Genomic DNA, 72,089 nt, shown 5'->3' on the forward strand with positions numbered 1-72,089 from the left:
TTCTGTGGTATGACAGGAGTTGCGGGTAAGAAATGGGTACCCCAAAGCGTAATAGACGGACGGACGGATGTACTGACGTACCAATTACTATATACGCTCCCGCTTTTCAAGCTGGAAGGGGGGAGGGGGGTCATAAAATTCGGAGTTTAAAAGGATTAAGCATGAATATCATGTGTAATACATGCCTGAGTAAAGCTTTGCAATAAGGTAAGCTTATATATTAATTTTCTACAATATCTTCGTACAATAAAAGCAGAGAGTGTATTTACTTCCCGATCAACCTTTCCGTTGTCGTTTGAAACAAACAGTTTGTAAAATATTCAACACTACGTTGCATACTTTAAAACTTAATTTTTGTTTCTATCGAAATGACCTATTCTGTTGATTTTGGAAAATGTTGCTAGAATCGTATCGTTAACGGGATTTGGTGCATTTTTTTCGATCTTATGTACAAGATCTTAAAATATTGGTAAGATTTCTTCGGAAGGTGTTGAATAATTTTTCCGATTTGTCAGTGTTACATATTAAGAAAACGTGAATTCGCCGAATTCTGATCTGTGTTGCCTTAAAATAATCGCGCATTGTTATAACAAAAAGGCGCTTGGAAAAACTGGCTACATTATTTACTTATGGGTACAACACAATTACTAACAAAGGTTTGCTATTCCAAATGTTTTCATTTCCTATATGTCATTTAATAGTTTATCATTTATTATCAGATCTGAATTTGGGATTACATTTCACATCCTTTTTTTGTGATAATCACACTTTGAAAACAAGATATATGATACAGATATAGGGATAAAAAAAAACGAGAAAATGAAAATTTTCTGTTGTGGGGAAGCATCTTTGTGTTATAAATGGAACAAATGTATATAATGAACAGTATTCAAGATCAAAAGTCCAAATAACAATACAAAATAAGAGCAGAGCAAACACCGACCTCTTAAACATCAGTGGTGTGATAAGATGCCATGGAGGAATGAGCATCCCCTGAAGACGGGTCACACCCGCCGTGTGCTCCTTGTCATCATCGGGAAATAGGCCTAACGGAAAAATCTGTCAATTCAGTGTATAAATAATGGACTAACAATAAGTATGAAAGACGTCAGACAGCTTTTGTCTCAATGATAAATTGTATTTGCTGACATGGAACTTACGAAATGATTACTTTAAACGAGACTGCTGATATTCTTGTTTCATCAACTTATTGTCAGTAATTTACCTCATTGTAAAAATTGTTCATACGTAGAGCATGTTGTTGCGTATCGAATCAAATGAGATATATAAACTCCGTATGCAGATGATGAAGGTACATTGTTGCATAAGTGATTATGTGAAAATAGTGGATTTTTTTTAGGTTTTTGTTTTAAAAAAATATATATTTAAAACCAGATTGTTACACAATTCACACATGACAAATCATCTTTCTTCATTTAAAATATGTTAAGGGATATTTTGCATATACATGCACATGTATGTAATACCCAATCAAAACTACAGTACAAATTCATTAAAACCTCTTATATTTTTGCAGAAACCAATGGCTCACTGACTTACCTTCGGGAAGGAATTCAGTGAGTCACATATGTAACTATGAATTGCGGAAGCTTTCTAAACAGCCTTTGCAATGCTACATGAAAAATATCGTATAATTGTACACATGCAATGTATAATTATGTAGATTATTAAAGACCAACATGTATATATAAAAAACATACCTATTTAATTTTGTTATGTTTTATACGAGTTGCCAGTCATTTAATTATGTTTTGTTCGAGTTGGCAGGTATTGTCTACAGTGGTCTACACATACAACAGTGAAATAGCCGGCAAACTGGCATACCCTAGCGTCAACAATAATTCGTGCCCTCCCTGACGGGAAAGTTGCACGTTGGATTGACCTTTTTTCGTGCTTTTAATACATTTCAACAAAAAATAGCTTTTTATTATTCTAGTTTGCTTTTGATTTACAATGTATATAAATTATAATTTTCAAAGTCAACATCACATATATAAACATCAATAATCACATATATCAACATCAACCACAAAAAGTAAACAATATCAACAGTTTAATATAGTTAAGTCGAAAGTGACGATTTACCGGTCAATACATACACTGTGAAGTAAAGTCAACTGTCTTCTTTCGAACTCCCGAATTGATACTTTAGCCAAGTTGACCATTGTGACGTTTGGTATTTAGCCACAGATCATTCAAAAGGTCCTAGTAAACGGAAATAGCAGACAGTCTTGATAATTTTAAAATATCCTTAAACAGCTAATATCTAAAAAGACAAAATCAAAAACTCACAGCAGAAAAAGATTGAATTCTCTGTTACAATTCAATAACTGTCAATTAATTTGGTATAGCTAAATCAAGTAAGACAATGTAAACGTAATGGTAACAAACTAAAGGAGAAAGGGTATACTTAACACAATTAACTGAAGGATGAGGTGGGAGGATATTTCATAATACAAAAAGATGAAATGGATGCTTTCATTATCACCAACTTTTCAATTTCTTTGATGCATAGGAAAAAGGGAGACAACCCCAAAACATAGTGACTAAATACCGGCAATGTATGGATTGATAAATAATAATACAAATTCCGACCTACATGTAACTCATTATCTTATAATGAAAGGGTGGAGCTTTGATAATGACACAAATTGTGAGATGAACTCAATTTATTATTATTATTAACATTATTTAATAAACTACCTTATTCATATGAAGTGGGTGTAATTTGACAATTGGTACCAGGAAACCAAATTGATGCCGGGGATATATAAATAAAGTACGTGTCAAATTCTCTGTATTAGAATACAATTTTTAAACTTTCTCGTTTAAAAAACTAAAACAATTGATGGGTATAATGTTTCCATTCTGCAGTAAGTACATTATTTTGAAAAAAGAAAATGTGTTATTACTTCGTGTTCTTAAAATTAGAAATAAAATTTGGACAATTTTATGCAGATAGTTTATTTATTGTATCATGTCTTTTATGCCCATTATGTTTAAGAAATTCGAACCTCAAGTATATCTTGAAAATGTATTTATGCGAAACTTTTTTTAAAAGTTGAATTATGACATTATTAGAAAAATTATTGTCCACATAGTTCTTAATTCTTCCATGTTTAAACCAAGTGTGAAAAAATAGATATAAATATTTTGATTTATATAATTAAATTTTCATAGGCTTTTTCTGGTTATTTTCAACAAATTTCAATGGCTTGGTTCAAGCTGACTCATACCAGGATGCAAGGTACATGTTTTGAGCATGTTTTGTTATTTTAATTATAGAGATAAATGAGTGTGACAAAGAAGAACCATAATTAACAGAAAAAATAATTAGCTATACACGTACAATGTAGAAGAGAAAAATATTAGTAAAAGTCAATGAATCCCTTAAATTCTGTTAGGATTACATTTGAAAATGGCCCTTGTAACACTTAACGATTTAAATTTCTAAAGTGATTTTGAATTTTAGAAATTATTAATTCAAATTTCAAAATTTGAAAAACTTTAACTGACTTTTTGTTATATTGAAATTTAATAGTTTAGTAATAAAATCTAAATTTTCAAATTGCCAAATAATTTTTAGAATTTTTAATATTTTCAATTTTTATCTGAGATATTCAAAATTCAAATTTCCAAAAACAACTTTTGTATTTTAAACTTCTGAGTATTTAATTTACCGTTTCTTCAGGAAGTTTACGCTTACCAATCTGAAATTCAATAATATTTTTCGTCTTTTGATTATATAAAATTAACTGCCAACTTTCAAACGTTTTAGATTTTTATCAATTTAGAATTTTGATTCAAACACTCAACCTTTAAATTTCCAAAACACATTTTAAAGTTTGAGTTTTTAGAAGTTTACTTCAAATGACCATAATATCAAATTCCAAACCTAATTTGAATTTAAAACTATTTCAAAAACTCTTTTAGATAAGCATAAGAGTGTTTAGAAATTTAGAATATTAAACTAATTTTCAAAATTCAAATCAGGATTCGAAATTATCATAGATCCATTTGTATTTTTTTAAAAATATATTCAAAAACATCCATATCTAGAAAATTTAATTTCCGATGCAAAAAAATATTTACTAAAACCAAGTTTCTAAAGATTTATTTTCAAAAAATAACACTTCACAATTGGGTGCTTGATCTTGATTTTTACCCCTTTGATTGAACGTTTACCTTTTTCTCATTTTCTAACTGGGGGTGTGTCTTTTATTTCTTACTCTTTTACTTAATCTATATAATTAATAAATCGAAAAAAAACTTGAATGCATACATGTACTTTTCCTTAATAGTCCTCTTTGTTTATAATGTTTATTACATGTGACAACCAGAAAAGCATAGTAGATGTTATGTGCACCATTTTAACCCTATGATAAAAGGGTACATGTATACGAAGTTATTTTTAAAACGTTTTCCATACTTAACTGCTTTTTTGTAAAATAAATTTAAAATCATTTTCATTTCAGTTGTTTTTCATTTTTTCATACTGATGAAAGTAATCAAGATACTTTAAGTGATACTTGTTTTGAGATTTCTAATGAAACAGTTAACAAAAAATATGCAGGTAAGAATATACAGCTGCTTTTGAGTACTGTCCTCGCGATCGGAATTGATAAATCTGTGTTAAAAAGTATTTGAATTCACTTTCTGGTTTTTTGTAGGTATAGATATTTACATCAAAGCAGCGGATATTAAAAACATTTCTCCTTGTTCTTCTCAAGACATTCAGTTGGAATCGGTTCAGAGATATATTGTAGAAAATAAAACCACAAAACAATCACTGTGTAGGACAAAATACACTGTATCAATTAAAGATAAGAATTGTCGAGAAAATATCAAAAACATTGACTATTATTGCGACTATACTAAACCAAACGTACTGTTTTTTCAAGGTAATATTTTGAGGGGGAATTCGATATTTGCAAAGAGAATTTGATATAATGTTTTTTGGTCACGTTTCTAAACATTTGGGTATCAAAAATAATGTTTACATTTTGTTATGTTCTTTTTTCAGATTGTATGTCGGTCGACTGTTCAAGTATTGGGGAAAAGGGTAATTATCTTCATATAACTGATAAAGTAAAAACATATTGGTAAAAGATAATAAAAAATATAATTGTAGTTTTCTTCTTGATTATTTTCTAAGAAGCCATTACAAAGAGAGTTAAAAGAATAAATGAAAAATGCGTGATATTTATATATTTCTTACGACCGGTGTAAAGACGAATAATGACCCCCATCGAATAATGACCGGGGGGTCATTTTTCAACGATAAAAAATGACCTCCAACCATAGAAAAAAAAATCATTTTTTGTAGAAAAAAGAGTCCTAGGGGTCATAATTTTATATGTTAGTCCTATAAAAAATTGACCCCCATTGAAAAATGACCCCCTCTAAAAGTGATACAAAATTTATAACTGGTGAAAGGGGAAAATATGCAACAATCAGGTTTAAATACTCTTTAATAAGAAAAATTAATTTTTCCTTCATTTCAACTTTTAGCTTGTATAAGTTTTGCAAATCCAATTTGACAATGACAGAGGAGGAAATTTTTATTCCCCCCCCCCCAAAAGAACATTATGTTAAATCAAAACAAAAAAAAAATAATAAATGAAAAGCAAAAATTTAAATAAAATTCTATACCTTTCAATAATACTGAAAAAGGCTCTAGATAAAATATTGAAATGAAGTTAGGCCTTTGCACAAGTACTATCATATCATAATTTACTTCGCCATGATCAAAGTATGCTTTAAATGTTGATGGGGGCATACTTGAAAGTACTGTGGCTAAGTAACAGTTGAAAATTAGTAGAATAGTACATTATTTTAAGCTTATTTTTAATTCCTCCTTATAGAAAAATAAAGGTAGGGTATTTTTTTGCTTTTGGTTGCTTTTGCTGATAATTGACTTCCTCCTAAATAAGTAAGGGGGTGGGATGGGTATAACACCTAAAAATATGCTTTGTAAAGCTATGGGCTTGTGTAAAATACACATTCTAATGCAAAAACTATACATGTAGACATAACCTGTTGATTTAGTACACAGTACTCATTACATTTCTCAATTCTTGTTTTACTCCACCCTTTTACTCAGTTCTGAGTATATTTTTCACAGAATTTAAGGGGTCCCGACCCTCTGCTATCAAATTTCACTCAGAAAATTTAATATTTCTAATGTTGATTTTCATGAACAACAATAACATTAGAACCACATGGAAAATAGTTTGATGTAAGTAAGCGCAGCTTATTTTTTCAGAAATGATGTTTATGTCAGATCATGATATGAAGAAATTTCAACATAGAGAACAGAAACAGTAACGATTTATTATCATAACATTTAATTTGAAATATGAGGTGTATATGAAAATAATATTTAGTAAAATACCTATTAAAATCATGTCAGAAAACATCATGAAGCGATGCTTCCTAAGTCAAAAAAATTGCAATGTTGTATGTGGTTGTAAGAAAAAAATACATCTGTGAGGAGGAGTTTTCTTTCTTCTTAATATTTCTTCATATGAAGAAAAATGTCATACTTATAAAAATTTTGTATTAAGTTCTTGAAACATTAAACCATTATTAAAATGGTCTTTTAAAAAATACAACTAATTCAATTTAAAATGCTTTTGAAGTATTTTATTTGAAGTGTTTTATTGTTAAATATAAAAAAAACCAATGAGTAAGAGATTGGCAAAAGAAATAGAAAGTAATGTTTCCATCATATGTTACATTTCATCGAATTGACTACTCAGAGGTCTAAATTAGGAAACTCTGATTAAGAAAACTTTGAGGAGTATTCATATTTTGTACTCTGACTGAGAGTTATCTGTCATATCAGAGGGTCGGTGCCCCTTAATATGAAAATCAGAACAATTATTTTCATTTTTGTAACGTCTTCTTTATACTGTATCATAATATGAAAAGTTAATTGAAGACAATTTCTTTTTATGTCCCCATAATCGAGTATTCGGGGGTATATAGTTTTATTGTGTCCGCCTATATGTCTGTCTGTCCATCTGGCAGTCTGTTTGTCCGCAAAAACTTTAACCTTGACCATAACTTTTCATTCATTGGAGCTATGACTTTCATATTTAATATGTGTATTCCTTGTGACAAAACCTTACTTTGGGTAGCACCAAATTTAAACTTTTGACTTTTACCTTGGAGATGTCCCATTTCACACAAAAATGCGAATTTTTTTTACTTTGGCCATAACTTTTAAACGGTAGATACTGGTACTCTCATACTTCACATATGTACTTTTTTTGGCATGACCTTTCATTGGATACTACAAACTTTGACCTTTTGACCTTGATCTTGGAGATTTCAGTATTTATAAAAAAAACCTTAACTTTGGCGATAATTTTTGAACGGTAAGGGCTAGGGTTTTCATACTTCACATATGTAATCCTTCTTACATTAAACCTTTCTTAAGAAACCATCAACATTGACCCTTTGACATTTGCGTTTGATCTACCTTTCAAAAACTTATCCTTAGCCATTACTTTTGAACAAGTGGTGCTATGGCATCCCTATTTTGCAATTGTATTTCTTGTGCATGAGAAGACACTACTTTGGGTACCAATATATTTAAATTGCATTTAAGAAGGAAAGGAGATAACGAACAGTATTCAATCTCAAAGTCCATAAAACAATACAAAATAAGAGCAGAGCAAACACGGACCCCCGAAACATCAGAGATGGGATCAGGTGCCATGGAGGAGTGAGCATCTCCTGCCGACCGGTCACACTCACCGTGTGTTCTTTGTCATGATCAGGAATAACGGAAAAATCCGTCGTCAATTCAGTGTATAAATAATGGACTAACAATTGGTATGAAGAAAAGTTTAATCTTCACTATGTTGCCATACAGGGGTATAGCTGTTTCACAATCACATCTTTTTATATATGAGAGGAGTTGCGGATAAGAGATGGATACCCCAAAGCGTAACAGACGGACAGACGGACATCCCGATCACTACGTACCCTCCTGCTTTTCAAGCGGAGGATATTATAATATATAATACTGCTGATTTTTTTCTGTCAGTACGATGATTTCCACCACTGAAAAACAATGCTTACCTAACACTTTAGGCTCGATAATTCTTTTGCTCCTTTAGATTCTGAATCATCGCATTGACCTTAAAGTATAGCTATAATTGTATAATGTTATGAGATCAACATATCATCAATTTATTCCCAATTAGCTCAGGTGAGCAGTTCGGCCAATATGCTTCTTTACCTATTTTTTTCTATTGCCCCCTAAAAATTTCAGCATAAATCCACAGGGTGTCATTTTTCTACGGGGGTCATTTTACTTCACGTGGGTTCTGCAAATTTTTAGGGTGGTGACACTTTTTCTACGGGCAAAAGGGTCATTTTCCGACGGCAAATAATGACTGGGGGTCATTTTTCGCCGTAGAATATTGACCCGGGGTCATTTTTCGCTGTCGAAAATGACCCCCGGTCATTATTCGATGGGAGTCATTATTCGTCTTTACAACGGCATTAACTTGTTTTTATTTTTAGAAAAAGACTCTATTATTATGTCAGGATTTTCAAAACCTGCCGTTTTCGAGGATAAGTGGGGTGTTTACAATGTACCAACATCCTACTGTTACATGAAGCACTGTAAATTAAAAAACTGGTCTATTGTCGAACAAAAAGAAATATCCAATGTCACTACGGGTAATTAGCTTTGGTATTTTCATAGTTTCTAGTATATAGACACTCAGTCTGGTATCTGTGTCAACCTTCAAATGGAAAGAGGTTATGATGTAATATTTCCATTTCCAATTGTTTTCCCTATGATAAACACTACAAAAGTAAGTCTTGTTTATTTTCCGTGAATCCTGTGGCATGTAAATTTCTCTATTGAAATACTAATGAAAGGTCAAATGTCAACCTGCATGAATACGTATGGTACATAACTGGCGTATATCAAATACACTGAAGAAAAAGTAGCTGTTTTGTTTAATTGTTTACTTAGTAATTATATATGATATATATTTCTACCAACAAAATAAATAATAAATTATCTCCGGATCAAAAGCAAGTCACCAAGTCCACTACGAGGGCTCGCGAGACCATGAACTCCACTTCCGTAAACTTGGGAAACAGCCCATTTGAACCACATGGAGAATTCGCCATCACCACTGGTACATAGATCGATCTGCACTTTATCATCTGATACAGACATCGTCCCTCAGTCATTACCATCCGACTTATTAAGCAAATCAACTTCTTCTGTTATTTTAGCATTCAAACAAATCTGTTTCTTGACCATGTTGACCAACTCCTATTTCACCAACTGTAACATTGCATTCAATATGGCGGCGGAAAAGTGTCCTAGGGCCTATACACGGTTTCGTGCTTCCGACATCCTAAATCTAGGTAACATATCTAATTTAACTTAACGAGATTGCCTTGGTCATAATTTAACATTCTTTTGTTGTTTTTTATGAATTTTGATATTTGGCTACAGTAACTAAATAATCATTTAATTTGGCTTGTGTTTTATGGGACTATTTTTTAATAGTAAAATTTGACGTCAAGGGGCGGGGCAATGGAAAAAGAACATTAAATCCCTTGTGCAATTCAAATATACTAAATTAGACGGTATTCCGATATATTTTAAGATTGTTATTTCAAGTAAAAATGGAAATAGAAGCCTGTTATGCTTAAGTATCCCATGTTTTCCACTATTGTTGATGCCCTGACATACCCTCCTAACTAGACAGTGATTCCTTAAAACTATTTTAGTCATGGTTGTTTTTATGGTTCTTTGAAAGCGAATTATTTCTGTGTCATAACTTAACGCAATATTGAAATATATTCATTCAATTGTTTTCACTATTCTGATAACTTTTAATAACTTTTCTGATTCATTAGAGTCACTGGGTTTTTTTTTTGAACGTTAACCATAATTTTTGAACCATGAAAGATAGAGACTTCATATCTGGTATGCATACTCCACTAATCAAGTTTTTTTCAAATGATACCAAGGTCAATAACCTTGTGACCTAAGTGTGACCTATATACTAAAAATAGCGTTTTTCGAACTTTGTTCCGCCGGGCGCATAGTATTTCACAAACACATCTTGTTTTTTTTTTAATTTGCATTTCAAAAATATTATAATGTTAGCGCTCTTTCATCAAGTTCACACTCTCAAACACAAACTAAAGGTTATATATCAATTTTCAAAATTACATTAATGTTTAGATGTATGTTGGTTATGGATATAGGGATATGGTGTGTTCTAAAAATTATTATTATTCCCATTGATTTTCAGTATTATATTCTTTCTTACAATTATAATCTTACCTTAAAGACTGGAAATATATTTATTTTGGTATGAATTCTTGCTTATACATTTAATTGTTTAACTTATCCTTGTGCAAAAGACACATCAGAACTATCCAGAGAGGAGGAATGTTTACTGTTTGGAGCTGGAGTTGCAGGTGCTGGGCTACTCCTTGGGATCTTATCTACATCTTTTGCTTGCCTTCGCCTTAATAGATGTAAAAAGAATTACAGGTTAGGTTTGCTAGTATTCAGACATCTTTTACCTATATTTATAATTTAAACGCTGCGTATTTGATTCGTTGAAATAATTTAAAGGTAACTACATTGCATTTATATTAATAAATAAGGACATTCTAGTCTCAGCAAAGAATTTGCTTAATAAACAGTTCTCTTTTTTTGCAAATCAGTTGAATATCAAAAGTGCATTAGACATGAAACAAATCAAGTCCAGTACACTTAAGATCAGCTGAATGTGAAATTGGTTCATAATTTTACATAAGCACTCAAATTTGAACATGGACAATCATTATGTTTAACTCTACTTATATTTCCTGTAAAAGTGTAAAGGGAATATTTAAATACCTGTTCCGTGTTTCATTCACTTGTAAAAAAATTCTGAAACAAACTGATATGATTTTTTATTCAAGCTCAAAAGATGTCCAAAAACTTCATCAGAGAGATATGATATCATATGTTATTCAAATATTCAAACACTGTAACTCTGCTAAATGTACAAAGTGAATTTTATCTTCAAATCTATAAAGAATTTAACAGACAACCATATCATTCATTTATTAATAGTTTTCATACTAGCATATAACTTGCTAAGCATCTATACTTAACTTTCTATATTTTCGTTTAACAGAAGTGGGGACATAATGTTATATTCAAAACAAAATGACAATATGTCGTCTGAGACAGAGTTGGATTTTGCAGTTTATTCGAAAGAGGGGGGAACCATGTATCATCATATTTCAGACAGTCTGGTTTGTTTTTTTTAGAAAAAAAAATTCTCTCACTTTTCTTTTAATTTTTAGTCTGTTTTAGTTTTGATAGAATTCTAAAAAAAAAAAACCTATGATTTTTTTTATGTTAAGTGATATGGATATGTCATTGCATGAGATATCCTTTCATAATGTCAACTCGTAACAATCTTAAACTCCAAATCTCTTGTTCAGAGTCCACTTATGGTAGAAACAATCCAGGATGGTGATGTTAATGATACGTGTGATGACACATCACAACAGCGTTGTGGTGAAAATCCCAAAAGCAGTTCAAGTGCGCACTCAAACGTACGGGTATCATCCCCATTATCAGTAAAGCATGCAGAGAAAAGGACAAGTGAGTCAATTAAGAGTGATGGACCTCAGCTCTATCACATCTTATCAAGGGATTACAAGGAAAATTCGTAGTCAGAATTCCCGACCCCATGGACAAAATAGTTCCACAGAAAGCAAAAACGATAGCAACCTTTAATGTGAATTTGTCACAGAAGGTAGCTAATTATCACTGTAAACGTATGAAGCCGATAAAAGTCTTATATAGAACTACCTTAACGGACTTTTCTGAGGAACGCTTACTTTTACAGTTTATGGCAAACTTTTTCACTGGGGCTCTTTTACGAAATAAATATTTAATTCAACAAAAATAACGCGTTATGCAGCAATATACCTTTATCATCTGGATGCAGGGTTTACATGTATATTTCTCACTTGATTCGATACGCGAGAGCATGCTCTACGTATGAACAATTTCTAAATTGAGGTAAATTATTGACAAACAAATAGCTGACAATCTCGTATAAAGGCATACATTAATCGATATCATTCTCATTTCGAAGTTCTACGGTCGATACAACGACCATTTCAGTGAATACAGATAAGTAGTTATCATTAAGTCAATGCACACTGACATGTTTCATACTCATTGATAGGCAATTATATTCACACAGAATTGTAGACGGATTTGACCTTTATTTCCCGATCATGCATATGACAATAAGAACCTATCGGGTCGGCAGGGTCCGTTAACTCTACCAAGACACCTGGTCCCATCTCTAATGTTTTGGAGGTCTGTGTAAGCTTTGCTCCAATCATGTATTGTTTAATGGACCTTTAAGCTTGAATACTATATTCGTTACTTACATATTTTTCATTCACACCACCTATAAATTATCTTTGAGGAAAACGACAACCAGCCTTCCTTCAACTCGCGGCATTCACACATTAGTACCCCTTATAACATGCCTATGACCACTAACTTTTCTTATCTAGTATCAATTCTGAACCTCCGCAAATGATACAAGTAAACTGTCGACTGTAAAAGTCATTACTTCTCGAAAAAGTCCAAAAGTTGAACCTTTATGAAATTTGATGCATATCACATTTCCCAAACTAGAGACCAGAGACTTGTCCTGTTAAAATCATTGGTTTTATGGTGCAAATCTAAAAAGGAATACTATACTTTTAACTTTTATCAACTTCCCTTATTTATCTAGCAATGCAACCTTATATGATACGCAAGCGCATGCTCATGGTATGAACATTATCTTTACTAGGCAAGGTACTGACAATAAGATAATGAAACAAGAATATCAACAATCTTCTTCAAAGTCCACACTTCGCAAAGACTGTAATCTGGCATGGCTTATCGGCAAAACAATCCATCATTAAGTCAACAGTTGATTGACTTTTTCAAACTTTAGTCCATTATCAAAACATGTAATTATCTACTGAAATTTCTGTTTAACAATGGGCCAGCAACTACTGTAAACCAGCAGCTGTTTCTACAATTCTTAATCTATTTAACTTAAAGTCAATGTAAATGCAATACACGCATGTACATAGCTCTTTTTTTATCACACAATAAACGTATTAATATTTTGGATTTGGTCAACATTGACACAACCATATAAGATGCACAATTGTTAATCTGACCAATAAACAAGGCTTTTCAGATTTAAATCAATACAATAATCTCAAAAACATGTCAATTTTATGTTTTAGATACATAATAATGCATGAGAGAGCTTGACATTGCATAATTTATCTGTCTTCAGTTTATACTACACTTACATACATGTACACGAAGTATTCGGTGAAGTGGCACTGAATATATACGTTGTTGAATATCATATGGATGATTTGTTTTATTATTTCATTTCACTTTCAATTATTTGAATGCTTTTGTCAAGATCTGCAATAATTCTATTCCTGGTACGTACGTTAATGACTTTCAAGTTGTGTGTGGACTGAAGAACCATAACGTACTAAGAATAGGAGGTTAATTTTTGAGAATTATTGAGATGTGCATGTACTTTTGGAATATTTCCATTATCCCACCCATGTGTAACAGGCCGTGCAGATTCATTTTACATGGATAATGGACAAGAAAAAGAAATTGTTTACTTTTCTGAATGTTTCATTTTTTGTACATAGCAGGCCAAAAAATGGAGTGATTGTAGAAGAGGAAAAGAATTTCATCAAGAGTGTAAAAATTGTTTCAATGCTATGTAGCTGGATATTTTAATACTTTTTTATTTACAACCTTTGAATTATTAATGTTAAAACTGAATCATTTATTATCCATCTTTAGAATTCCGTTGATCTCTGTTGTTAGTAGTTTTTTAAGTATTAGCATCATTATCAGGCTGTATACACTTAGTAATTGAAGCACATTTTTGGGTGGGGCGAAGGACCCTTCTCTGTAAGTTCATTGTCCCTGTTGTGGGATAATTTTTGGGCCCCATCTTCCGCTGCATCCTAAAGTTGTAAAATCTGTTATCTCATTTGGCATTTGTAATTAATGTTCTACATACACATAAATTATCCTTCTTTATTATTTAACATGGTGCAGAACAGAGTTGCAAATGTGCTTCAGTTTCGAATGAACCGAATTGTTCACCAGTTTAAGTATTTAAGAGCACATAAGTGTATTTATGTACATAAATGAGTTTACGTGATCTAAATACGTATAAAATTGTGTATTTTTATTTTGTGTGAAGTCATGTGTCCCGAAGAGATTTTCTATGTTTTATATTTAAGCGCCCTTTAGCTACGGCTATTAGCCGTATCCTTTTCAAAATAATTTTTGGCTCCGAAAAATGTGGTTTACAAATTTTACCCACCTCCACCCCCTCAATCCTTCATACTTATTGTTATTGTAGAAAATACATGTACTAGTTTCTCTTGTATAAGGTGTCAATTGTTATTGATGAAAAAAAAAATATGTACTAGTTTTCTTTTGCATAAGGTGTGGGGTATATTTTGGGCCATATCTTCTGCTGCATTCTGAAAATGTAAAACCCGTAATCTCATAGTGCATTTGTAATAAATGCTCTATACACACGCACATCTTCTTTATTATTTAACATTATGCAGAACAGAGCTGCAAATGTGCTTCAGGTTCGTATGAACTGAATTGTTCATCATTTCCAGAATTTTAGATTAAAATCTTATCTGTAATATCATTATTTTTGGCACACAGAGCTTGTGGCGTAAAGTTATCAAAAACTTCATTAAAGAAGTTGGCAAAAGAATTGAGAAAAAACGATTCATATACAAAGAATATTACTCTCGACAAGTTATATTGTTAAACCCTTATAAATATCATTCTAAATATTTATTTTACTTATTATTATATTATTATAAAAAGTCCAACAAAAGAACTGTTTATTACATTGGTCTAACAATTTCAATCTTGACCGGTCTTACATAAGAATTGGTAGACCACAACGTCACTCGTCTGTCAGGTCACAAGTAATTAATCATCGTTCAATATCGACGACGCGAAAATAGCCGAAGTTATAAGCAACAAGAGTTGTTGCTAACAGCAAGATAAGGAAGAAGGGAAGAGTATGTTTTGTGATAAATCATTTTTGTGATACAATAGATATATAATTGATTTTGTTCTTTCTCAGCTTGATGTTTTATATTTACTGACGATGCCATAATTTTCCATATAAAATAATTGATAAAATAGCTTGTATTGATTAAATTGATCAATCTTTAGTGAGCTGGGAAGGGAATAACAAAACAGTTATAGACTGGGATTCGGGCAACGTATGATTTGTTGGACCTAAAGGTGAAAATGTTGCCCTTGGTCTGCGGCCCCGAGCAACATTTTCATCTTCAGGTCTAACAAATCATATGTTGCCCTCATACCCAGTCAAAAACTGTTTAATATTGGTCTGGTGGACGTGTAAGCGCTCGTAAAATAATTAACGTCATAGATGGCGTAGCAGATAGACTGAATAGGTATAAGGTCGCAACCTGTGGGTATTTCAAAGATGTGGGAGTTCTCTTGGTATCCATCGTACTACTGTATTTCAGATCTGCAACTTTGCTAATTGATATCCTTGGTTGGCTTTTGTAAATTCGAATAATGACAATAAATAACTAAGAAACCTATATATATTTTGATGTCTTTTTTTTTTACTCTCAAAATACTTAAAATACGAAATTAAGTTCAAAACAACAATTTATGAGTGATGATAAATAAAAATTCAGATAATGTTTTTGTACACTGGCTTATCAATTGAAATTAAAATTAGATAACATACAAAATAAAGAAATAAATGTTGATAGAATTTTCAAAAGAAATTTTCTTTACAATCACATTTTTTAAATTACTTATTGCATTACAGACAAAAAAGGAATATCGAAATCAATACAAAAAATAGTACCGAGATCATATTAATAGTGCAGCTTAAATTTTATTTGTTTCTGATATTAAAGAATAATCCGAATCAAATCCTTTTTATATAACTTTATTAGGCATAGGGTTCCACTCAGTCCTCCATGCTCGCACTACTCGTGCCGGATACATACTGACACATCACCCACAATAGGCAAAATTACTCCTGTATAAAAACTCTAACACACAACACACATTCAGAGTTGCTTCCCTTGCATCATATCTACACACTACAATACCTCCTTTTCTAAGATTTACAAATCTCAAAATTAAAGATTCACTGAATTACTGGAAAGAAATTACTGTCCAATAAATTGCTAGAAACCATTTACAATTTAAAGTCTCAGATACAGAGAACTCAGACTCAATCAGTCATATTCACAAGGAAATAAAATTTAAATTTCAAAGTCCTCAAAACGTTAAGGTAGTTTCCTTATACGGTTAAACCTTTTCCCGTTCTGAGATACTGGAGCAGAGGACGGATAATTATCGCTGATATCAGTAGACAAAGTAGAGTTTTCTGTACAAGTTTATTCGGCTTAGCATGATACGACGTAACATTTTCATCCTTTCGCCCGAGTGGCGCAGTGGTTAGAGCGTCTGTTCTAGAGTCGTTAAAAGAAGTCGATCCTTATGTTGCGGGTTCTAATCCCACAGTGGGAGGCGGAGACAGATCCTTCGGACGAGACCGTATTTTAACCGATATCCCTTGTCGCGGTAGAAACTGGCCTAAATAAGATACCTCACTGCTCAATGACATTGAGCGTCAAGCATACGAAAAAATTGTAACTCTCCACCGGTAAGTATTGGTGTCTCCATATGAGTGAACATTTTTGAGAGGGATGTTAAACAACATTCAATCAATCAATCCATTTTATCTTTGATTGCTTTCTTCAAGAGGAATGAATCTCCTTGCTCTAAATGCAATTCACTGCACCATATTTCTTGTCGATATAAAGCTTGTTTTTTGTATTTGGAATACACATCTTTATCACACACTCTTTCATCATAAACGTTTTCTTGTAGATTTTTAACCTACAGAAGCTTTGTTTTCAGTTTATGAAGGAATATAAATTCTACAAGTGGAACTTCTGTTGTATTATGAGGAACTGTTCGGTTTATGCAAATAGAAATTTCTGACTTTTAAGCTTTAGTATCTGCTTGTGCTATCTGAATCCTTTTCATCAACGATCTGTTTTGTCGTTCTAACTTCCCGTTTGCTAACGGTTTAAATGTTCGATGCTTGATACAGTTATATGTCAATTAATCCTTGAATAACTTAGACCTGGCTATGGGCACATTATCAGAAGTTATTTGAAAAGGAAGTCCATGTCGACAATTCATTCTCTCCAGCGTATCAATGAATCCCCAACTCGTTATATCCTTGGTAATTTTCATCTCGTATAATATCCGATGTAATAATCAACAACATACTGTCCAGATGTGAACGGTACAAGGATGTCGATATCTTATTCATGTCATGATCCTGTTTGTAAGGGTGTCGGAATGATTAGTTCTGGTTTCGGGTATGCACGGTAATCTGGCATCCATGAATCGATTTCACGTACTTCTCCACTTCCTTATCCATATCAGGCCAACAAACTTTAGTTCTTAATTGCTTAAAGCAATATGAGCTGTATCTTTGAAAACTTTATTTTGATTGTAAAATGTGCTATTTTGATTAATTTGTATGTAATTTAAATTCTTATGACAATAAGTCCAAAATAAAATTTAAAAATGTAACATAAGAAATATTTCTTTACAACCGAATATACAGTTTTGTTTTAGAAATCATTATTATACAGGACGACAATAATTCAATTTTGCTTCAATCAAAGCTAATAAAAAATTTTGCATCGCAAATATGAACAACGGAAGTTTAAAATGATTTATTTTTCTGTCATTTAATTAGTTAATTACAAATTTGCAATAAAAATTTCCGATGTCAAACATGCAGCTCATATTGCTTTAACTGCTGTTTTGAATCTAAATGACCCTGGTGAGCTAACTGTATGCACCGCTTCCTCAGATTTCTCGGAATCACTATTCTGGATCTACGTAACACCATGTATCAAAACAACAAAGTTCATCTCGGAATGGGTAATAATCAAAAACAAGTCTTTCTCTAATACAGACCGTGTTAAACCAATTTTCATGTGAGTTGGGACCAAAATTGTTAATGTTTTGGTTTTTTTTAAATCATGCAAGACTTCCAATTGAGTTAGAGTATGGTTACTACAGCGTTTTATATCAAAACAAAAGAAAAAGGGATAAAACGAACATTGTTTTCGTTTTTTTTACCCTTTTATCTAAGCAATAAACGCAATTTTTAAATTGATATAATCACAACTTCAAAACATTACAGAATCACTATTTAATAAGTATCCCATTCGCATAAATATGATAATTCAAGTTAATGCGTTAAAGTATCACCGATCATCATCTCTAAAAGGTACATCATCCAGTGCTGACATCATTACGCTATTGTTCCTAAAAGACAGAATACATGATCATGAATAGTTAAATTATATCGTTCTCTGCTGTTTGTATGGAACATTCCAGTCAGAATACGATTGAAGTGTTATTAACAGTGATTATTATCCTTCAGAATTATACAGTCAATCTGATTGGTTAAAAGCATGTCACGTGAGGTGAGACAATTCGTGATGTCTCCCTCACGTGCAGGGTGACAACTGTTGTCACCCTCCAGATGACAATGAAATAGCGTAAACGAGCAAGCAGGGTTACAACTGCGTTGTCGCCCTTTGAATGAAATTACACTGGTTTAAGCGAGATAACTCATTTATGATTATACATGTCATATAGTATTACTAATATGCGGGATCGGTAAACAATAAATTCTAACGATGACGTCTGATCGAGTTGTCTGTTGACATATTTTAAAAGTATGGAATCAGAGCAGAGACGGAGACACAAAATTAAGGTTTGGTTAATATTTTCTACTCTATCTAATTGATAATTAGATTCTTCAGGATAATAAAACTATTATGGACTGTTTAGACGGGAGACATCACCAGTTATCAGGTCTGAGTAGGGTTGTCACCCTCGGGCGCAAGCGCCCTCGGGTGACAACCCTACTCAAACCTGATAACTGGTGATGTCTCCCTTCTAAACAGTCCATAATTGTATATTAAGAATGCAAAAACCGTCAGTAAAGAAAATAAACTTTGCTAGATGCTGATTATATGACCTAAAAACACATTAACATCAAGATTTTAGACAATGTAGCTACTTTCGGTGAAACAATGGCAATACTCAGAATATGCTCTGAGAACAAATTTCCAATGCATTAAATATCAGATACGTATAAAATGATAACCAATGATTTGTGGTCGGATGAAATATACGATACATTCGATACAAAGCACAGTTTGTGAGCTGAAAAGTTCAGTAAACATGATTTGTGTGCATGGTTGTAACGGCGTTCTGCATTTTATTCTATTTTCGAGTCGTAAGGCATAAAAATACACAGCCCATTAACAAAAAAATACTATATTAATTAGCTATAGTTTACTATAGTTAACTATAGTAAACCAAAGTTCCAAGGTTTTCATTTTGGTTATCCAAAGTTCCAAAGATTTTACCATTATGTAGTAAATTTAATTTCAATACTTTTTTAACTATAGCTAATCAAAGTTCTAAAGTTTTCAGTGTATCAAATTTAAATTCTTAAGATTTTACTTATAAAACTATATTATTATATAATAATTATTATTATTATCAATTATATAACTTATAATAAAATTCAAACTAAACTTATGGATGATTTTATTTAAATTCAAGTTTTATAGTTCACTATCAATGATTTAGAAAGGAATTCATGTTACTTTTCTTCATCACTCTCATGCAAAACCTTACGTAACGTCAAAAGTGCGTTAGATGTACAACTTTCATGATTTAAAGGTACCTATTATGTTGTCCAAATCTTTTCAAAATAAGGTGCATTATTATAAAGCCAATCAAAAGACCAATAATTAAACCAGAAAAATCTGATCCTACTGCAGCGCCAACAATCTTTTCAACTAAAGAACAAATATAACATTTAAATATAAATAAGGTGTATCTTTGCAACTTAATAACAAAAATCAAAATCATAAAGCATATACAATTTCTTTAAATATTTACAAAAATTAATAAAATCACAAAAATTTTAATTAATACAGGTTCATCAATTTGAGAAAGATCTATTAGTAAGAATAATCAAAAATGCAAAATACCTTCTTTTCAAAATGTTAAAGTATAAGTAAAAAATAAAACAAGTTTATCTTTTAAAAAAGATATGTGAGCTAGCGCCGTAGCAATTTTTAAACAGAGAAAAGAAGGTCCGTGATCAAGTGATTTATTTTGCTGAATTCTTTAATTTTTATCGAGGCGTGAGTGTAATAAAGTTATAATTGTTTTGTGAAGTGTATTTTATACACACATAGGTAAAAAAACGATAGGGTGTTGACCTATTGGAGTTTTGGCACAACGGAACATTGATGACCTTTACTGGAGAGAAAGGGGGGATCGTAAAATATGGGAAGATGCCGATTGAAGCATTGCATGAGATGGTTTTAGGGTGATATTTCGTAGCAATGTAGCAAAGAAAATACAAGGGAGTTAAAAGGAATATAGAAATAACTCAAAGTGTATGTTGTTTAAAGAAATCCAGAGAGTTCCGAATTTGAAGTTGTGAAGTAGTTTGGTCCTTTGGGTCATCTTTGTCCAGAACTGTTACGTTTTAAAAAGCCATACACATAAGATTTTTTTTAATATAAATAATGGATTTATTTGTTATTTTAAGTGTAAATTCTTGTTTCTGGAATTTGTAAGATTGGCTGAATTGACCAATCAGAAATTAGAGTCTATCTTTAGTTAGACGTAAGAAAAACAACTCCCTTAATTGTCTTTGTTTAGAACAATCAAATAATGACTCGGGCTTTTCCGTCAGAAAAGAGAGAAAATTGAAGTATTGCAATTATGTAGTTATCTTTAAACTGTAAGCTACACAATAAATAAATTATTAAACATGTTAAATGATACAACGAAATTGTTATTGTACGGTCTATCTATAGTAGTTTTCACAGTTTTCCCAGAATGCACCACCATGAAGCCGAGCATGCGTATTTAAGGACTTTGGAATAACGTAGTTGCTAGCTCTCGAGAGCGCTAGCAATGAATGTAATAAAATAGGGGTCTAAAATACAAATACATCACCTCAATTCAGAGCTATTAAAACTAGAGGTACTGTGAGCAATGAGCTTACTAAATAATACCCCCGCTTCTTATATGAATACTAGAGGTACTGTGAGCAATGGGCTCACTAAATGATACCCCCGCCTCCCATATGAATAAAATGGCAGTGTCCATTACATGTTTTGCTCTGGAAAATCCAAAATATATGTCAGATCAAAAAGTAAAATAAGAGGTGCACAATGGCAATATATAATAAAGATTCCGTGAAAGTGTCATAAAATTTCCTTCAGTGGTATGAGAGGAGTTGCGGCTAAGATATGGGTACCTCAAAGCGTAACAGACGGATGGACAGATGTATACACCGACGGACAGACGGACGGACGGAAATACCGATTACTATATAGCCTCCCGCTTTTCAGGCGGGGGTATAACAATATCTTAATATGAAGATTCAAAAATACAGACTTCATAATTTTCAGCATAAATGAATGTAAATTTATGTTACCTTTGTCTGATCTGGACAGCTCAATAATTCCTTGAAGAGAAAAGACCATTATCATGGCTTCAAGTTGATATTTTATTAAAGAAAAATCAAAATTTTATGTAGAATTGTGTCAAGAATAAAAGCAATAAATATATTCACGATATTAATTTTGCTGAGGCATGTACTTACTTATTTTGAACATAAGTTTGAAGGATTTAATTATTTTTTATTTTGATAAGGATGCCGGGCACTCTTTGATCAGAAAGTCGCCCCCCTCCCCCCCTCCCCCCCCCAAAAAAAAAAACAGCTATAGTGTTCTATTTAAAAAGTGTAGATAATTCTATTAGGCGAATAGAGAAGCTTTTCATTTAAACAGTGTTATCTCAAGATATATGTGTCTAGATAAGCATATGTTTGTAGATTAAAATTATTTCTTAAACAAAACGTATTTTTCAGTTAGACTTACCTTGAAATTCATAACAAATTTTCTCCTCGGCGTTGTAAATTTGGTTGTTTTTACAAGCGCATGTATTGTTTTTTGAACAGCTCCGCCAATAAAAATACACTGTTTGTTGAATTTGCATTCTTCACCATATGAAAAGCATTTTTATCCTATAACAAGAATAGATATGGGTTACCCCATATCCAAAGATATTTGACTTTTAGATTTAATATGTTTAACAGTGTTTATAATGACGTTAATAAAAAAAAAACTGCACTGTCTAATTATGGAACTGTTGTAAATTTCGTGAGTCCATAGCATTACGGTCACCCAGTCTCCTAACAAACAGTACACATAGGCCTACATGTACCTGTGTCCGCAAGACCAACATAAGCCTTGGTCTACACACGTGCGATAGAGCTGTCAAACGCATCCAGCGAGCTCGGAGAAACACGTTTTTTTTTTGCCGAGAAGTTACGATGGCAGACAAAACTTTTCTTTTCTTAATTAGATCATATGAATACGAATTCTGATTAATAAAAATTATACAATCCCTGTTGAACTATATATAGTTTGTTCTAACATTTGCATCTGCAACAACTTGTGTTTAAAATGGCCGGGTTAGGAAAATCAGGACCGGGTCGGAAAATTCTAAACTGAAAACCTTTTTTGTTTTGAAAATTACTGAAATATACTAATGTATTCGTCGCAGAAATTGCTTACATTATTCAAGTTCTATATAAAATGGTATGCTGAACTTCAACACGAACCCGAATCTCCAACCCAGTTCTCGTTTTGCCACACAAACCCTACAGTTTACAAAGTGTACACACGAGCAGAATCCGGCCAGGGATTGAAAATTCCGTCATTTAATAATACACACACACAGAATGATTAATTTTTTCTTTAAGAAGAAATTGTATGATAATTAACGGACTATAAACATGTACTTAATACAATTGTTGATATAGTATTATCAATTCATCGGTGAAAAGATATGAATCGAAGAATGACCTAAATATTCTCTGTTATCAAACATGTAAAAAAAAAAAAGGCTGAGGAGGGAGCGAGCGTAGGAATATTGATATTTTTTATTTGCATTTCGGGTGGAAAGTGACTTTCTAATAATATTTTGACGTTATTTTTGATTTCTTTAACGTATGATATACACAACTTTACTCTTATCATGAACAATAATGTTGTATCTACTTATCATGATGGAACTATTTTGGTCGGACCAATTTGTGTGAGCTGCCGCTGAATACAGTAATATATCTTGCATAAATAGTATGCACTGATCGAATATATTAAAAACATTTATGGATACTGATAGTTCTTGTATCGTTATCTTATTATTTCCCTTGGAATCCTCTCCCCGTGGGAGGCCCGTTGATTCTGGTGTATCACCATTGCACATGCATGCAAGATAACGTCAGTCTCCATATTTATTTTTCGCGGTAAACATGTTTACAATTTTCTGATGAAGGTTTTACTGCGTTTCATGGGATATACAAGCCGTGATAAATCACCTATGTTTGCTTACTTATATATTATGAAGCAGTGATCTTTCTGTGAAATCATTGGATATATATTTTGGTACACTTCGATGGACGGATCCGACCACTTATGCGATGGCCACTTGTCAGCTTATGCTGACGGCGAGGAATTTCTCCGATAAAGATCACAAGTTCAACCGCTGTCGATTAGGACCTAAACGCTATTATTTCGTAAGTGAACTGTGTAAATTATGCATTTATCATTGAACTAGGTTGTGAAGTGCTAATTAAAACGACATCAAAGTTTTGGGGGTATTCCAGCGTCTATAAATAGCCAACGGTTTGTAAACAAAACGATGACGTGCCTGACCTATCTTATTCGTCAACACTGCGATCTGGAGACTCAAACGGCACCTCGACTTGACTATTTTGAGTTTATTTACAGACTTTAAAACGGTGGATTCATAACAAAACTGAGTGACATTTGTTACTTGGCGATTTAAAATATGTGACCATGGGCTAAATTCCAATTATCATAGAAAATACTAGATCTACATCGACTTATGCGAATTTTTAGAGATGACCGGACGATTCCTGGCCATACAAAGGAAATGAACCACATACTTTTCAAATAAGGTGCGACTGCAATCAAGGAGAAACTATTCAATAAAATAATTCATGGAAATATACACTAGCAACTTCGAATGGCATGCCACTATGATGTTTCTGTGGGAAGAACCATGGCTTGTTTACATGATGTTCAATATGACTAAAAGAATGCTGACCCATTCCTTGCTCTATACAGGATGACGAAATGGGTCCAGTTGGAACCAAAGGAGAACAAAGACTAGAAATTTTATTTCAGCACAGGAAATTTGAAATATCCTTTTCAAAAAAAGATTTATATTATAATCATAAGGTCGACTACTTCTCACATATTTTAAAAAAAAAAAAAAATTCCCCCCAATTCATATTAGTTTTTAGAAAAGTTGCAGGTCATGCTAATAATCTTATTATAAATAGTAGAATGTAAATATCATTTTGTTTACAAATAGTGGTAATGAATAAGAAAAATTGTAGCAACGACACACGTACGATATAATAAAATGCTGAGAAGGATTGTGGCCCTTGCAATAAATACATGTATATCAATTATCATTCAATGATCGATAACCTATGATATTAATATGGATTATGCGGTTAAAATATCCCCCCCACCAATTAATTAAAGATCTTGATAATTTTCTTCGATTAAGAATTGAGACTTTTTATGAGTTTTAAAACAAATCCATTTTTATGATCACAAATAGCAATTAGCATGCAAAACTTCCATGGATGTAAAACAAGGTGAAGTGGTTCTAATATGATTTCCCGACCAATAATTAGTTCATTTGTTAGAAGATTGTACATCGAACATCAAACATGGTATACATGTTTCAATGTTGTTTATGTTATTTTATTTTATGTTTATTTATTTATTTCTTTTGCTCAATGCTGTAGACATACCCCTAGATACCCTAGTTACTGAGTAAGTAGAGCATTGGACTATTGATACTGGGGTATTAAATCAAATTCCCGGTCATTGTAAATGTACTTGCGGATATCAGTCCATCCACTTCCACACTCATACAAGCATACATGGGGTTATGTAAGCTTATAATAGTTATCCATCATCAAAGTGTTCCCCCTATGTTAATGTATTGTTACTTAGATGATTAAAAATAAGCATGATTAAGATATTCATGAAAATGGCAACTAAGCAATATTCTGCCATGATGCTACATGCACCTAGGGTTTGAGGTTTAGTTGGATCCAGTTGGCTGTGGCTACTTAATTATTGTTCAATAATTACTTCATTATTAGATCAATTTAATCAGAACATCTATTGATTTCTTTTCTTATTACATAAAGAGTGTCAAGCATATTTGGCAAATTTACATTCTTGACTAAAGTTTCTTTGCTTATGGAATGCCACTTGCTTATGCAGTGCCTCACATACAAGTATCATGAAGTTAGCCTTCGAGGCTTTTTTTTTTTTTTTTGTCTTAATGTAACTTTGTTTGCTTTACTAAATGTAGTTATTGTTGGTAAAAGTTTTAAAATACTTGTTGTGATACACTTGACTGTAAAAGCAAACATTGGTTATCGTTTATTTATTCAAATTATAGATTTGGATACTTAACATAGTACTAAATTTTGGTGAATATTGATATCAGATACAGTTCTTACTAAGAGACATAGTACATATATATGTTCTATTGTATCAATGGCTTAATTTAATACATTTTGATTCCTTGCGTGATCTGGCTTGAAAATGTAATATTCATCAGTCTGGCTCAGTGTATGTTAATTCTCCTTGTAGGTTTGATTATGGAAGTAAGCTATTGTTCTGATGCAACTGGTAACTCTGAGTAAAAAATATATATCACAGGCCAAGCTTACTTTGTATTTTTGTATTATGGAGATTATGTGTTTGTTACCGTGAAAGGTTTTTTCACTTTATGGTCATAATTTTGGATTTTACATGTATGTATTTTACATGTTTTATAATTTTAAAAAATTTTATCTCAATTTGAGTAAATTTTTTCGCAATATAGTCTGGTGTTGTGTGTTTTTCTGCTACTTCAATACAAGGTAAAGAAGCATTTACTGAGCAAATCATTTCGGTTATGATGAAAGAGGAAGGCATAAATATCACTTTTGGTATGTGTAACTAATGATTCAATTATTCTAGCTCATATGAGATACAGCACTTGTTGAATAATGATTGGAATCAAACCATAGTTTTGAGCAGAGCAATGACTTTCTATGATGAATCATTTGTGGCCCAGATTACGATGTAAAATGAGACATAGCATTGACTATATATAAGAATCATTTTGTAGTTCTGCGTCAGAGATATAAAAAGTTTTTTTGTGTGTGACGATTCAGGTTGTTGGACTAGGAAGAAGACATAGCCCCTTTTGATTATGATGAATCAGTTCGCAGCTCTGGCTGCAATATGAATAGCACTGGCTATTTTATGATGATTCAATATGTAATGCTGGCTACAAAATGAATAGCACTAGCTATTTTATGATGATTCAATATGTAGCGCTGGCTACGAGATATAGCAATGGCTTTTGTATGATGATTCAATATATAGCTCTGGCTACAACATATACAAATAGCCCTGGTTAATGTATAATGAATCAATGTGTAGCTCCAGCTATGAGATATAGCACTAGCTATTGTCATTAGGGGCTATGATGTTGTGGTTTTGATTTGGTGTATAGTTTGATTTTGCTATAAATATTTTTGGGCATATATTACAATGGTTTTATTAATGTATTGAAGTCAAGTATAAAGCTTTGCAGTGTTGCATGTGCCTTGTTTTATTTAAAGGCTGTGTGACGATTCAGATTGTAGGACTAGGTAGGAGACATAGCCCCTTTTGGTTATGATGAATCAGTTTGTAGCTCTGGCTGCAAGATGAATAGCACTGGCTATTTTATGATGATTCAATATGTAATGCTGGCTACAAAATGAATAGCACTAGCTATTTTATGATGATTCAATATGTAGCGCTGGCTACGAGATATAGCAATGGCTTTTCTATGATGATTCAATATGTAGCTCTGGCTACGGCATATACAAATAGCTCTGGCTAATGTATAATGAATCAATGTGTAGCTCCAGCCATAAGATAAAGCACTAGCTATTGTCATTAGGGGCTATGATCTTGTGGTTTAGATTTGGTGTATAGTTTGATTTTGCAATAAATATTTTTGGGCATATATTACAGTGGTTTTATTAATGTATTGAAGTCAAGTATAAAGCTTTGCAGTGTTGCATGTGCTTTTTTTTATTTAAAGGCTGTTTTTCAATCCTAAAAAGTGTTGTAGATATATGTACACAGGTATACATGAGAACAGATGCTTCTGGCTTCATTTAAAATGGGCTTGCTGTAAAATAAAAAAAGAAGAAGTAAAAACTGGCATCGGTCAAAGTTATAGTTAGTCTGTACTACTTTTTGGTAATAGTTTAATAACTTTGAATTATACCTAAATCAATCTGGTGGTCTTGATACTTTGTCCCCTAATGTTGAGTTGTTGACAGGATATTTTGTGTTTTAGTTTTTCCTGAATTATTTCTTAACTATTGATTTTGATTCTGCATGGATTCTCAATGACAAATTTAAAGTGGTACTCGATTTATTTTACATAAAAGATGACTTTTTCGCTGAATGTATGACCTCAGCAGGGTCATATCGATATGATGCATTTTTCATATTTTCACATTAAAGGGTAACATTCATTATGATAGATAAAGTCACTTAATTTAACTGAATTAAAGCAACTTGCTTGTGATATTATCTATGTGTTGATATTTAGTATATGAAATGATGCTAGGGGCCTTTGGTCACACCTCTATCCTAGAAATGAGTTGTTGTCCATTTTTTCATAGGTTTGAGGTCAACGGCTATTATTTGTCTGGATATTGCTTATTGGTTTTGCTTTTATATTTAGTCTACAGACATGACCATGCAGACAGGGGCCTTTAGCTATGCCTGGATATGGGTTAATAACTATATTTTGATGTTTAGCTTTTGACCTTGTGGGCAAGGTCCTCAGGTCAAAATCGTTTTGTTTATAGTCAAACTTTTGATATTTTTTCTACCACCATAAAGACAGCTTCAGGTTACATGTGAATATGGTTTATTGGAAATCTAGTCTATGGCCATGAAGACAGGGGCTTCTGGTCACAAATGGTGATTAGATAAATTTGGAATATAGTTTATGGCCATGAAGACAGGGGCTTCTGGTCACAACTGGATTTTGGTGATTGGATAGATTTGGAATCTAGTCTATGGCCATGAAGACAGGGGCTTCTGGTCACAACTGGATTTTGGTGATTGGATAGATTTGGAATCTAGTCAATGGCCATGAAGACAGGGGCTTCTGGTCACAACTGGATTTTTGCGATTGCATATATCTGGAATCTAGTCTATGGCCATGAAGACAGGGGCTTCTAGCCAACCTGATATTGAATATTAAATATATTTGGATTCTTAGGCTATGACCATGAGGGCAGGGGCCTCCGGTCACAACAAGATATTAGTTATTTGTTTTATTTTATATCTAGTCATCAACCCTGAGGGTCTCCCAATCAGATCTTGATTTGCTTATTAGCTCTATTTCCACACATAGAATCTAACCACAAAGGTCATGGGCCTCTGGTCGCACATTGACAATGGATATTGGCTTCTTTTTCTCACTACTTTCTAACCATGAAATCAGGGACTTTTGCTTAAGATAAAAATGACGTAGATTCTATGTTTTCTTGTCAGAAGTGCTTCTAGTAACTTGAATACATGCCCTGGTTGCAGTACGTTTTGTATTTTGGAAATAAATAATGTTAAACCTACGTTTTTAACTATATGGCGGTGGATGGGGCGGATCAAACCCTTTGTGGCTTTGATCTGTGGCGGATGTTGCCCTATCTTTGACACTGTTTAGGTCTGAAATATGCATTCTGTTTACTGTACATTTTTGCGTACCTCATTGAATAATATTGTGAACTTAAGATCCTATGATGGTTTTTGCTATATGCGTTTGTTTCTATTACGCAATGTGTTTAATTGTATTGGTATTGTCAATTATACTATGTGTTGACATATGTTGTTTGCTTTGTCATTTATTTATTAATAAATGACCATTCAAATTGCAACACTGCGTTTTCATTTGTGTCAAACAAAGCACCGCCATATCAGGTATCTATAAAAGCATTTTTATCCTATAAAAACATTTATGGATACTGATAGTTTTTGTATCGTTATCTTATTATTTCCCTTGTAATCCCCTCCCTGTGGGAGGCCCCTTGATTCTGGTGTATCACCATGCACATGCGTACATGATAGCGTCAGTCTCCATATTTATTTTTCGCGGTAAACATGTTTACAATTTTCTGATGCCGCCTCCCACCCCTCCTCCATTTCCGAAAAAGCTTTCTTTGTTAATTTGTTAGGGCGATTGTTGCCCTCTGTTTTACTTTTTGATTTTAAATGTAGATTTAAAACATGCATTTCATTTCAGATTTTATGAGAAGGGCGGATGTTGCCCCATCTTTGACACTGTTTAGGTCTGAAATACGCATTCTGTTTACTTTTTGAATAATTTTAAATTTATTACGCAATGTGTTTAATTGTATTGGTATTGTCAATTATACTATGTGTTGACATATGTTGTTTGCTTTGTCATTTATTTATCAATAAATGACCATTCAAAATGCAACATTGCGTTTTTCATTTGTGTCAAACAAAGCACCGCCATATCAGGTATCTATAAAGACTGTCACAACTGACCACAAGTTGTGATGGATTCTTTCGATAAGAATTTACAAACCAGAATAAATAATATTTTGGAAGACCTCCTGTATACCAAGAAACAACAAGCAGGGTCTCCATGAGCTGTTTTACTGTGTTGCTCCCGACACAGTAAAATTTTCTCCGACACGAAACGATTCAAATTTTATGCGTGCGACACAGTAAAAATTTTGCCGACACAGTAAAATCTGTGATAATTAGAAAATCTAAACATGTAAAGTCTCTAACTAAATCTTTAATCAAACAATTCTACCGTCTTTCAATTCTAAACGGTGGACCACTTAATTACAAGGGCCTCACCTTGCTAGTCAATTATCTCCTAGACTCTTGCCGGACTTAACGCATCAGGGAACAAAGACAAATATCGGTAATTTGTTTTCACACTTCCATGTAACGGTTAATTGGTAGTTGCAAAAAATGCATTGTATTATTTTAAAAAATATATAAATATGTCTTTTCTATAGAGCCACGGCTCTAGAATAATGTTTGCAGCATAAACAGTCAAACATAACATCGTACAGAAGTCTTTCATCAATTAATGTGATAAATTGCTTAAAATTTTCAAAGTGTTCAAGGAACTCTTAAAAGTATTATACCATTCTGAAGTTTGGTAATTCGATCAAGAAAACTGACAAGTAATCACGGCAAATTTACTTTGAAAAATTTAAGTACAAGAAGTTCGACAGTATCGACCAGAATTTCCACTGCTCTTCAGAACATGTGTTTTTATTTTTATCAATATGCACGACCATACCATTTGTGTTACGGATTATCGATTTTTAAAAAGCATGTGTATGTATTCTTTTGTTATTATAATGAATATTGATTCAGTTGCAAATTTAACCGCGAAAATATCGCGAAATTTTAGTGTTTCGCGTAAACTCTGCAACACAGTAACATTTAGAATGAAGGAGGTGAAGCCTTTGTAATTAAGTGGTCCACCGTTTAGAATTGAAAGACGGTAGAATTGTTTGATTAAAGATTTAGTTATAAACTTTACATGCTTAGATTTTCTAATTATCACAGATTTTACTGTGTCGGCAAAATTTTTACTGTGTCGCACGCATAAAATTTGAATCGCAACTTTGTCGGAGAAAATTTTACTGTGTCGGGAGCAACACAGTAAAACAGCTCATGGAGAACCCTGATATCCTCATTAAACTCACCACGTAAACAAAACCATCCAGTCCAAATAAAGCTTAATATACAATTTCTGGTCACCTACAATTTTCATAGGATTTTCTAATAAAATATTCAAAACACATATCTGTTCAATATACTAGATTTGACAAACAAATAATGAAAGAAAACATGCATTTTTGCCGTTTAACGAGTAAATGAATTAGAGCGTAAATATATACATTCTCGCTATATAGCTAACAGTTTTACATAGAATATTGCTTTTTAAAACTAACAACAAAAACATTGTAAAGTAAAAAAAAACTCACTGAGCTGTGGCATTTTACACATTAAAATCATACTGTCGGCCCCAAGGTCCCGCTTTCAACGCCGCTACAAAACATCTCTGAATCCCAAGATCACACAGCAGGAGAAACATCTAGAACACACCCAAGTTCACACAGCATGGGTTATATAAAAGGCACACCCAAGATCACTAAGCATGGGTAAAGTATATCTCATGGCGTCCAGACCTCATCTGACCAACACTAGCCAACACCAAGTATAAATAACTGACCAAACTACTCAAACGGGTTCGACGAGTATACGTTGATAAAAATAGCAACAAGTACAACCCAGTGACCAATAGTGCATAAATGAAATAATCGATAACTCCTAATTCCCAAATAAAGATAACTCTTACCAATACCTGTACAATAAGCTAATATAAAACATTGATACAATACCACTTGTGACAATACCTCCCTTCTTAAGACACAAAAGGCAATTTTGTGACAAAAATGGAAAACTATGTACACAACAAAGTCTTTTTGAATACGAACTTACTCAGGAACAACACGACTGAGAAAATCAGCTCCAATATTATCTACACCTCTAATAACTTCAGTTCTAAAGTTGAATGCGTGTAGAAAAAGAGACCATCTCATCAATCTGCTGTTTGAAGCTTTAGTCTTTTGTAAATGAAGTAGTGGTCTGTGATCTGTCTCCACAATAAACGCTCTTCCATACAAGTAAGACTAATTTTTTTGTATAGCCCATACGACTACAAGACAATTTTTTTCCACAACAAAATAACTCTGTTCTCTGTCTAGCAGCTTCCAGCTTGCATACGCAACAGGGAATATGCGTCCGTCATGCTTCTGCATCAGCACTGCACCAACTCCATGATTAGATGCATCGGTTCTTAAGATGAATGGCTTCGTCAAATCTGGTAATCTGAGAATTGGACTGTAGAGCAACATAGATTTTAAACTCTTAAACGAATTATCATGTTCTTGTTTCCAGTCAAATTTGTTTGGAAACCCTTCTTGGTTAATTCAATTAAAGGAGCAGCAATAGTGGAAAAGTTTGGCACAAATTTTCTATAATAGCCAATCAAACAAAGGAAAGATCTAACCTGCTTCTTTGTCTCTGGCCTTGGTGCTTCTTGGATAGCTCTCAGCTTCTTGTTGGTTGGCTGTAAGGTACCTCCTCCAATAACATGACCCAAGTACTCGAGTCTCGTCTGCGCTAGCTCACATTTTGAGGGTTTTACTGTTAATTGCGCTCTCTGTAGTCTCTCCAGCACTTTTCTCAGTTCTGTAATATGTTCTCTAAAAGTTTCTGTATGAATGAGAATATTATCAACGAAACTATCAGTATGCTCTAAACCTTTTAGAATTTTCCGCATGAGTCTATTAAAAGTAGCTGCACTGTTCTTCATACAAAAGGGCATCACTTTAAACCTGTACAAACCATCTGGTGTTAAAAATAATGTTAAGTCTCTATCTTCTCTCGTAGGAATCTGCCAATATCCCTTACATAAATCAAGTTTAGAAAAGAAACGACTGTTACATGTACTAATTTTAGTCATGATTTCATCTGGATCTGGCATTGGTTCTGGATCAAAAATCGTTACCTTGTTTAAGTTACGAAAATTCACACATATTCTCTGGCTACCATCGGACTTCTTTGCCACGACAATCGAACTAGCATACGGTGATTCTGATGGTTCGATGATATCCATGTCAATCATATGCTGTATTTCTTCTCGGACTGCACTTCTGACTGCATACGGTATCTGATATGGTCTGTTTCTGATTGGTTCTTTGGTAGTGAGATGAACTTCATTCTGGATAACATTCGTTCTACCAGGTAGATCTGTTAAAACTTCCTGAAATTCATGTAAAACATTATTTATGTTTTCAAGCTGATCTGATGAAAGTGAATGATTTACCTTTACATCTGTGAATGATTCTGTTGCCTTCATTGGAAGAAGATGTAACAAATGTTCACTACTGAAGTCCTCTGTTTCCTCCGATTCCAAAATGACACAAGATGCTAGAGTTGTTGGCAAGTCTGTGTTCCTTTCCTCTCGAACATTGTATTTCTTCAATAAATTTGCATGAAACAAACATGTCCATTCATATCTATCTGGTAATCAGTTTGTCCTTTTCTATCAACTACTTTGAAAGGTCCTTTCCACTGCATTAAAAGTTTGTTATAGTCTGTTGGAAGCAAAAGAAGAACGAAATCACCAACCTTGAATGATCTCGGCTTTGTCCTTTTATCATACTGTTTCTTGTAATGGTCTTTGGACTTCTGAAGTTCTCTCTGAGCCAACTCACACGTTCTTGCCAATCGCTCCTTTAGGTCAAGCACATACTGGTAAGTAGTTTTCACTTCCGGGTCCTTCTCCTCCTTTTTCCACAGTTCCTTCAAAACTACCATAGGTCCCCTAACATTACGTGCATAAACAAGATCAAATGGAGAAAATTTAGTGCTTTCTTGTGGAACCTCTCGATAAGCAAATAACAATGCTGGTAAATATCTATCCCAGTCTTTTGCTAGTTCAGAACTCATTTTCCTGAACATTGACTTCAAAGTACCATTGAACTTTTCAACTAGTTCATTACATGTTGGATGGTATGGAGTTGTTACTAATAGCTTAATTGATAAAAGTCGACCCACCTCTTTCATGATGTTGGAGGTAAATTGCGTACCCATGTCTGACAGAACCTCTTTTGGAATGCCAACTCTGCTGAATATTTCTACCAATGCTTCTGCTACCGTCTCTGTATCGATGTTCTTCAATGCAACCGCCTCTGGATACCTAGTACTGTAATCTACAACAGTCAAAATATATCTATTGCCTTTGTCAGTAATTGGAGAAAGCGGACCTACAAAATCTACGGCTACCCGTTCAAATGGTGTATCAATAAGTGGCATTTTCTCCAACGGAACCTTCATCACTTTGCCTTTAGGGAACGTTCTTTGACATATTTCACCCGATTGGCAATACCTTGTCACGTCACCCTGGACTCCAGGCCAATAGAAATTCGACATGATGCTGTCTAAGGTCTTCTTTTTCCAAGATGTCCGCCTCGGATACTGTCGTGCGCAATTCTCATAACTTTCTGTCGCAAAGGTTCTGGAACAACAAGTTGTTTATACAGTTTTTCATCACTTACCTTTTTTGAATGATAATGTCTTTACAACAGTCCTCTTTCAACACTAAACCATGTCTCTTTATTTTATACCTATGTTCTTCTTTCTGCCTGTCACTGCATGCTCATGATACACTTTCAAGGAAGAATCGTCCATCTGAAGTTGTTTCATCTGATCAATTGTCATATCAGTATCCACTTAATCTGTAACTTTTAGCTTTTTCATACCTTTGTCTTCTTTTTTCTTTTAATTCCTTGTCTGTACAGCTTGAAGAACTTGACTACATTCTTCTCTTACGTCCTTTCTACACCACTGTGGATCAGGATCCGTCTGATTTCTGGCACCATCGATGTTACCTACAATAAGATCGTAAACAGGTTCTTTCATACACAAAGCATTGATATAACCTGTGAAATAGGGAGTGTCGACATAGATGGAGGCTTCCTCTACTGTACGAACTGTGCCGTCTATCAGAACACATTTCTGCACTTGCCCAGTCAGCTGATCTTCTGAACCAAATCGCTCTTCACGACAACACCGCTACAACCTGAATCTCTTAATATCTTAACAAAGTTCTCACCGACATAACCCATAGCAACAGGAATCTTTTCACAAACCTTACAGACGCCTCCAATAACAGGTAATACGTGTCCACATGCAAGTTTAACAATCTCATCTGTGACACAGCACTGCAAAAGTTTATGTTTAAGAATGCATGCTGATCCTATGTGAGGCTGATTTTGATGCGGCATGGCGTTGTCCATCCTAACTTCAGCAGAATTCTGTAAGTTGGAACTAGAATTGTCATTAGATTTCATGCAATATAACTCACAGTTATGTTGACTCTTTAACATTGCAGCCTTTTGAGTATTATGCGAAGTAGTTACTGCACGAGGAATTTTCTGCTTGGAGAAACATTTTCTTGCCAAATATCCACTTTTTCCACAGATGTAACATTTTCTCTCACCTTTTTGCTGTGGTGATCCTTGGTACGCCTGTTGCATTTGAATGGATCCACTGCTGTTACTCTGAACGCTAGAAGTGCTTGAAGGTTGCGTCTGAAAAACTTGTAAGTCTTTAGTGAATGAGGTATAACCATGAGCTTTTCGGATGTCTTTCTTTAAGATAAATTCCCAACTACTTACTACAACTGTTTAAAAACTGTTCTCTTAAACACAAATCTTTAAGACTATCATATGTTTTTGGACTATCTGCGAAAGACAACCATTTCTCTACATAATTATTCAGCCTAGCAAAGAATTGTGAAGGATTCTCACCCTGTTCTGGTCTGCTGGAACGGAACTTGACACGAAACCCTTCTTCCGTCAGTTGAAAACGCCTTAACAACGCCTGTTTCAAGGAACCATAGTTCAGAGCCTCTGAAACTGGAAGTCTAGAATACACCTCAAAAGCTTTATCTTTCAGGAGAGCACTAAGATTAATCGTCGATGAAGACTGTTCCCTATTAGCACACAATGCAAACCTTTCGAATCTCTGTAAATATGAATCAATACAATCTTTAGATTCATCAAATGAAGGTAACTTTGGCAACTTGGCAAGCGATTGAGAAGCGAGACCTAATGGACCTACAGCTAATTCTCGAGCTTTTAATTTTTGTAATTCAGTTTCTTTCTTAAGTTTTTCTAATTCGATTTCGCTCTCAATCTTTCTCGCTTCCCTCTCTGCTGCCCTTTCCATCCTTTCATAATATTCTCTCTCTTTTCTGTCAACAAACTCTTGCAAATCAGGTCCTTGCAAACCAAACTTTTCTCCTAATTGTACATACTCCATTGTTACAAAATGCAACGCAACAACAAACAAACGATGTGAAAATAAGAAAATGACAATATGCATATGAAAAAAAATATTTTGTACAAAACCTGCCAAAAAAAAAATTCAAACAAAGAAATCTTTTTCAACTAATTCCTTTTCTAGAAAACATGAAAATAATGCAGGTATACTTGGTAACAGGAAGTTTGTCCCACCGCTGCCACCAAAAATGTCACAACTGATCTCAAGTTGTGACGGGTTCTTTAAATCTGTATGTACAACCCAAAACAAATGATATTTTGGAAGACCTCCTGTTCACCAAGAAATAACAAGATTCATAATAGTTAACAATAAATTTATCTACATATTTAGAAAAACATGAAAACGGCCAAAAATTCAATCATTGTCTTCATTGGACAGATTCACACTTCACACCCTTCCGGTCCACCATATCCCAAAAACACCACGTACTCTAATCCTCCCGTACATAACAAAAGCTTAATATACAATTTTGGTCACTAACAATTTTCATAGGGTTTTCAAATAAAATATTCGAAACAAATCGTTGCTGTTGCTTTATTGTGACGCCACGTTAGGTCACGTTTCTCTGTGCACAATTCTACGCGTGATTATACTCGAAAATGGGATTCAAATCAATTGTACAGTTGGCTTACTATGAAAAAACATATCAAATGTTAATATCTATATTTTAATGAATTAATAATTTGTCATTTCCATTCAAAATAAATCAAAATATAATATATATGTATCGATCCATGCGAGTTTGTTAAGACAGCCCACGGATCCAAATTCGGCGAACATTTTTTGTAATATGTAACACTTATAAATCGAAAAAGTCATGGATAAAACTTTTGCTACCATTATGCATTTTATAGACTTCAATGGGACTTATACTATAGGAAGTATTTCACCACGACGTCACCACGTGACATCTATAATTAGAAAATATGCTTAATGAAAAAGTGAAAAGTTTAACACTACCCCGGGGATAGTTAATTTCAATTAGTTATAATAGTTATGTAAAAACACATCTGTGCCATGAAAAGTGCTGCTAGAATCCTACTGTCCTATCATAGAAATAATTAAATGTATTGAACACTTTCGGACGAAACCTTCCCATAATTTTTACATTTTGTGCATAACATCGAAAAAAAAATGCATCAATACCCGTAAACTATATGATTCTAGCAACATTTTCCAAAATCAATATATATAATTCTAGCAGCATTTTCCAAAATCAATAGAATAAGAACTTTAGATAAATACAAAAATTATGTTTAAAACTATGCAGCATAGTGTTGAACGTTTGCATCATTATAACGAACGACAGAGAAAAGGCTGATCGGCAAGTAAACATCCTGCCTGCTTTAATTTAACGAAGAAATTGTAGAATTATATTAGCATATTTTATTCATAAGCTTTATTCCCTCATGAATCACACATGAAATTTGTTCTAAATGCTTTAAAACTCCGATTATTTGTGTTTGTTTACATGAATTCTCATTACATTTCACTTTCATTCTGCTGCTGCACGATCAACAGCTGTGACGTCACGGGTTTGGTATTTAACCCCTGTGATAACTACAGTTATTATTATTAACTATTGTTATCTCCAAACTTCACGTCATATAGCTAACTATGACGTCATGTCATATAGGCAAGTAGAACATTTGGTTGTAACCTTACCTTACCTGCGCATGCATCAAATTTTTGCTTGTTATATGTACCCTTCAGGTAGAACAAAACACCCGTGGATTCTATTTTAACCCATTTCTTAAAAAGTACTGGAGGAAAAAAGAATAATATTACTATATTGACAACAATGAATGATCCCTGAAAGAAAAATAATAAGTTTTGGCATATTTGCGTTATATTTTGTGAAAAAATCAGAGAAACCTGTGTATGTTCACTTGTGAGCTTACATTTTGGAATTTGTTTACGCTATTTAAGTGCAATAAACAAGCAAGCAACAGTCTGTTATAAAATGCAGTGCAACTTTTGTTCCATAAATAATAGAGGGGTGATATTTGGAAACATATTTGAGGAGTCTCTATTCTTTATGTACTACAAGGTCAAGGTCATATCAAGAGGTCAAAGGTCGAATATTGTGACGTCATCTACTGAATCTTTAAGCTTTTTTGCCATTGATTTTTTTTAATCGCAAAAATATCTGAAACCATCGGTTCAATTTTCTTTATTTTTACACATTTTATTCTAGGACCCATTTTAATCATTCTATTGATTTTTTGTAAAAATTGAATAATACATTTTCTGTTAAGAAAACTTAAACTGTCGGATATTTACATGTTAATTTTCAGTTTCTGACACAATGTATGTTCTATTTTACTTAATATTTTACCCAAATTTTCCAGTATCAATGTGACTTGCTGATTTAAAGTAACAAAAAATGTTATCTTTATTAAAAGTATTACACAAATTTGCAATAGATCAATAGAAAACCCTAAAATAAGGCTCATTCTCAAGTCGAATGTCTGATTTCATAATCTTCTTACAGGGGTCTGATAGGCCATATTTCAGACTATGTGGGCAAAAAATGTGCGGATCAATTTCTTTCATATTACGAGAAAGAGAGATTTTGTATCCAAAAACAAAATATCAAAGTTTCAGAAAAATTGAATTTGAGGAAAAATTTGACCTATCTATTTGGTCCTACCTTAAGTTACAGATAATTTTTCATTTCAATTCTCTTTATTTATATAGTTATACTGTAGATTGGCAAATGATCAAGATGGTTTTATTTTCTCTTTGTTCGCGATTTATCATTTTTCAACGAAATTAAACTCATCGTTAATGTTTCTATTGTTTTTAAAATGTTTAAATGCTTATATGAAACTTTGAATTAATTTCTTGCAGAGTAAAATTAAGACCATCGCAATCAAAACATTCTGAGATACCGTGAAATTTCAACACCGTGGAATTAAAACGATTCACAGTATATCACTATGATATGCATATGAAATTTTTTTCTCCCAGTTGTTTACGCAAGCGGGGTCATATTCTTCATACGATTAATTTTAAAAGAAGACAGTTTTCTTATAAATTAATAACTGACACAACATATCAATATCTTGCTTACGTACAGTAATGGACGAAAAAAGTGCTGAGAATCCCAAATTTTACTGATAATGTTTGATAATTACTGATACAGTGCTGTTCTTGCTGATAATTACTGATATTAACTGTTATTATTACTGTTGTTGCTGATAATTTTAGTTGTTGCTGATAAATACTGATAATTACTGTCGTCTTTACTGTTGAGTCTGATAAATACTGATAAATACTGCTGATGTGCTGTCGTTGCTGAGATCTTTACTGTGGCCACTTTTCTTAAGCTGGGAAGGGGTTAAAATAGTCTAAAAAGTTTTATTTGTTGTAAGAAAATATTGTATCATTGTGAGGTATCAATTCTTTCTAAAACTGTTTAATATCTTTAGCTTAAGAAATAATTATTTGTTAAACAACCAGTACACTATAAATCTTATGCAGTGGGATTTTCAGTTGATAAAATATGCGTCTTTCTTTGATAATAGTAGTAGACATAAAAATGGCGTATGGTTTGTACTGTGCCGATAGCAGCGAGATCAATTTAAACAACTCCTAAAACATGTTATACATGGCCAGTCAGTTTAAAAAAACAAAATAAGACTGGAAGTTTCATTTTTTTTCCATAAATGCCGTCTTGCTTTGGTATACACATGTCAACCACGTGTATTTTTTGAAATTTGGTCATTTGAATCTTATTTACATAGATGATGTGTTGATATATATAGGATCTCACATGATTTGTAGTTGGATATGATTTTTATCCAACGAGTTGTGTGGATTTTATCCCCGAGCCTTGGCGAGGGGATTAAAAACACACAACGAGTTGGATAAAAATCATATCCAACTACAAATCATGTGAGATTCTTTTTATCCCCTGTTTTTTACCCCACACACAATGTTTGACACTGTTTTTATATAGGACTCCATTTCATTTTACTTCATCACTCTAACGCAAAATCCATTGTGACGTCACAACTGTGTGATATGAAAACGATATCACATGAGCTATATCAACGGGATAAAGGGTTAAACATGGGATAATAGGCAATACAAAAGATGAGTGTGAGGTTAATTTAAGAGACACTATTAAGTCCTTAGATAGTCTTGGATTTACTATTCACCCTGATAAAACTCAGTATTATGCAAGCCAGAATGTTGTCTTTCTGGGATTTTTATTAGATTCTGTTACAATGATTACACCAGAAAAAGCTCAATCTATTAAAGAATTTTGTGATATGGTTTTGAGTCAAAATGAAGTGACAATTAAACAGGTTGCACAGCTTGTAGGTATGTTTGTAGCCTCTGAATCAGGCGTGGAATATGCTAGACTTTATTATAAGACCTTAGAAATTGTATCTATTTGTATTTATTAGACTCAACAATTAAGACGACAAAAATTATCAGTATTTATCAACAACAGCTAAAATTAGCAGCAACAACAGTAATAATAACAGCAAATATCAGTAATTATCAGCAAGAACAGCACCGTATCAGTAATTATCAAACATTATCAGTAAAATTTGGGATTCTCAGCACTTTGTTCGTTCAGTAGTGATATTGTCAACATCTCACACATTCTATTGTCGACCGTGTTTCCAAATACACAAAAAGTCACATACTGGCTATAGAATTTTCGAACGATAATATTTTTGCACACTGAATTGTCAGCGGATTTCGTCTTTTATCTGAACATTGTGAGCTCTATGAAGGCGATAGGGAATGCTTACTCCTTTAACAAATATATTAATAGTACGTATCCCTTTGACTATATATAATTTGGTCGTAGACGGATACTTCAAATTACATACATAGCGTGGCTCTCCCATTTTAATTTAATTAGGAAATGCAACGTGACATAGGAAATATATGTTTAGCACTGCAATTGCTATCGTAGGTGCCTTTTATTATTATTATTATTTAAATTTTTAATCCGAGAATCGATTTACTCAGAACCAGAAGAATTTAAAGCTGGACTCAAATATGACATTCAAGTTCAGTTTTTTCCTCTGTAAGTACAATTATATTTGTATGAAAATATTTTTTTTTCTTTTTTTAATTCGGTACACTGAGTATCAATATTTTGTTTTTTCCGACGTTTTGATCGACAATTGATGTCAGTATTTTTTTTATTAAGTTTGCTTTATAAAAGTTTTTATATACTTATCTAGTGAAAATAATGTTTATCATTAATGTATAATAATTAATGAATAATAAACTGTCTTAATTAAAAACTGGTTTCGGATTTATGTTTTGTACTGATAAAACAGTTACAGTATTAGTCGTCAATGATAACCCGATAAGATTTTCCCGATATTTACACCAGACTTGCACCCAAAACAAGGAATAATTTTTTGTAAAATTTCAAACATTCATATAAAGTAGACGTCCATATACCATGCATGGGAGAAAATGGTTTAATAAATAGCAATATTCTAAGATTTAATTGAAATCTGCCATATGAAACCTATGGAGATAACGAACAGTATTCCAGATCAAAAGTCTACAAAATAATACAAAACAGGAGCAGAGTAAAACGGACCTCTAAAACACCACAGGTTGGATCAGGTGCCACAGAGGTAAAATGAATCATCTATCTTTCCAAACAATAAAGCATATAAACTCAGATTTAGAAAAAAAAACTACTTTCAATTTTATTTAAAATGAAATCTGGATTAAGTATCATAGACGCTCACAATATTTTATGGATTTTTTCCCACAGCGTTATTAAAATTAATTATGGAGTGTCAATTTAAGAGATCCTCGTGTTTTCTGAATTGCTGAATGAATGAAATATCTGACCCTGTGTAAAAACAAAGTACATTCACATTCTTTGGAATAGGAAATATTGTTTATATATAATTACGAATTCAATAATATGCACGTTATAGAATTACTAATAACTCTGTTGTATCTTTCAGATTTTATTTTAGCATCAACGATTTCAGCAATGATGCATAGAAATAAAGGGTAAACTTGATTGTGTTGAAATTTCATTATAACATTACAAGAGATATAAAAACAAATATGAATGTAACATTTTTTTTTAGCACATATGCTCACTCAAAGTTTACGTTTTCCTTTATATTATAGTTTATATTGCTATGATGACATCTTGAATTTTGCGCTGAGCAATGAAAGTTGTGAATTTGATATCACGAATATCGATATCATTATGCAAGGTAAATGTTCGATCCTGAAACCAAGTAAATATAGCATATCTCATAACTCAATTAGTAACCATGATTTTTCTTTTTATATACAGGGAAATCATCCCCATGCAGCGAAAAATGCTTGTTGCTCTCAACGGATATGCATATTTATCAAAGCTTTTACTTTAGAGTTACCAGCATTTCTGTGACATTACATATCAAAAGGGATAAATATACATTCCCTCTCGAAGCGCATCATTGTTCTGAAAAAGAAATCAACGAAATGACACTGCATATTGTTTGTGGTTCACTAGTTCGTTCAGGTTGGAAATCTTCACTTTGAAGGATTTACTCTTCTTATCTCATTGAATTTGCTGTTGGAATAAACTCACTGAAAGTCTGATATCAATAATATGACTTTGAATATGAAATGAAAATATGTAAAATGAATTACTATTTCTGGAACGTATAGTAAATTGCAAAAACATATTATTTAAATCAAAATCATACAACCATTTTATTTATAGGTGAATCTTTTATTGCTTGTAACAAAGAGGTTGGATGCCTTGATGACCGAGCAGTGTGCGAGACTCTAACCCATGAAGGACAGGGACGTTGTGTTTGTAAAGATAATAGTATGCTGATTAGAGGTCAAATTTGTGATTGCAAAGAGAGACAAATAAGATACAAGGACACGTGTTTAGATGGTAAAATATTGGGTTTGATATCTGAAGAATGTTTCCAATTGACATTTTCAATATTGTATGCTTTTAATAAACGTAGATAAGTAGCGTAGCTTTTTACAAAATGAAAAATATTTCGAGGGCTGTTCAATAAATAATGTCATCGGTGCTAGGAAAAAACGCTTTTCTATCATGATTTAATTTTAATGAATTTTCTTAAATATTCTCTTTTAATGAAAAGAATTTTCATTCAATTTCGAATTGTTTTAGACGGTATTTTTTAGTATGGCCTTGCCTATACTGGAATATGGAAGATCCTATGATTTCGTGTACTTGTTTTTTTTTTCTTTCTGAAAAGTTTTTTCATCAAGTTTGTGAAATGAATCAAGTTAAGTGTTGAAAGATCTGGCGAATATTATTGCTCTGACAAAACATAAACTATCTGTTTATTCCTAAAACTCCTTTACTCTTCATGATCTGTGGGTTTGGACGCTGTCGTAAAGAAATTTAATACAGTGAATTCCTGATTTTGGTTTCTTCCTTTCATAAACTTTAATGAGAATCCATTTTTTGCAAAAAGTTTGTTTTCCAGATTCCTTCAGAAATAAATATAACATATAAAGGAATCATTACACGGCTCTATTTCTGCAAGTACAGGTATCAATGTTGATACCCCAGAGTCCTTTTTGTGTTTTTGCAGTTATAAAAATCTCTTTTTTCGATACAATGTTACATTTTAATTGTACCAGCTCAGTAAATGACATTTCACTGAAAATACAGACTGTCTCCCAGGTAAAAAAATGTATGATTCATTCATATAAATTGTTTTTGATTTTTCAATAAAATAATGACATTTGTTATAAGGGAGTTTATATATTTTATACTTAGGCAACCTATCTGTTGGCCAGGAATGTTTTCGCTCTTCGCAGTGTACTGATGCAGATCCTGCTGTACGATGTGTTGACGGTCACTGTCTCTGTATGGAGGGATATCAAATGAGGGGACAGAAATGTGTTGAAGGTAAAAAAAAGATTAAAATGGAATTTTTTTACGCAAGTACATTTATTGTAAATTTGACTTACATTAACCAAGTTAAGCTTCCTCTGTGTTATTCATTGTAAAATATTGATAGCAGACAAAACAATTTTGATTTGATTTTCCAATCTCTTTCTTTGTTTTACTATGAATATGATACAGATTTCATATAACTTTACATAATGTTTTTTTTTTGAAAGACACTAATGAAGAAAATACCAAGACACAAACAGGTAAATAAAAAATTGAAATACATTTTATAAATTTTATGGAAATATGAACTAAAACAAGAGGCCCACGAACCTTATAGGTTACCTGGATATCATGTTACAACTTTCAAACAATGGAATTTGGTTTGTGTTTTAAACCAGAGGCCATGAATTCACAATTTTAAAAGAGGCACTGTTGCTAATCATAATTATATACTAAGCATGCTTACTCTAGTTACTTCATACCCAGAGGTAGATCAGAGTAACAAAAAAAATGCATTTACACTTTGTAACGAATTGTCCAAGACCAAACATGAAGCACAAATATCAAAATTGTGGAAATTTTATCATAGATTTTATTTCATCATAAATGATTTATTAATACCAAAGAGCAGATTTCAAAGCATAAATTTATTTACAGAATATGTAACACCCATACCCCACCCACCCCATGATACCCCTGAGCCAGGGGGAATGAAATTAACCATTATGCTAGATGCACCTTTCTTCATCATAAATATATATACTTAGATCATTGGCATAATATCCAGGAGCAAAGAAAATATTTTAAAAAAAAAAACATGCATTTTTACTACATAATCAATAGAGCCCCTCCGTAACACCAGAACACCCGACGCAGGGGCCACGAAATTGACAATTTTGGAAGAGGCATCCTTTCTTATCATAACTATGTTCATAGTTCATTAGTTTAATACCCAGGACCAGTAGAGAAAATTTTCAAACAATCAATGTCTTTTCACGATATAATCAATAGAGCCCCACCCTAACACCAGAAACCCTGACCCTAAGACCTTGAATTTCACAATTTTGGAAGAGGCACTCTTGGTCATCAGAACTATATACTTAATTATTTGATTTATACCCAGGAGCAGAGGAGAAGGTTTTCAAAGATTCAATGTATTTTCATTACATAATAAATAGAGCCCCGTCCTAACACCAGAAGCCCTGACCCAAGGGCCATGAAATTCACAATTTTGGAAGAGGTTCTCGTGGTCATCATAAATATGTACTTAATGATTTTGTTTAATACCCAGGAGCAGAGGAGAATATTTTCAAAGAATAAATGCATTTTCACTATAATTAATAGAGCCCCACCATAACAACTTAACCTCTGACCCTGGGTGCCATAAAATTCACAATTTTGGCAGAGACACAATTACTTATCATAACTATTTAGTTAGTTTGTTTATTTATTACCCAAAAGCGGAGAAGAAGATTTTAAAAGAAGTAATGCATTTTCACTATATGATTAATAGAGCCCCGCCCTAACACTACAACCCCTGACCCAGGGGCCATGAAATTCACAATTTTCAAAGAATCACTCATGGTCATCATAACTTTGTACCTGATTAGTTTGTTTAATTCCAAGGAACAGAGGAGAAGATTTTCAAAGAAATAATGAACTTTTACAATATGATCTATATAGCCCCACCCTAACACCAGAACCCCTGACCCTGGGGTCATCAATTTCACAATTTTGGTAGAAGACTGAATACTGATTACAATCATACCAACAGTTTGAGTACTTGATGTCCATGAGTAAAGAAGAAGATTTTTAAAGATTGCAATAATTTTAGTGGTTTTGACCCACCCCTTTAGCCCCAGGGAAGCAGGAACCATGAAATTCACAATTTTTCTTCCCCTTTTACCAATAGATGCTGTACACCAAATTTGTTTGAAATTGGTTCAATGGTTCCATAGAAGAAGCTTAAATGTTCAAAAGTTTACGAACGACGAACGAAGGAGGAAAACAGATAGCAATAGGTCACCTGAGTTTACTCAGGTGACCTAAATAATTCCCATTATATTTTTTATTAAATAATAATAATAATTATAATAATAATTATAATCAATTATTTTATACTTGAAGATATCTCAATCATCGCTGGAGTTATTGGATATTTTCTTGGCTTAACCTCTACAGTGTGTGCTTCATTAATTTTCAAGAAATGTTGGAAACGATCGATTAAAACGCAAGTGAAGACATTTATTATAATTTAAGTTTATGCTTACCTTATCAAAAAATTCTGAATATACATCTTACAAGAGATGTTTTTAAAATTGCAGTATTGCTTTCCATCTATTAATTAACCTAAAAGTAATGCATTTAACGTAAGTCTTATTTAAATTTTACATTTTTTTCTTACCGAAGAGTTACTGTACTTAATACGTAGTTTCTTAATCATAATTAGCAGGCATCGCAATACGTCTATCCTGCAAAATGGGAGTAATTTAGCACTCCAAAGTGAATTGTACAAGCATCCAGAAAGTGCAGTATTCGTTGGCGAATCGCCGTTTCAGTTACAAGAAATCCGAAAAAGTGGTGGATGCAGGGATGATCCATATTCAAAGATCGAAGAAACAAATAATCATCAAAATGATAACAACTATTTAACGCCTTATAACGAGGTGATCGACTTTGCGAGACAAACAGAGGTTGACCAGGCAGAAGATATGCACACCGTAGCAAAGGCTCTCCCATCAACCCAAAATGAATGCCACCATTGAACTTCTTTATACTTCCACAGTCACGCCATATAACGAGATGCAGCTCTGATAAATCAGTTAACAAATAAAAATCATTTGTATCTCTTCTGAAGAATATTTATGTTCGATTAGACATTGAGACCTACTGGCTTCACATAATTCACAATCAGATTGCTCGGTATTGCAAGTACTCTCTAATAATATATAGTGCAATGATTGTCTTAATTGGATTGTGTAGAATAGAATAAAGATCCGTACATGAAAAATTATACACTAACAAAAGTTTATTTTAAAACATCACTTAAAAAAGGATAAAAGCTATTAAGGAAACTAAAGACATGAGTGTATTTAATTTAATTTTACTCTTTATCGCATTGACTATGACAGTTGTTTTCCTGTCACTTTGATTTTATCTATCATTAATAATTACCTGGTTATATAAAAATTGTGAAGAAATTAATGAAGTCGGTTTCGTCTTGTTACACAATATGGTTTGGATTTTATCACGAAAAGAAACTCTGAATCTCTAGACATTGTTTGATAGGTCTTAAAATCATATTGTTGATGCAATACACTTTCACGCGTCATTTTAGAATATTACTAATGGAGTTTTATGAATAGACTTACTTTAACAATCGATGACTGACTTCTGCAATTTAAACATAGACAAACTCTAATTACAAAAATGTTAAAGTCAGCTGTCGAATTTAAAAGTAAGCCTCTTCATAAAACTCCAATACTACATGTCATAACCCAATTCAATAAGGTTTGGGCGATTGAATATCTATCCTCGGGTACACCTAAATAAAATTGTGTAAAGATGACGTTGTGATAAACTAAAGCTCTTTAGAAATGGATGATAAAAAAATTTATAAAAGAAAAAGTAATAAACATATGAAATTTAGAATATAGGAATCTTAGAATATCTCCTATATTTTTATTATGTTTTCATATAAATCTCTTGTGCCCGTTATATTTTGTAGTACTCTATAGAAACAGGAAAATTCGTTAATTTTGTGTAATTGAGATGCCCCCTCTTGTAACAAGACGGTAGAATTTTGTGTTTCTTACATACAATGTACAATATAGTATTTCTCATCATATTTTATAATTTGAACAAAAAGTATATTGTAGTTTTTGTATAATATGCTAATATGCTTTAAAGTGCTAAAAAGTCTCACTTTCCTTTATAATCCTATAGTAAATGTATCTGTATTTGGAGCCGGTTCCTTAAAAATACCTGGACGGTAGATTTCCTTCAAACTTCGCATGTACGTTGAAGTTAAAGTAAGTTATATATGGTATAAAAATTAACAGTTTATCTATTGTTTTCACACAATAAAACCCAGACGCCCCCCTCCCCCCTTAAACTTTATTTCCACAGTCATGTAATACATTCTTTAAAAACATTATTACCGCCTTCTTTACAGTACAAACTTCCACATACGACCTTTATTTTCCACAGCGTCGAATTATGTTGTTCTTGTTAAAATATTTTTTACTAGAAATTGGACTTTTAAATAATATATAAATAGATATATCACATTAAATGCTAATTTTCAAACAATTTAAGATATATTCATACTCATAGTTTTATGTCAAGTAAAGCAAATTCCTTTTATTTTCAAATAATATAGTTAAAACTAACTTATCTCCAATAAAATATTTCAATATGTAGTAAAAATTGTTGTAAAAATGATGTAAAATCGGATTCAAATACAAAATTCTGTTGCTCAGCTCTAGAAAATTGTTTCGCATTAATGTGCTTGAATTGTGAAAAACAGCAAGAACATTTTACATCACAGCTACAATAAAGAAAATACAGAATGAAGATAAATGTACACGAGAAGAAACTACTACAAACCAACTTTAATTCGCGTGTGAGAAATTTTCGCGAACTTTGCGTGAGCTCCCTCATCGCGAATATTTCTCGCCGCGAACCAGTCCTAAAAGTCTATGTGCCTTTTAACAACAGCTCCAAAATAGGTTTAATCTCGAAAATTAATCGTCGCGAACTAGTTTATCTGCAGTAAATCGCAAAAAAAGTCGTCTCGAATAAAAGTTTGTTTAGAGTATTTCCCTCAATATTTTTGAAAGATAAGATTGAATAATTTTTCAAATAAGGAAAATAAAAAAAATTAATTATAATTGTATATTACACCTAATGAAAGGCACTCTTCGAAAATGAATTTCTTTTGGGTATGGATTTAATTATTTACAAGTTTTGCTAAAACCTATGACATCACAAACGGTGTAAATTCCTAAATATTAAAAATCATACTTTAAGATTTAAGGATTAATCTTAAATTAACACTTACATAATTTACAGTAAATTAAACAAAATTTATATATATTCCAAAGCATTGATAGTTTGTGCATGCTTTATACATGTATAATATGCTCTCTCTCTCTCTCTCTCTCTCTCTCTCTCTCTCTCTCTCTCTCTAAGCATGTTTTCATTGATCGTGTACTTACTATTTAACTATAAAAAAAGATAAAAAAAAGTAACAACTATTCATCGTGGCATTGAAAGCAAATTAAATTCAAAAAAATAATAATGATGAAAATTGAGTCTTTGTATGTATTCCTTGTGATTCCATATAAAATTAGATGTTTCGTTAGAAAATTTTATTGGGAGACAACCGTACACATTTCAAATCATACTGTTTTCTGTTTGAATATCTTTGGAAATAAATTGTCAATTTGTAAAGCAGATAATTTTGTAATTATGATATAGTTTAAAATGTATTGAAAATTCATAAATCCAAGATTATATATTCAATTTTAAATTTTAATTATAGCCGCATTTTTATAGAAAAAAAATTCTGTTATTTCTTAATCTGAATTAACAAATTTATGTTAAATGTCAAGCAGGAAGAATTGGCACTCTCACCCCTTCAATGGCGACAACACAATTTCAAAAACAGATACATGCATCTATATGTTTCCTGTTCTATATTTTTACCGTATATCATGTCCATAATTAATATTTTTAGACAACAAACATACATTCAATAATCAGTACTTCAGTTTGTAATGCTAGAGTTTACAGGAATTTATTGGCTATAATAGATATCATAATTTTAAAACGAAATGAACACGTGGGTATGTTAAGGCTACAACCAAATATTCTACTTGCTAAATGTTAGAAAGCAAATTTCCTTCACAAGTATCGTCATTCCGAACTAAGAGTTGCTTACAGAAATAAGCAAATGGAGCACACGCGTGTTATGTACACAGTTTTTGTAAACATGGCACGAGTTCTGCTATTGTCGATGTTTACAATTCACCGGGTGCGTTCAATCGTAACAGTCTGCTTACCACAGCTGCAAGGACTGACAATATATTGTGTGTTTGTTTTCTTTTCGAACATATCGATAGTTTTAATATTTTTCATTTATACACAACGAGATTGCCACTTTTCCTAAGGATTAAGAATATAGTTAATTTGTGAAAGAGCAAGGATGTGTCAATCAAACCCACCAAAAAATTTGAAATTTTGATATCTTTTATATGAAATAAGATTTTTAATTAATTTTTGTGTGAAATGCTATTAAGATATATAAGACGTATATTAAATTAGCTATACAATGTAGAAGAGCATAAAATTAGTAAAATTAAATAAATCCCTACAATTCTGTTAAGATTACATTTGTAAATCTCCAGACTTCATAAATCCATCTGTATTTTAAACAATATATGAAACTAGATGCTGTCATGAGACAGTAATACCCGCACTAAGGTGTTTGCCTCTATATACACAATCCTACGGGCGGCTTACCAAGGAAAAAGTCAAAATAATTCTATACGAGGGTTGTCCGTAAAGTTCGTGGACAACACTGATAATTACTGACAAACATTGACAAAATATTTAAAACTATTATTTTCATTAAATTCATGTTTTATTTTATAAATATGCAAGTTTTCAACAAAAACAAAGCACAAATAGTTATATTTCTATCAGAAACAAAAAAGACACACACTCATACCCGGAGCACTAAAACAAAAATTCTTGACGTTACCAACATCAAAAGCTAAATACGAGCACTAGTGACTTTTCTCAACATAGTCAGCGTGTAACTCAATACATTTCTTATGACATATTGACCAGTCATAAAAAATATGCACAAAACATTCAAGTTTAATTCTTAAAATAATATTTAACAATGCCTGTCTCATATCCTGCAAGCATCCATTCACTGTCTATGTAAAGACTTTCATTTACGGAAGTACGGCATGATTACGTTAAGAAATTCATATTTTACAGCACTGCAATCTCGGAATAATGGTTTTCCTCCACGCATGTCATCCTGTAAACCGTTCATTCCGTCCGAAAATATTATATGCCACTTAAATACTAGTGAGCGACTTCTTTTACTATGTTTTCCCGATTGTTTACAGAATGAATTGGTCTCTGTAGGTGTCTTTCCGATGTCAACGCAGAATTTTATCACTGTTCACTGCTCCACCTATTCCGAAAACGTCTCTTTTTTGAACGATTCCGATCCTGTCTTAATATGTTCTAACGCCGATTGCTCTGCCATTTTGAAACTTTGAACGTTCAAATTTTGCAGGTTTTACATGATAACTTCTCTCAGCCTCATAATGTAAAATTCTTTCGGATTTCCCCAGAATTTTGTAAAATACAAATGAAATTCAAAAAGTGATAAATATTTTTTTTTAATTAAAATTTTGCGGTGCTCCGGGTCTCAATTCTAAGTCTAATTATGAAGACATAATTGTAATTAAACATTTGAAATTGAATAAATTTTTACATTATTCAATTCACATTAGGTAAAGGATTAGAAACATACCAATAATAAATATCAATGACACAACTTTAATTAAATTTTTGGCTTGTCCACGAACTTTACGGACAACCCTCGTATAATTCAGGCACGTAGCATCATTTTTGAAAGTGGGGGGGGGGGTCAACCTGAGAAAATTTTTTTTTACTTACCTAAAAAAATTAACAAGCAAAAAAAAAAAAAAATGAAATGAAATGGGGGGGGGGGGGGGGAGTGGCCACCTTTTTTCAAGGCAAAATTACTTTCACTTCCAATTTTTTTCCCATATTTCCTTGCTATGTATATACTGTGGTAAAAAGTGGGGGGGGGGCAACCATCTTTTCAATGGACATTTTCTTATAGTACAGGTAATGTTGGGAAAAAAGGGGGGCAGCCCCCCCCCCCCCGGTTGCTACGTGCCTGTAATTTACATGTATTCATCAAATTGAGTATGAAATTCTCCCTGTGACCTATAACTCAGAACCTCTTATATTTATTTTACATGCTTAATTCATTATATACCAGTTTGAATTCTATTAATGATGTAAATTAGATTTTGATAAATGTTTTGCTCATAATAGGACCTTTTTAAATTTATTAATCCCCCCCTTGACACTACAATCACACAGTACATACTTTTTGGAATAGGCTAGACGGAACAGTTTTGTTAAAACATTGTTTGTTTTGAATTAATTTAAAATTTGTTCTTGACATGTAAATTCTACATCACATCACGTTGCGTTGCGTCACCCATAAACATATTTTTAGATAAAACTCCATTCGGTACACCTCGGCCGATTCCCACTTCATCTGATAAGGTGACGGAATCGACGGCACGAAGGTTTTCCGAATGGAATAGCATTAGAACATGCTGCAGTGTGGTGTGCATTGGATTAATTCATTTTGTGTTATAATTGGATTTATATTTCATGAAGTTGACAAGACCTATGGAGGTCGGTAAGTACAAGTTTAAGTATAGTGGGTGGTAAAATAAACCGAAACGATTAGGTTAAAGTTCAAAAAGGGCCAAGATCACCGCATGCCACACTAGACGAATTTCATATTGTGAAGTTATCTCCCGTTGTCGATGTGACATTCAGTTACTGCCAATACTGGTGCGGATCCAGAAGTAGGTAGGGGGGTTCACATCTCAATCAAAAAATTCATGCCCAGAATTTCCTGACAAGCAGGAGAAAAAAAAACTCATAAACTGAAAACAAATAATCAAAATAAAAACAATGATAGTGGGGTCAATGTTTTCTAAGTTAGGGGGAGGATGTCCAAAGTCATTTTTTATTTGCTTCAGTATATAGTCTTGTTTAAATAACAAAGCAAATTCCAGGGGGGGGGGGGGGGTTCCAATCTCCCTACCCACTCCCTGTCCCTGAAATAACAATCTATTTTGTGATTCCAATTAAATAGTATATTTTTTTCCATTTGACTAATTATGTACATATTTTGTTTCTTGTGTTTATATTATGTCTGTCTATTTGTCTGCAGAAATTATAACCTTGCCCATAAGATTTAAGTGGGATTGGCTATACAAGTGGCTTCCACATTTTATAGGTTTATTTCTTGTGACAATTAAGACCTTTTATTTGGGTACCATTAATTTTTACCTCTGATCGCTTGACTTATGATACACATTTTTACAAGAAAAATACCCAACTTTAAACTTTGCCTAAATTTTGATCAGTAGGTGCTAGGGCTTTCATGCTTAACATGTGTATTCATTGTGAACTGTCAACAGGTATAAATATGTTTGACCTTGACCCTAGAGTTTGAAACACTTAAAAAATTAACCTTGGCAATTAACTTTTGAACAGGAAGTACTAGGGATTACTTATTTCACATGCCCATTCCTTGTGACAAGACTTTTTTCTGATACCAACAATTTGAACCCTTTGACCTTGACCTTTGAGTTTGACATATATTTGAGAAACTTCAACCTTCGCCATAGGCTTCCATACAGGGACATCAGTGTTTCACAAACACATCTTGTCTTCATTATTATTTGGTGGTGTCTCCATATGAGGGAAAAATTCCCAAGAGAGATGTATTCACAACGAACAAACAAATTACTAAAGAAAATATAAAACATGAATATGTTGGTCATGCATATCTCTGCATAAAAAAAAACAGCTTTTCAAATACTGCAACCATATTGTAACCCTTTCAAAACACTCATTTGAGTTTTTCTGGTTTCCTTATCATATAACGTCTGTTGTGATGTGTCGTCCATCTGTTTGTCTGAAAACGTTTTACATTTTTAAATTCTCTAGAACCACTGGACCAATTTTACCCATGTAATTCATATAGAAATATGTACATTTGTATGTCAGACTGTCCTTCTGTCTGAATAAAATTACCCTTGGTCATCACGGTCATATCTACTGAATGAGAAGAGACAAGGCATTCATATTAAACTTATGTACTAGTATTTACCTGTGAGAATGGCATGTTTTTTTTTTACATATGACCTAGAAGTTTGACCTACTTGTAAAAAAATTAAATTGTTATAAATTCATCATTTTGAAAGAGAAAAGTTAGGGCATTCATATTATAATGCATGTATATTATTACCTGTGATAAGACCTTTCCAAATGAATCATGACTTTTACTCTGTGACCTTGACCTTGAAGCCTAACCTACTTTTCAAAAATGTTGCATTTGCTTATAACTTTTGATTGAGATGAGATATGACTCTCACATTTGACATGTACATTAATTACTCATAAAAATTCAAGGTTTTTCCCAGCATGTGATGCTTTTTTACCCTTTAACATTGATGTTTTACATAATTTTCAAAATATTTAACTCTCCTAAAAGATGATTAGGCTTCTGAGTAGCATTAAGGAGGACTTCAGGAAAGACAGGACTTTTTGTACAAAAAATGATTAGGCTGCTGAGTAAAATGTAAGAGGAGTTCAGGGAAGACGGGGCTTTTTGCATAAAAAACGCCATTTTTCGACCCCCATTTGACCCCCCGGGGCAAAATCAAAATTCCAAAACCTTACTGCACATCTACATGACCCCACCAACCATCTCCCAAAAGGTGATTAGGCTGCTGAGCAAAATGTAAGAGGAGATCAGGGAAGACGGGGCTTCTTGCATAAAAACATCATTTTTCGACCCCCATTTGACCCCCCGGGGCAAAATCAGAATTCCAAAACCTAACTGCAAATCTACATGACACCACCAACCATCTCCCTAAAGGTGATTAGGCTGCTGAGTAAAATGTAAGAGGAGTTCAGGGAAGATGGGGCTTTTTGCATAAAAAACGTCATTTTTCAACCCCCATTTGACCCCCCGGGGCAAAATCAAAATTCCGAAACCTTACTGCACATCTACATGACCCGACCAACCATCTCCCAAAAGATGATTAGGCTGCAGAGTAAAATGTAAGAGGAGTTCAGGGAAGACGGGGCTTTTTGCATAAAAAACGCCATTTTTCGACCCCCATTTGACCCCCCGGGGCAAAATCAAAATTCCAAAACCTTACTGCACATCTACATGACCCCACCAACCATCTCCCAAAAGGTGATTAGGCTGCTGAGCAAAATGTAAGAGGAGATCAGGGAAGACGGGGCTTCTTGCATAAAAACATCATTTTTCGACCCCCATTTGACCCCCCGGGGCAAAATCAGAATTCCAAAACCTAACTGCAAATCTACATGACACCACCAACCATCTCCCTAAAGGTGATTAGGCTGCAGAGTAAAATGTAAGAGGAGTTCAGGGAAGATGGGGCTTTTTGCATAAAAAACGTCATTTTTCGACCCCCATTTGACCCCCCGGGGCAAAATCAAAATTCCGAAACCTTACTGCACATCTACATGACCCGACCAACCATCTCCCAAAAGATGATTAGGCTGCAGAGTAAAATGTAAGAGGAGTTCAGGGAAGACGGGGCTTTTTGCATAAAAAACATCATTTTTCGACCCCCATTTGACCCCCGGGGCAAAATCTAAATTCCGAAACCTTACTGCACATCTACCTGACCCCACCAACCATCTCCCAAAAGGTGATTAGGCTGCTGAGCAAAATGTAAGAGGAGATCAGGGAAGACGGGGCTTCTTGCATAAAAACATCATTTTTCGACCCCCATGTGACCCCCCGGGGCAAAATCAGAATTCCAAAACCTAACTGCGAATCTACATGACACCTCCAAAGATCTCCCAAAAGATGATTAGGCTACTGTGTAAAATGTAGAAGGAGATCAGTGAAGACGGGGCTTTTTGCATAAAAAACATCATTTTTCGACCCCCATTTGACCCCCTGGGGCAAAATCAGAATTCCGAAACCTTACTGCACATCTACATGACACCACCAATCATCCCTCAAAAGGTGATTAGGCTGCTGAGTAAAATGTAGAAGGAGTTCAGGGAAGACGGGACTTTTTGCATAAAAAATGTCATTTTTCGACCCCCATTTGACCCCCCGGGGCAAAATCAAAATTCCGAAACCTTACTGCACATCTAAATGACACCTCCAATCATCCCCCAAAAGGTGATTAGGCTGCAGAGTAAAATGTAAAAGGAGTTCTGGGAAGACGGGACTTTTTGCATAAAAAATGTCATTGTTCTACCCCCATTTGACCCCCCGGGGCAAAATCAAAATTCCGAAACCTTACTGCACATCTACATGACACCACCAACCATCTCCCAAAAGATGATTAAGCTACTGTGTAAAATGTAAGAGGAGTTCAGGGAAGAAAAGTGTGACAGACGGACGGACGGACAGACGGACATGAGTAACAACAATATACCCGAACTTTCTTTAGAAAGTGCGGGTATAAAAAGCATCAATAATTAGAAAAGCTAAATTTCCGCTGTAAAAAAATGAAACCAAGATTTACAATTTAATTTTAAAAAGTGAACCTTCCAAACTGGTACTTGACTTTGATTTTTACCCCCCTTGATTGAATGTTTGCCTTTTTTAATTTTTAATTGGGGTGGCTTTTATTTCTTGCTCTTCTACTTCATCTATATAGATAATAAATCATAAGTGACATTTCACACTTGATTCTAACAGAGAAGTTATTTTTAAATGGTATGAGATCCAATGATAGTTTTCCGAAAATAGTTACTGTAACAACGTGTAAGAAATAAAGTACTGTTTGTTTAATGCACGCTGTGGGAAACGATTTGTGCCACGAAAGACGTCAAAAATATGCATTCTCTGGTGCATACAATATTAGGTGATCTTTCGGCTAAATATCAACTGGTTTTGAATCTTCTAAAAAAAGTAAAAGAAAAGGACAGTAGTGAATTTAAATAAGTCCCTTCTTCAAGAGTGGTTTTTGACTTTTAAAAAAATTATTGGGATGTTAACAGACGCGTGTGTAGCAGGAATAGAGATCGGGACGTTATAAAATACTTAAATTACGCTTGCCGATGTACACTTATATGCTTTCCTTATTTCCCCACAATTTTTTTTTATTAAATGTGATATCTTCATGAAACTTGAAATGCTTGATCATTAAATGGTTCTCTGTGCTATGATAAGAGAAGAAATTTAATTTCAAATTAGCGAAGATAAATTAAACATTTTTTTTTGTTTACGACTTTTGGGACAACCCTTGTAACTTCTTTTCTTTGTAAAATAAATAAAAATAATTTTTATTTCAGTTGTTTTTCATTTATTCAAGATTATTTGATTTTATATCAAATAGTAAATTATTAATTTAGGACAGGGTTTTTAATGTTTGGAAGTTGGGCCGAAGTGTACACAAGGTATTACTTCAGGAATATACAAAGATGTATTACGAGTCAAACTGCGTACGAGTTAATCATAAATGTGCACCGGAAGTTATCCCCCTTTTCGAACCAGCAAATTGTTGAAACCAGACGCTTTTTTCTACACTAAGTAATCAAAGGCCATCACGTCCACAGAACCGAAATTATGCCACCAGTTAGAACGTCAGTGACCAAAAGAGCGTCCAGGAAGCAGAGGGAGACTATAGGAACCCCATCGAGAGGCAGAGGGCACCGGTGCAGGCAAAGCACTAGGCCCAGGACAAATCTCTCGCCAACACGCCGGGCCACCGCCGAGGCAACAGGCGCAGATGGAATTCCTGCACTTCCTCTGCCGTCCGATACTATACAACCGACGTTGACACCACAAATAGAACAAAGCATCCCTAGAATCCCCAGTGGAAGCGGTGAGTCAAATTCAAATTTTTCAAGTCAACCACTACAAGATATCAGTTGTTATGATTCCGTTGGTTCACACGTCCCTCAGAAAATTAAAAAACAAATATGGGAGTGCAAATTTATAGATCTATCGCTGCTTACTAAAACAGCTTGTGAATTACAAGATTATGAATCACAAGGGGACATACAAATTAAAGAAGGGCGGCTATGCATTGTGAAACCAAAAACAAATACCATTCTCACAATCGATAAGTGGACATCGGCTTTTATTATATTTACAAGCATAATGTTGGAGAAATTTCCAACACGGGCTCAAGAACTACTCAAGTATCTCAGAGATATCAGAATCGCTGCTACTAGGTCAAATAATTGGTTTAAATATGACGAGCAATTTCGTTTAAAAATGGCCAACCAGCCCCAGTTGTCATGGGGTCAAATTAATCAGGAATTTTGGCTTTTGTACATATCTAACAAGGACGAAACTATTCAAACGTATAATCAAACCTCTTCTCAAAGTCAAAGTTCTTACCCAAGCAATCCAAACCGTACTTTGGCATTTTATTGTAATCATTTTAACAAGGGAGTAAGTTGCCCTTTCTTCCCTAAGTGCAAGTACAGACATGCATGCAGCAAGTGCGAAGCTAACCACCCAAGTATCAGGTGTTCAAAGTAATGGTTCAATATATTCTTTGGGTACAACACTAATCAAGTTACATTTGTACAAAATTTATGTAAACATTTAGTTGGATACTCTGATTGTGAATTCATATTCCAGGGTTTAAGTATGGTTTTAATCTTTAATATTTGGGCCTCAGGACAACCCACATTTTTTCTAACCTCCCTAGCCTCAAGGCTAATACAGTAATAGCTGAAAGTAAAATTCAAAAAGAATTAGCATTAAAACGAGTTGCGCCCCCCCCCCCTTTTTTCTTCACCAACCATTTCACAAAGAAGGGTAACAAAGAACATAAAAGCTGACCTCACAGTATGGAAAACTTTTTTGCAATCTTACAATGGTATATCGGTTATATTTACCCAGCCCTGGATTCATAATTCAACTTTTCACAGATAGCTCAGGGGGAACTATTGGAGGGTTTCGTATCTACTTTAGCAAATGTTTAGGGGGAAATGGGATTATGGGGTCTGGCCAAGCCTTTGGGTTGAACTAATTATTACTAGGGACATGACTTTCCTGGAACTTTTCCCCATCGTAGTCCCTATCATATTATGGCAGAGCCACCTTGCCAATTCTAGACTTGTCTTCCATATTGACAACATGTCAGTTGTCCACATCATCAACAACACATCTAAATCTGATAGGGTCATGAATCTTGTTCGCAAGCTTGTGTTTATATGCCTAAAGTCAAATATTGGCCTTATATTTTCCCACAAAACAAAACCATTGTAGACTCCTTATCTCGATTTCAGTGGGGCAGATTCAGGCGACTGGCACCGCAGGCAGACTTAGGGCCCACCCCACTACCAAGTCATATCTGGGAAATATAATGCTTGAAGCAGATCGATTATTACAATGCTCAATAGCACCATTAACACATCGAGCATATTCAACAGCGCTGAACAAATTTCAAAACTTCCTTTCAGAATTTAATTTCCAAATTATTTGGCCAGCACCAGTGCAACAGCTCGTGAATTTTATTGGTTCCCTCTCACTTAATAATATGTCATACAGAACAGTATCACTGTACCTAAATGCAATCTCATACATGCACAAAATACATGGCTTTCAGGACACGCACACACACACACACACACACACACACACAAAAAAAACAAAAAAAAAAAAAACAGCCCAATCACAATCTTAAATAATTTTTTTTTTTGCTTTTAAGGGAGGGCTTACAAAGAAATGACAAGCTTCTTACACATCTAAATTCTAAGCCACTTACAAAGTATCGTTTCAAGTCATTTTACAAAAAGCATTACAATTCATTGGGGTCACCGGGCACTTTAGGTCACATAGTTTCAGAATCGGCATGGCAACCGAGCTTGCCAAACAAGGCCCTCAGACACTGAAATAAAAGCAAAAGGAAGGTGGCGATCAACTTCATATTTAACTTACATTAGGAGACAGTAAAGCTGTCCCCTTGTTATTGTAGCACCTACTAACTCTACCAAAGATTTTTCAGGTACCCCACCCATTTGGATAATGGGATCATCAATTCCATTCTGGGCAGGCCATCATGCTGCAACCTACCAATCAGGGGGAAGTAACCTTAATTTACCTGCCACAATTACTTGTTAGGGCATAGGGGTATGCATTGGTATCAGTTAGACAAGGCAGTTTCTGATTATTTACTTCAGTATTCTACACCCAAATTTCTATTGATACACCTTGGATCTAATGATTTAACAACACCAGATTTAACAAGCATCAAACTGATTCATCAAATACAGTGCAGCCTGTATCGCTATAACATACTTCTTCCAAGTTCCACTTTAATCTTTTCCTAAATGTTACCTAGGCTGTACTGGCATTGTGCCCCTCCAACAGCAGGTGCAAAAATAACAAGAAACGACTCAAAGTTAACAAGTCTATCAAAAAGTTTATAACTACTGAAGTAAATGGCTGTTACATAAACAATGAATCAACCATTAAAATCTCGGAAATACAATTGTTCAGGCATGACGGTACCCATTTGTCAAAAACTGGTCTTGAGGTTTACCTTAATAACCTGCAGTCTGCTCTACACGTTTTTAAACAAGAGAACCAATGTATATCCTCCAAATTAACTCAATGTTTTATTTCAAGTACTTAATTTTTGTGGGGGGACATAGTGTCTATGTCCTGTGGCGGGGACTGGGGGATACTTTTGTGTATGTTGGGATCAAGTGGCCCCATAACCTGGTGTCTCCCCACCCTGCCTCAAAGCAGGGGGGCGTTTTGGTATGTGATACATAAGTACATGTAGCACATAAGTTGTCTAAAGTAACATTATATGGTAACATCCGTGGTTCATGGCCTGTCATGGCTGGTTCCACCTCCACCTCGCACAAGCGGGGGGAGGCCACAGTCTGGTAAAGTAAGTGGGTACACCAGGTGGCGCTGGAGACAGGGAGAAGGGCAGTCCCGCATTCACTGGTCCAGAACGTGGTGACCGTTCGGATCGGGCACTTGTGCTTACACTCGGCCCCCTATGTGCCCATTGTTATTTTGGTACATTTGTAGGTATCCCCCGTCCCCCACAAAAAATTGCGGCCTTTTTATCTCCAATTACGTTGATTGTAACAAATGTGTGTTTTTGTGCTAAAAGTATCAATAATAAAGTGATAAACTGAATACATGTGTTATCATTACAGGTGTTTACATGATTGGATGGGTCTGATCTGAGTTGTCTGTATGTCTGTTATCTTAGTAGGGGATGGACTCCGAAGCAAAGCGCTTGTGCTGCAAACACATTGTAGGAGGGTAGTACACTAAGCGGAAAGTTGTGTAAAGGGATCATACTCCCTGTATCTATAATTAATCAAGATTATTTGATTTTATATCAAATAGTAAATTATTAATTTAGGACAGGGTTTTTAATGTTTGGAAGTTGGGCCGAAGTGTACACAAGGTATTACTTCAGGAATATACAAAGATGTATTACGAGTCAAACTGCGTACGAGTTAATCATAAATGTGCACCGGAAGTTATCCCCCTTTTCGAACCAGCAAATTGTTGAAACCAGACGCTTTTTTCCCAGCCCACCCACCCCTGTAATTAATAGTTGAAAGGTCATTGCTTATCATAATTTAAGAGTTTTCCTTTCTGCTGTGTTTTGTTTTATCTTGCAGGACACTGGAATGTGGACCCATGGGGATACCATGCACCCATCAGTGTAGGAAAGTGTGAGAAGCGCAGAGCCTTTGACCATCAAGGACTAATTACACGCTTACACCAGTTCATTAGACTTTCTAGCGCATGTAGTGTAAATTAACTACCATGAACACTTTCATAACAGGGGAAGCCTGGTTAATTATAAATGGGGAAAATCATATTTGGGAACTTATCCTTTAACCCTTTATTGTCGCAATTCCGGGATGGGGGTACGGGGACTGGGGGATACTTTTGTGTATGTTGGGATCAAGTGGCCCCATAACCTGGTTGTCTCCCCACCCTGCCTCAAAGCAGGGGGGCGTTTTGGTATGTGATACATAAGTACATGTAGCACATAAGTTGTCTAAAGTAACATTATATGGTAACATCCGTGGTTCATGGCCTGTCATGGCTGGTTCCACCTCCACCTCGCACAAGCGGGGGGAGGCCACAGTCTGGTAAAGTAAGTGGGTACACCAGGTGGCGCTGGAGACAGGGAGAAGGGCAGTCCCGCATTCACTGGTCCAGAACGTGGTGACCGTTCGGATCGGGCACTTGTGCTTACACTCGGCCCCCTATGTGCCCATTGTTATTTTGGTACATTTGTAGGTATCCCCCGTCCCCCACAAAAAATTGCGGCCTTTTTATCTCCAATTACGTTGATTGTAACAAATGTGTGTTTTTGTGCTAAAAGTATCAATAATAAAGTGATAAACTGAATACATGTGTTATCATTACAGGTGTTTACATGATTGGATGGGTCTGATCTGAGTTGTCTGTATGTCTGTTATCTTAGTAGGGGATGGACTCCGAAGCAAAGCGCTTGTGCTGCAAACACATTGTAGGAGGGTAGTACACTAAGCGGAAAGTTGTGTAAAGGGATCATACTCCCTGTATCTATAATTAATCATACTGATGAAAGCAATGAAGATACCTTAAGTGATACTTGTTTTGAGATTTCTAATGAAACAGTTAACAAACGATATACAGGTAAGAATATACTGCTTTTGAGTATTGTCCTCGGAATTGATAAATCTATGTTAAAAAAATATTGAATTTACCTTCTGGTTTTTTGTAGATATAAACATTTACATCAAAGCAGCGGATATTAAAAAAAACATTTCTCCTTGTTCTTCTCAAGACATTCAGCTGGAAACGGTTCAGAGATATATTGTAGAAAATAAAACCACAAAACAATCACTGTGTAGGACAGAGTACACTGTATCAATTAAAGATAAGAATTGTGGAGAAAATATAAAAAATATTGACTATTTTTGAAACAATCTAAACACATTGTTTTTTCAAGGTAATATTGTAGTAAGGAATTTTATATTTACAAAAAGAATTTGATTTATTGTTTTGGTCACGTTTCTAAAATTTTGGGTATCTAAAATAATCTTTACATTTTTTTTTCAGATCGTATGTCGGTTTACTGTTCAAGTATTTGGGATAAAAGTAATTATTATCTTCATATAACTGATAAAATAAAGAACATATTGTTAAAAGATGAAAAAAAATTCCTGTAGATCTTTTCACAATTATTTTCGAAGAAGGCATACAAATTTTAGAGAGAATGAATGAAAAATGCATTTTTTATCTCTTACTATTTATTTTTAGAAAAAGACGCAATTATTGTGTCAGGATTTTCAAAGCCTGTTGTTGTGAGAATAAGTGGGGTGTTTACAATATAACAACATATAATTGTAATATGAGACACTCAAAATTAGAAAACTGCTCTTCTATTGACGATAGTAAAAAGATTCCCAATATCACTACAGGTAATTAGATATGATATTTTGATAGATTCTTGTATACATAGACACTGCTATCTTTGTCAACCTTCAAATGAAAAAATGGTAACAATGTTAAGTCTTTTTGGCCATTTTTGTCTGTATGTTCGTTCGTAAGCGAATTCTTTCTGTATAGTACATGTAACGTATGCAATATTGAATTAGAAAGATATCCATTCATTTGTTTTTCCGTATCCTGATGAGTTTTGTGATTTATTAGAGTCACTGACGTTTTTCTTTAAATTTGTATTTCATAATTATTGTAATGTTAGCGTTGTTTTAGCAAAAGTGTGCTCTGTTATCAGAGACACGTCATGTTTTGAACTCAGTCATGTGTCAATTGTCAAAATTATAAGAACAAAGAATATGTGTAAACGAATATACGAATTGCACAAATAACAAAATGAAAAATTATCTGTACACATGCACATACACAACACACACACCTTCAACACTCATACAAATAAAAAACACCAAAGAAATCACAAACAGAAAAAAAATGTTTCAATACACCGACTAAAATATCTTATATACGGACCCGACAATGTTTCTTTGCCCTGTACTTTGTACAAGTGTGTCCCAAAATGTAACCGCTTTGTTCGAACTATCCACACACTCAGTCGTTAGAAAAAGTTTCAATAACTCCCCTTGCAACACAGTCCAAGTCGATGTTTTTGTAAGCAGAATTTCCCCTAAAGCAGCATTAATGTCTCAGTATCCTATAACATGAAACGCATACATGCATGTATACGGATGCTCACCTAAAATATTACATTATCTTATGTTCTAGATTTCCTTAATCACTAATAACACAGTCATGTGGATGTTGACTACCTGATTATATCTGGTATATTATCTAGTTCAAAAATACTTTTTAAAGAAATCGAATAATAACTTTAAAGAAATAACAAGAACTAGTAAGAAACAGTTTAGACTCACTGCTGTCAAAGTTCTCAGATTTCTTCTGCTGCCCGCGTGGCACACTGGTTAAAGTCTCCTCTCTAAAGTCGCGAAGTAAGGAGTTTATTCTTAAGTCGCGGTTTTGAGTCCCAGTGCAGGACGCGGAGACCCGTCCTTCGAATGAGACCGTATTAACCGAGGTCCAGTGTCGCAATAAGTGCTGGCATGAAAAAGATCCCTCTCTGCTCAATGGCCCTGAGTGCCGAGTAAAGGACAAAAGTTGCAGCTCCACCGGTCAGTGGTGGTGTCTCCATATGTGTGAAAAATTCTCGAGAGGGACGTTAACCAATAAACAATCAATCAATAACAATTTTGCAACTGTGCAGGGAATAAAACTTCTGAAACACACACCACAAATTCAGGCCAATAAGACATTTTTCTTGCGACCACACATTTAATACGGCAATTTTTCTTAGGAAGAACATATCTTCTCACTTCTACGGCATGCTTAGAACTCACTTAGAGTTTGGAAATTGTTAAGTGGGCAGGTACTCTTAACGGCTATACGAAGAGAACGATATTATGGTACACCATAAGCAACAAAATAGAATAAACTAAACAAAAAATCCCAAGTTCTTTCTTTGCTTTCTTTTGAACAGGATACAGATTTAATTGAACAGTATATAATATTTTTTTAGGACACGGATAAAGAAAACACAAAGACACAAAAAAGTAAATGATTTGTATTCATATTCATTTTCTTATTATTATGGAATTTTAAACAACGAATCTTTTTCTTCTATAAATAATAATAATAATAATAATAATAATAATAACTAGATACGATCTCGTTGCGAGCAACGAGAGGTCTTCCGTCCGATTACGGAAAAACGTTAAATCGAGCTGAAAAAGTAAAAAAAAATATTGCACACAACGAGGATTGAATCCAGGTCGCCAGCGTGAAAATCCAACGCGATAAATATTACTCTATTTGGACCTCTGCTTTAATCTTATTGTATATACCTCTGTTTAACAGTGCTTTTGTCTTAGAATTATGAAAGGCTATTCACGATTCTTAATTTTGCGCCAAACGCCACGAGTTAATCTTCGCGCATTTTCATTGGAATGTTTTATTTAATAGGTGTGATAGCTTCAATGAAATAAAAAAAAAACGTTCATATATTCTAAAATTCGACGATTAGAAAGTACATTTAACAAATTTTACAAATTTCATATAGTATGTAAGCAAGTAACACTACAGCAGTAAAACGGCTATGAATTTTAACTTTTTTAAATTTCCTGTTTATCACCAAAGTGAACTATCTCGATTAGTTAAACATTCATGAAGAGGTTTAATGTTTCGCCGAAAAACATATGGCTCAGCTTATGACGGTCAAGGAATTGAAAACCATTTGTGCTCAATAACTTGAATAAGATCTTTGAGACAATTTAATGTTAATATAAACTCCATTAAGCGATCTTTAAAAAATGGTTATCTTATTTTGTCTTTTCTATTGGTTTGATATGGCACAAGTGTGCATGGGAAAAAAGTGGTTAAGTTTTATACTTACTGTATTCATTAATATTTTCTTTTGAAAAACTGAAACATAACAATGATTTAAGATCTGTTTTTCCGAGGTGCAAATCAGAAGATATTAGGTATCGAATTTCATTCGCACATATAGTCTTTTCTTTTTCTACTTTGAGAACTAGCCAAAACCAATTATAGAAGACGTTTAAGATGAACTTAGTTTGACATGGAATTGCAACGTAACTACGACGTGACAATCCAAGTATTCCTTTACATTTCATTTGTCCTTATATTACTTTCCTTCAATCAAACGCTCGGCTGCCTCCGTAAACCCCTATTGCGAAATGTCGGAGTTGACAGAGAGAGCGGCCATTTTGGACCCGCTTCAGATTTTCAAATCCTAATATCTAGAGTTTAGATTTATCAATATCCAAACAAATTATATAGTAAGCATTATAAGAATAATTTCTATTAACATACCAAAAATAAATGAAAAGTATTAAAAAACAAAAAAAGTTGAAAAATTGGACATTTTAAATTGGCTTCCTGTAGCAACCGGAAGTAATGACGACGAACGAAAAGTCACGTCCTGGATAGTATTTACTATCATCTATAATCTCTGAAAGTTTCACATTGATATCTTTCACCGTTCTTGAGATTATCCGTAGACAAAATGTCATTTTAAAATCAGGAAAATGGTCCGAAACTTGGCACCAGAGAGAAATTTCCAAAAACTCTTTTGGAACTTTCAAGACAATCTCACAACACATCTTTTCTGAAAATTTCATGTAAATCTATCCAGTAGTTTTCGAGAAATCGTGTCAGAAAAATAATAATAATAATAATAATAAGAAACAGTACAATAACTATAAGGTCTTCCGTGAAGACGGAAGACCTTAATAATGATAAAACAATTTAATCAATTATTAATAAATGAAGTCATCTCAATCATCGTTGGAGTTATTGGACATTTTCTTGGCTTAAGTATAAATTACACAAACAAACTTTTTTTTCAGAAATAAGCATTATTTTTCATAGATTTATATTTAAATTGACAACCTGAATAATATTTACCAAGTAGAATGGGACAATTATATAAGATTTTGTCATAAGGTTAAAAAATTGTGCAAAATTTTGTATGGAATTATATAGAAGGCAAAACAAAATCTCATATATAAGCACCAAGGAAAACCTACGATTTCTTTATATTTCAGGGATTTATTATTTATGTCATTTCAAATCAAAATCATTCAAAAAATATATATCAACCCGCGCATCCATATTTTGTTTGTGGTAAGTACCCTTAACTTCTTTGTTTGTGCTTCAAATTTTTACAAGAAATGTTGGAAGCGTTCGATTAAAACGTAAGCGAAAATATATATGAATGTTTGCACCTTTTCTAATACAATATTTAAAATACATCTTCCAAGAAATATTTTGAAAAATGCAGAATACTGCTGAATACCGTTTAAGAAGAAATTTTAGCGAGTCGCAAATTGCAAAGCAATTTGTACTTAAATACTGGTATTTTATTTTTAGCGATATGTAATTTTAGCGAATAACAAATGCTCACTTAAGATGCTATGACAAAGAAAACGCAATTAATTTTTAGCGATGTTCAATTTTTGCGAACTCGGCACAGTCGCTTATAATGCCAAAATGTAATACTCGCTTAAAATTCTGCTTATACGGTAATAAGTTTACGTAAGTTTCATTTAAATTTTACATTTCTTCTCACAAACTGTACTGATTTAGTTATATCTTCATCATATTTAGCAGATATTCCCAAAAAAAAACTATCCTGCAGAATGGAAGCAATTTAACACTCCAAAATGTATTAAACAATCATTCCGAAATCGCCGAATGCGTTGGCGAATCACCGTTTCAATTACAAGGAATCCGGAAAAATAGTAGATACAGAGATGATCCATACTCAAACATCGAAGGGACATACAATCATTTGATTGATAACACCGATTTAACGCCAAATAATGATGTATACAACTTTGCTAGACATATTGAAATTGACAAGTCAGAAGATACGTACACCTTAGCAAAGGCTCTCCCGTCCTCCAAAGTGAATGTCATCATTGAACATGTTTAGTCTTCCATAGTGACGCCATATAAAGAGGTGCAGCTCTGATAAATCAGTTAACAAATAAAAATCATTTGTTTCTCTTATGATGAATATTTATGTTTGATTAGACATTGCTATCTACTGGCTTCACCAAATCCACAATCAAATTGCTTGGTATTTCTAGTACTTTCTTATGATATATGGTGCAATGATGCTTAATGGGATTGTGTAGAATAGAATAAAGATCCATACAAAAAATATGCTTCAACAAGATCTAGAGTGTATTTTAATCATAAATGAATTTTAAAAAAAATAAAAAGAAAGACATTAGTCTATTTTATATACTCTTCATCGTTTTGGTATGGTAGTTGTTATCCCGTCCCTTTAATTTCTTCTATCATTTACCGCCCCGTGGGGATCCGGGTTAGAATAGGTCCTCAGTACCCCCTTGCTTGTCGTAAAAGGCGACTAAATGGACTAAATGGGGCGGTCCTTCGGATGAGACCGTTTAAACCGAGGCCCCGTGTTACAGCAGGTGTTGCACGATAAAGATCCCTCCCTGCTCAAAGGCCGTTTTAAGCCGAGCATAGGCCTAAATTTGCAGCCCTTCACCGGCAATGATGACGTCTCCATATCAGTGAAATATTCTGGAGAGGGACGTTAAACAGAATACAATCAATCAATAAATATATTATTTACCTGGTTGAATGAAAATTTTGAAGAAATTAATTAAGTCAGTTTTGTCTTGTTATACAACATGGATTGGATTTTATCACGGAAAAAAATCTGAATTTCTAGATATTTGTTGATAGGTCTTAAAATCATATCGCTGATTCAGTACTTTTTTCATGCGATTTTAGAATATCGCTACTACTACAGTACTACATGCCATAAGTTAATTCAATAAGGTTGGGGGTTGTATATCTGTCAGCAAGTACACCCCAATAAAATTGTGTAAAGAATAAAGTGTCGGAAAAGATCAAAATAAAAGTTTAATCAATTCAATTTTCAATATGTGTACATTTGTTTGTTGTACAGAAGGACCATATGCTTTTTTAATATGAAATTTATTTAGATAACGAAGAGTATTTAAGTTCAAAAGTCCATTAGACAATACAAAATAGGAGCAGTACCAACATGAACCTCCAAAACATCAGAGGTCTTATCAGGTGCCATTCATTCATTCATTTATCTTTTTTTTTTTTTTTTTACATGTAACTATTAATCTATGTGCAATTCAATTAATATTTTCAAGTAAATTATAAAGAGAAAGTAAAAGAATGCTTACCAAAATAGTGGCAATATCAAAATAATTATTTTTGTGCACAATAAAATCAATATTTTTTAATTGTTAGAACTGAACCTATTTTGTTGTCCAGTTTTTTTCTTTCTAAGTTGGAAGATGAATATCCGCGGTAAGCTTTAAATAAAAGTATCCAGTAAAATATTCCTTTTTTAGGCAAATGATCAAAGCCTTCGGGAAATGAATTTTGTAAATGTTATTCATGAACAGTAAGAGAGTCCTGTTACTTAAGAATGATACATTCTTAGAAAACTGCATTAATATACTTAAGTTTTAAGCAGACAACGTTTTATTTTATACAATGGAGAACTATATAATAGACCAAAAATGCAGCTGTTAGCGTGTAAATAAAACCTTAAACGAATGCCTATGGCAGGATATCCGAAAATGAACCGAACTTACATGTATAAATAAACCATAAAAGGAAATATGGAATTGCTATTAATCAGTACCATAGTTCTATTCTACTGCTACGTAAATTTATATTTTCTTTGAAATGTTTATTTTTAAATAAGTATGGTGCATATTTTTTTACTGAGCTGTAAAATCAAAACTACACAAAATATCAAATTTTGTTCATGTAATGGCATTTGCATATGATTTATACATGTATGTTTTTTTCACACCACTGATTATGTATTTTCTCAATTTTATCTTATATTCAATCTTAAATCTGACTCATATGGATTTCACAAGTCTTTTAACTTGCACCGTTCATCTTCAATTGCGAAGGCAATGACCCAAATATTAAATTGAAGGGATTTTTAATAAAGACGTAGAACTTATCTGTTTAAAATCTTGCTGATGAAGAAATCAGGTACATGTAAGTATTAATTTGGTTGACATTAACTAAATCTGGAAAATCCAGTAAAAGATAACACGCTTCTATATTCATGCACATATAAATATAACGCTTTTATATACATGTAGTACCACTGTACAAATAATATTTAAGTTATAACATGGGCAGACGAAGATCGCTTCAAAATATCATGTTATGATGTGAATATATTAGCAATATGCAAACAATATTTTTAAAAATAGAAATTTAGATTACATTATTATATTGTGCCCTTCTTTTTCAACAGTTTCAACAATATAAAGTGAAATTTCATTTTTTTTTAATATCTAAAATCGATTTAATAAAGATTACTGTCTGTTATTATCATACACTTATGCATAAAAAGTAAAAAAAACAAAACAAAAAAAAACAATGACTTTCTGTGGAATCCATATAATTTTCAAAATATTAGAATTATCTTGATATCTTAAATCATTACTATTTGCAAGTAGAAACACAAGGACTTCGTTTTTTTTCTCCAAATGTCTTTCATCCTCAAATCATTTGTATTTCTATGGCTGTGTAAGGGTTTTTGGCGCGGTTTTCATCTTTTTACCCATAACTATGCATTTAGTAAATTAAAAAAAAATATATGAAATTCTGCCTTAGAATTACGAGAAAGCACTTGGAGTCAGATGTTGAGAAAATTATCACGAAGAAGAAATGGCAACTCTGAAAAGATCAGGTATATTTTTTTTGTTAAAATATCATGAATGAAAACAAAACTCTAAAAAAATTAATGCAACTATCATCAGCAATCAATCCATTTATATTATTATTATTATTATCATTATTATTATTATACATTTACAAGTTCATGAAATAAAAAAAAATATAATTTTACACTTCAGGATTCATCTTCTGTACCCTTTTGTGCTTCTTTCAAATCGGTGCATCTCTTAGGGCAATAGGGTTCACGCCAGTTACGTACGTAAACATTTTTAATACTATTAAATGAAGCGTATTTTAATTAACATTTCAGTTTTACGATATACGATACGATATAACTTTGGGCAAATTAAGGTTTATAACCGCAAAGCGGTTCATAAAAAACGTAAACTGCCAAAATTTTTGTTATATCATATAACTTAAGTTAAAATAAGCTTCATTTCTTATTGATGTATTTCAAAGTAGAAAATAAGACAATTTTCCCCAATGATTGATTGATTGTATATTGTTTAACGTCCCTCTCGAGAATGTTTCACTCATATGGAGACGCCACCACTTGCCGGTGGAGGGCTACAAATTTTGTCCTATGCTCGGCACTCAGGGCTTTTGAGCAGTGAGGGATCTTTTTCGTGCCAGCACCTACTGCGACACGGGGCCTCGGTTTATACGGTCTTATCCGAAGAACCGGTCTCCACGTCCCACAGTGGGATTCGAACCCGCGACATAAGGATTGACTCCTTACTTCGCGACTATAGAGCAGACGCTCTAACCACTGCGCCACGCGGGCGACTTTTCCCAATGAGCAGATTTTAAGGTAACGACGAGCGGAGTAATACAATTATGACGTAAGCAAGCTATAAATTACGGTATAAAATAAATCTTTATCCAATCAAATGATGTGCTTGAATTAAATTGAATTATAAATTATTTTTTATCATAGTTTTTAAAATTAAAAAAAAGTTTTTTGCTTCAGTTTTCTTACATGAAAAAGAACCTGACAATGTTTCGGTGTGTCCTTTAAAGTGAAGTAAGCATTTGCTTATTAAATTTTGAGTGGTGTTGTTATTTGTAATATGACTTACATGCACATGTAAGATGACATAGTTCTACTTATTTTTATCTCGTAAAACAGAATACTATCAAAAGTTTGTACATTCAAGCTACACTAGTAGTAACGTTCCCGCGATCCATTTATTT

At 33.4% G+C, this 72,089-nt stretch overlaps 2 protein-coding genes and 3 long non-coding RNA genes across 5 annotated transcripts in view; 4 read left to right on the forward strand and 1 right to left on the reverse strand.

The window, feature by feature from the left end:
• Window positions 1–4,496: 4,496 nt before the first annotated feature.
• On the forward strand, window positions 4,497–5,127 carry LOC134270286 (uncharacterized; the record flags this gene model as incomplete). Its single annotated transcript, XM_062752476.1, has 3 exons — window positions 4,497–4,594; window positions 4,692–4,922; window positions 5,045–5,127. Coding segments are annotated over 3 exons (412 nt in total), but the record flags the coding sequence as incomplete, so codon positions are not given.
• A 13,236-nt stretch (window positions 5,128–18,363) lies between these two features.
• LOC134270282 (uncharacterized) lies at window positions 18,364–21,777 on the reverse strand. Its single transcript, XR_009992766.1, has 3 exons — window positions 21,735–21,777; window positions 19,959–20,073; window positions 18,364–18,520 (listed from the first exon to the last, which is right to left on the reverse strand). It is a non-coding gene; the product is annotated as an uncharacterized LOC134270282 (long non-coding RNA).
• A 580-nt stretch (window positions 21,778–22,357) lies between these two features.
• On the forward strand, window positions 22,358–28,616 carry LOC134270287 (uncharacterized). Its single transcript, XR_009992770.1, has 2 exons — window positions 22,358–26,062; window positions 26,331–28,616. It is a non-coding gene; the product is annotated as an uncharacterized LOC134270287 (long non-coding RNA).
• A 15,427-nt stretch (window positions 28,617–44,043) lies between these two features.
• Window positions 44,044–46,511, forward strand: LOC134270283 (uncharacterized). Its single transcript, XR_009992767.1, has 3 exons — window positions 44,044–44,290; window positions 44,506–44,538; window positions 46,406–46,511. It is a non-coding gene; the product is annotated as an uncharacterized LOC134270283 (long non-coding RNA).
• A 24,575-nt stretch (window positions 46,512–71,086) lies between these two features.
• LOC134270284 (uncharacterized) overlaps window positions 71,087–72,089 on the forward strand; it is an 11,685-nt gene continuing 10,682 nt past the window's right edge. Inside the window, exon 1 of the mRNA XM_062752475.1 lies at window positions 71,087–71,150. The gene's annotated coding sequence lies outside the window, so the exon portion shown is untranslated. The remainder of the gene's footprint in view (window positions 71,151–72,089) is intronic.

The sequence above is a fragment of the Saccostrea cucullata genome, unplaced genomic scaffold (assembly GCF_032062105.1).
Source record: "Saccostrea cucullata isolate Sc308-1 unplaced genomic scaffold, CSIRO_AGI_Scuc_v1 ctg4859, whole genome shotgun sequence".
Lineage (NCBI taxonomy): Eukaryota > Metazoa > Mollusca > Bivalvia > Ostreida > Ostreidae > Saccostrea > Saccostrea cuccullata.